At 41.6% G+C, this 72,089-nt stretch overlaps 2 protein-coding genes across 2 annotated transcripts; one reads left to right on the top strand and one right to left on the bottom strand.

Moving 5' to 3' along the window:
• The first annotated feature begins 18,422 nt into the window (after positions 1-18,422).
• Positions 18,423-27,005, top strand: LOC111227568 (hyaluronan and proteoglycan link protein 1-like). Its single transcript, XM_022753117.1, has 4 exons — positions 18,423-18,683; positions 23,678-24,022; positions 25,429-25,728; positions 25,879-27,005. The coding sequence occupies exons 1-4, from the start codon at positions 18,599-18,601 to the stop codon at positions 26,166-26,168; spliced, it is 1,020 nt and encodes a 339-aa protein (XP_022608838.1). The 5' UTR covers positions 18,423-18,598; the 3' UTR covers positions 26,169-27,005.
• A 3,106-nt stretch (positions 27,006-30,111) lies between these two features.
• Positions 30,112-68,752, bottom strand: LOC111227113 (versican core protein-like). Its single transcript, XM_022752522.1, has 12 exons — positions 68,746-68,752; positions 67,810-68,193; positions 66,481-66,655; positions 66,191-66,318; positions 63,935-64,228; positions 36,965-37,078; positions 36,690-36,803; positions 34,994-35,152; positions 34,643-34,725; positions 32,480-32,624; positions 32,157-32,339; positions 30,112-32,021 (listed from the first exon to the last, which is right to left on the bottom strand). The coding sequence occupies exons 1-12, from the start codon at positions 68,750-68,752 to the stop codon at positions 31,864-31,866; spliced, it is 1,944 nt and encodes a 647-aa protein (XP_022608243.1). The 3' UTR covers positions 30,112-31,863.
• Between the last annotated feature and the right edge of the window lie 3,337 nt (positions 68,753-72,089).

The following is a 72,089-nucleotide window of genomic DNA, read 5'->3' as shown; positions in this document are numbered from 1 at the left end:
CTGTGGATGTAATGACTTGGTGTGTGTGTGTGTGTGTGTGCGCGCGCGTGCTCGCATACGTGCGTGAGTGTGTGTGCGTGTGGCTACACATGTTAATTCCATGCATGAATCTGTCACTGGCTTTGAGTCTCAATGTGCATGTCTGTGTTTGTGCTGCAGTCTGTCTGTGCAGTTGTGTAGCCTTGCCAAGTGTTTTGCAGGCTGTCACTCGGGTGATCCATCTTGTCTTCTCACCCTGGTGCTGATTTGCCACAAGCTGGGGAATTTTCCCAAGACATTACACTGGGGTTTAAGCCTGAATCTGACATAAAAATGCTATATTTCATTACAGCATGACCATCCAGTATTTTTTTTTTTTTTTTTTTTTTTTTTTTTTTGTCATTTGAGTACACTTTAATGAAAAGTACTGCATCCTTTTTGCTCTGTAAGAACTTACAATTGAAAATATACTGCTGTATGTCAAAGTCAACATTAACATTTATAAGCTTACTTTATTGCCGCCTGCCCACTCAAAACTGCCTTGCAGGTGGTTAAAGATTACTTTGTTGGGATCTGAGGGAAATTCAGAAAATCTCCTCGGGATACATAAATGGCCGCTAGAGATTTTTAGAAACCTTAAAATATTTGACTCAGACTAGAAAATATAGAAGTTGTATTTCTTTAAATTTCAGATAGACATAATTCCTACAGAGGCAGTGACAGGACCAGCACATCACAAAGAGAGAATATAATAGTGGGTCGCCCTCTTGTTTGACAAAGAACCTAACCTTTATGGTGAAAGTAAAGGGCTAATAGTCATTGCGCTTCCATACCATATGTTTTACATTGGTTTCCACTCCCATACTGCAGCTTTGCTCTCACAGGATGACGTTTGAGGAAGGTTCTGCTCCTCAGAAACAATAAAAATGCCAGTAGCGCTCTCTTTAGGCCACAGGTTTCGTTTTACTACCTGTTTATGGATACTCAGTGAAGTATATATCAGTCCTTATTCTATTTCATTATACATTCACCAAATGTTTCTAGTAGAGGAAGGCAACAAGCTATAAGTGCAGACAGATACTGTGTCAGTTACAGTGTTGGCATAATGACAGAGGACACAGAATAGAAGAAGACATTGATAAAGAGCACACCTGCATGCATATAACTAACAAGTACATGGTGCTTATGCTCTGCGCATACTGCAGGACCACTGACCAAGATCAATATGTGCTGCACATTTCATTATTCTTCTTTACTTGTCATCATTTCCTCACAATGTGCGTTGTTGATCTCACAGCCAGGATTTATTTTCACATGTGTTTTCAATCAGTAAGATGAGTCATGCTCTTCTCAGCGATAAATATTACACTGATTACATAATGTTACACCATCCACATTATGTCATATCTACAACTTACAGTCTCCTCGGAGGGCGTGCAGCAATCAGTATCATTGTTTATCAGCTTGACACAGTGTTAGTTGTGCTAATGTAAAGTGTTAGTTTAATGACATCAGCCATTACTGCATTATATAGTCATTAAGCAGAGCTAGAAGCCACTGGGATTAAGGCTCAGGGATCAGTATTGTGTAAATAATGGTATATTCTTAACATAATAATAATCGCAATAATTATCATAAGCTTTGGTCAGTGAGCAGAAGCTAATATGTTTCAGTGCTGTAATGATAGACGATGTGTTTGGTGCTGTGACACTCTAGTTGACCTGGCTGTTTGAGATCATGTGGGCCATTCGGAGACCTACAGTATATACAGTAGTGACACAAAATAAATAATTCACAGACAGTTGCCCACGGGCACAGCAAATTGTATGAGGAAACCCCCGAGCAAGGCTGTTTGAAGGAATTACTACACATTGGTAAAAGGGTCATTTTGCCATTTATTGCACATTCAGGGCAAGTTGACTGCAAGAAGTGTGGAATAGTACTATGCTAGTAACGTGTATAAAAATATATATAAATATGTTTATGTATTATTTAGTTGTGTGACAACATAAGCAGAGGAAGCCTTGGAAATCACCAAACACCTGAAAGTTTTGAATTTTCACTGTATTTTTCACTCAAAAAACATTTTATGTTGATTATTTTGCTTTTGATTATGTACTTTATTTTTATTTAAATGTGTCTTAAGTTTTAAAAGATGTGTTTTGCTGCATGCTTTGTTTTGCTTTCAATAACTGTGCTATAATCAGGGTCATCTTGAATTATTAGCAACAGCAGAGGGAGCTTTGGATTCCGTGGAACATTCATACATTAATGAAATACATACTCGGCTTAAAATTTTCAATATGAAGAATAATTTCACTTTCTCTATAATGTGTGACAGCCCCTCACCTGAGTCAGTTTGGACACAGAACAGATGACGATATTCTTCCCATGTAAAATTAACAGCATATTCTACACATATTGCCAACCAAAGGTACTATTTCAGAGATACTGTATCTGTTACCTTATGGTAGTTATCCCAATATAGAATGCATACAAAAATTGATTGCATCTTGAAACTGCCTGTCTGTTGCTGTTACAATTCAACCATTTTCTGACTCCTTTTCTCTGGCACTGGAACCAGCCGAGTTAATGAGTAAATAACTTGCATTGGTCACAAACATCTGAGACCCTGTGCCTTTATTAGTTTTGTGTGCATCCAAGAATTGTTTTATATTTCTAGGAATGGTTCATATAAAAAATAAGCTGACGGCCAGAGGTTGAAAAATAAACATTTTCTCTTTCTCTGTTTTCAATCAGGCAACATGCTGTTAATGCTACAGGATTAGTAAGTGGGATCTCTATAAGCCATGATGGAGCTGTGCCATTGAAACCACCAGAACATTAGTCATAGTCTGCATAATAATAATGTTTTACATGGCTGTCCACTGACAATGTAAATTTGTTGCCCAGCCTGTGAGTTAGCTCAGTTTAAATGTTGTGCACCTATTAGGCCAGTAGAGGCCAGGGCACATTAATAGTTTTTTAACTTGTACTGAGAAGAAGTATTCTTGGAGATTCAATTAAATGTATGATTACTGTTGTTTATTGCCATTACTTGAGTGTCTTTACTTCAAATGCATTTCTTTTATGTAATTCATATTAACTTACATTTATTATGGGGGTGTATATTGGTTGGCACTGTCACCTCACAGCAAAAAGTGTAAACTAAAGCTCCATGTTGTCCCTGTGTCTGTGAGGGTTTACTCCAGGTGCTCTCGCTTCATCCCATATAGTCCAAAGACACAGAGTTTGGGTGAACTGGAAGCTCTAAATTAAAATATGTGAATATGAGATTGAATAGTTCTGTGTCTACAGTCTGTCCAGGTTTTACCCTATGTCTCGCCCGTGGCCCTGCATGGGATAAAGTGGGTTCAGATGATGGGCGGTATATTTATTATTTTTCCAGTAATTGAAAAATCCACCCATGGTTTTGGAGTTCACATCATGAGAGAAGCAAAAATGAGAAATGTCTGGCAACTACCCCAATAAATTCTACAGCAGTGTGCCTTTACCAAATCCTACAGCACAGTATCTGCAGGCTGTCATTAGATGAGTATTACGCGTCCTGGTTTCTGTACCTGAATGACTGAGTAAACAGCAGCCTTCCCCAACATGAAAGTTCACAGCCCCTGCTGTAGAGAGTTGAGTTTGAGTTTTCTATTTGTGTGTCACATGCAAAGTAAATATGGGATGCCCTGAATGACTGGAATCCTCCATGCTGAGAAATTCCACCCTGCCAAGTCTAGTTTTAGTTTTCAGCATAATCGTTTTGTGCCAGCATGTGAGTTTGTACGGGAAGCTCCATCCAAAGGAAAAAAATGCACAGTATGTCAGCAACCACAACAGTTAAAGTAAGTTACAGAAACAGTTAGTCAGACAATATAGATATATACAATGAGTCTGTCATCAATTTGCATTGCACACGAATGGTGTGTAGTTAACTTGGCAATTGACAGAGGCCATTATTAGTGGGCAGGGGGAGGCAATGAGCCAAGAAGAGCTGTTGTTGGATTGTAAGATTTGAGTTGTTGGAATACAAAGGAACCACTGCAGACTGGTTATGTTTCAGACTTGAGAATGAATTGGTACAAAAGTTTTGTTTGTGCTACTCTGTCCAAAAAACCTATCAGATACTGTAAATATTCCCACAGAACATTATCAGATAAAGACAAATCTTAGGTGTCCCTCCACGAAGCCTTAAATGATTCAGGAAGCATATGGGACCCCTCAAAAATAAGTGTTACCAAATGTTTCCTCCACATTTTTGGTAACAATGGGTCAGTGTTGAGCGGAATCATTTGCAGCAGCACAGCAGAGCAGCGGTTGTTTCGAAAGTCTACGCCAACAAATCTGAAAACCTAAAAAAGCCCCCTCATCATCAATGAGTTGGCATCAATAGGCTTTCAAGACAATAAAAACACATGCGAGAGACATACTGTATAGAAAATAATTTGTCTGTGTCCATTGCTTTCATTTTCCTTTTTGTGCGCAGATTGATTCCATCCCAGTTCTATGAAAGGATGAAACATTGATCTACAGGCTTAAGACATTAGCTAACTGTCATTACTTTTCATTTTGAGTAGACATCCATCATGTTTATTGTGCTCCACACATTGCAAAGATTATTCAAAGAATACTCTTCATATATGTTTATCCACATATTACCTGTTAAGGTTCCATTTGCTCCGCTAACTGGAACCAGGAGATGTACATTATAACATTGATGGTGTAAATGGCAGGACTACCAAGTTACATACATCTTGCTAAGGCCTGCTGAGATCCACTTGTTACTGAAAGAAAATCTGGACCTCCCTCAAAGCGAACTCCCGCAGAGAATGAGTCAGAAAAGACTTAGCACAGCTTTGACTTCAGTCTCTGCTGAATCAGCTTTATGCTACAGATAGGATACCGTGTTACAGGTCCTGCTGTCTCCTACTGCGCAAACTTTCCTCAGTGTGGTAGATGGGAAATCAATCAAAACATCCATGTGGTGGTAAATGTGTAGAGTTTCTGTTTAACTTAAGCCAATCTGAGTTACTGTTTCTTTACACTTGAGAGAGGCACGTATGGCAAAGAGAAATAATTTAAGACCAGAGAACAGCCAACACTGTGACTGGCTGTTTTCCATGGAGTTAAGTGTCTATGTAGAGGAATTCAGAATTGCTACATTGAGCTCTCGTTTACTTGATGGGGTCAAGTTTGGGACTGACATTAAGCTGTGACCCTGCACACATATGGCTGACTCTTTTGAAATGGGGGAGAGGGGTCAAACTAAAGCTGCGTCAAGACTCCAAGATGAATAAATCTGACTGTACGGTAACTGTGACAACTCAATACGTCCTGCACGACTTAATAAAATGCTATTGATGTTTAATAATTTCATACTTACATTACTGTTTGTGACATGTTGCCACTGTGGTGTGTGTGTGTCTGGTTTCACACACTCAAAGTTTATACTGTTTAACATACATCATGTAAAATCAGCTTTACATAATGCTTGCATGTTGAGGCACTGAAATGCGTTGGTTGGAAAAACTATGCACAGTTCAAGTGCTGACATAAGAAAGAACAAATAGGAAATTATATTTTCTACATAGATTAAGCCCAGACTGGGCAAAGAGGGACTCACTGCATTTCAGTTTCTATACTGACGGATTTCAAATATTAGGATGCATAATGTTTTGCTTGATACACTGAGATATTGATAGTAACCAAGGGCACATTCAGAGTTTCCACATTGTGTCAGAAGGCTCTGAAAGTAAAAGAACCTCAGCATTGCTACAAGTTCATGGATTCTTACCCAAACTAACAATGAAACAAGTCAAATGACAATACCAGGCTTTCGTGTCACGCCTTTTCTCTGTTTCTCTCAGCTGACAACATTGAGCCTGCACCGGTTTTCCTGGACTATGTGTTTCTGTCACATCACTGTCTGCTGGTGTGAAAGACAAAGAAACAGATTGGAACCAGCTTGATGTTCAGTAGCCAATGAGCTTTATTACACAGCAGGGAACACAGCATGCACGTGGCCCAATTCAGGAGAATTATGACCTGTAAAGTATAGAGCTCATAGAGGAGAATAATCATGTTAAGGTGACGGCTTTTACTTTCTTTCTGTTAGAGGCCAATCTAAACCATTCTGCATGAGGGATATCTTAATGAATTCCCTAAGGTAATCTCAACCTATAGCTGCCTCTATTATCAGCTTGGTGTGCCTTGTTTTCTTCAGCTGCAGCATCTGGTTTATTACACAAAACAGATGAAAGATTGTTAAAATGAACTCTGTGCGCACAAATCCACCCTCCACCCATCTTTACACACAACAAAAGTTATGGTTTTACAGTGATTCTCTGAAGTGAACTGTGGAACTCTTATACACTGTATACGCCAGCAGCACTACACAAAGAACTTTACTGTTGGGGAACCACACATGGTTCTTCGAGGTCTTGATTGGATTTGCAATTTTTTCTCATGAAAAGATGAGGGGGGTGTGTTGCTGCGTCACTGCTGCGAATAGACAGACACACAGGGGTTTCCCCAGAATTCCTGTGTAGGATGATGCTATTTTGATGTTATATAAATTAAAATTGGATTGCATGCACTTACAGTAAAACATTATTGGTGGTGCATTATAAAAACTTTATTCACTGATGATGCTGTGTTATTCTTATAAGCAAATAATGAGCACAGATGTGGTGTGACTGCATTTGCTTACATTTGTTTCAGAAGCAGCTGACACAAGCGGTATGTTAGAGGAAATAAGGGCGGTTGGAACATGCTGAGAATACAGATGGACAGAAAAGAGGTGGATTATGCAGCAGGAGTAGATTAAGAGGAGACTTCAGTGGATGTCAAGATACTTTTTCTGCATTGTAACCTTGTCACTATTGGAAACAACTGTAACAGACATGAATTCAAGATGCAGCTTTATGAAGGACAAAACACAATCTGTTCCCATATGGTTTATTAGTTATTATGTAAGAAAATCATAGTACAAATAGTCAGGGACCAAAAGAAGATTCTGGGCAATCTTACTGAATTGATTCTTTTCCTTTCTTCATCCCTCCATTGTTCTCATCCCCCTCCTGTGTAGACAACATGTGGAAGCTATTCTCAAGTAGACCCCAGAGCAGGGAAGCAGCTAGAGGCAGCTGCACATCACTGTTAAAATGGCAGCGCAGTCAGACAGGCTGATTTAGAGCTAAGATACACTAGAAGGAGTTGTAAAATGGTTTCAAGGGCAGGACAGGAGTGAAGGAAAAGACTGTTATATTCAAGACCACATGAGACATGCCCGATTTTTATCTCATTTTGCACCCTTGCATGTGTTCTTTAGATGATCTTTGTGGCTTGAAGCTGTTTTTTTATTTTTTTTATTAAATGACACTGTTTTGTATTGTAATGGGCAAGCGAGGAGGAGCAGCGTTATGCTTATGGTAGTGAAGAAAGGAGGTGTAAGGGGGCAAGAGTGGAGGGGAAACAGACTGTGAGGAGAATTAAAGGGAATGGGCATGAAGAGACCATTACACAGTCCAGCCATAAAAGAGAGCTGCTTCTTTGCCCAGAACACACCAGTGTTTGACTCAGCTATGGCTGAAATCTGAACTCTCTTGGATCTGATTGCAGAACAAATCCTGGATCATAGCTTCTGTGCTTCATATTTCATTACACTTTGGGAAAATCTCTCTTTCTTGTCAGAGGGAACATATGCTGCGCGTTGCAAAGAGGCATACGTCTGGGATCTTTAAGTTGGCAGCAAATACAGCTACAGTCAATTCCAGCCAAAAGACATTTGTAATTTGTTGCATTTTGTAATGAAACAAGTGGGCATTATGGAGAAGGTTAAGTCACTGCTACAGAACACAGGAGACAGGGAACTGTGACCCATTTTGAAGTCTTCATTAAACCCACATGTTTCTTCAGTTGGTGAAAATCTAGGGGACCTCAGTGGTAAATAGGAGCAGCTGGGCGCTGCACCATAACACTGTCCCTGTACCCATTTGAGGTTTGGGGGAGTGTCCGTTCTGTCTATACTGGTGCTTTAGAAATGTAGGGTGGTCCTGAAACCTCGACCCCCATAGCCCACCCCTGTTCCCTGCACTGGGACTGCTTAAAGGCACTTTCAGCAGTGTTTACAGCATAAGGAGAAAACAAGAGTAAGATAAATCTTGTTATGTCAGTGCACACATGGAAGGCTTAAAGATACACCCAAAACACTGAGGAAAGGTAGGGGTTTATTCCCACCCAAAATAGTCATTCTCATTTCCTATTTAATCATTCATTTGGGTGGGTAGGGGGAGTGTATTAAGACACCCTCGTAAAGAGTCAAATAATTATTCTTTTGTTGAACGTTAATACTTCAAAACTGTTTATTAACATTTTATAGTCTGTCATGTTGTGTATCGTACGTCAAAGTCTCTATGACTCACTGACCTTAAACCATCATACTTAACCTTGGAGTGTGATCACAGCCACTTGCCGCAAATACAACACTGCAGGCCATGTGCCTCCTAAGATGTTGGGAAAATTTCCAGCGTTGCTTTAAAACCAGTGATGAGAGAAAAGATCAGTTTAAAGTGTTTTTAGAAGTTTATTCTTGTGGTTTTGAGACTATTTTCTTCTTCTTCTTCTTCTTCTCATTATGATGATCTTTTTTTCCCGTGATTCTGGATAACCATTCATCATAATTCTCTTTGAAATTTCTACGCCTCATGTTTCCTTCCACCTTTTTTCCCAGAGGGAGGCACAGAAGTGGTAAATGATTTACTGTAAAAAGTGCAGAGCATGTGAAGCAGGCTGCCTTGCATGAGAATATTAATCAACATCTGACAAAAGGTGGACAAGAGAGACAGAGAATGCTAAGGGATTAACAGCATTTACAACCATCACTCCATCCAAGGATTATTTCCTGTCAGACTGAGATCTGTTCAGCAGGATCGAAAAAAGAAGACGATGGAACAAATTCATTCCTCTCTCGTTTCTTCCCTCTTTCACACTGCTTCCTCTTACACAAAGGATCCTCTGTGAGAAGAGATGGTGTGTAGGGGGAGGGGGGAGGCAGGGAGCTGGGTTGGGGGCAAAAGGGGGAACTGCATTGGATGGCATCACACTCTTGGCTAAACATTTCCTTCATCAATAAGTATTCTGCCCTTCTGCCCTAGCTACATAAATAACTGCCAACACATGAGACTGTAGAATCAGATTTTATTGAAACTTTTTTACTGAAACTTTTTAAGGGGTAAGAAATCCCCTTAAAAACAGTTTCTATTCTCAGTTTTCAATTCTCAATTTTCTATTCTCTATTTGCTCTATTTTTAGGCATCTTGCCTCATGTCATTTTGATCTTTGACTCATTTTGACATTTTGATCTATACAAACGTCGTATTTTTTAAAATGTTACATACATTTTGTTTTGTTTATGTTTTTTTGTTCAAATGGATCACCCTCCACATGATTCTCATATTAACAGTGAAAAAGGTTTGTATATGTATATCCTCATAAAAACACAGAAGCTTATTTTGTACTGTCAACAGATTAGTAAAGTAAGTAAGTAAATAATACTGTTTGGCTGTAAAGTGTACAAAATAAGCAATACTGTATTTTGGGGAGAATTTTAAAGGTGCAGCACTTAAACTTGCTTGATGGTGTCATCAAATTACAGTATTAACAGTGTTTATGTCCGCATTTACATTGTGTTTTAGCATCACTGCAGGAGAGGTAACATTCATCTGCCAACCCAGTGTTATGTCAGTTGTCAATTACACCACAAAAATAATGACAGCTGATGCAGTCACTCATGATAGTACAACCACAAGTAGCATAGAGGAGCAAATGCGATGTTGTTGAAAGTTTAATGAAACTAACTTTCCAGCTGAAGTGCACTGGTATCAATGATCCACATGTGGATGTGCTTCTTTTCTTTTTTTTTTCTTTTTTTTACAAAAGCACTGCTATGGTGTAAATGATTAGTGTGATTGAGTGCTTATTATTATTGCACGCAAATTTATTTATGCAATACGTGTAAACTGACATCATTAAATAAATCCCTAAACATTTTTGACAACTCCTTTCTCTACACATGGTTTTCCCATTTGATATCAGATAATTAAAGCATGTACAGTTCTTCTCATGACTTATTTTGGCATTTATTTTGTTTGATCTGAGCATTTCTTTTATAAGTGAGAGACTTCTCTAAACATCTGCGGAGGCAGTCTTCATCTGAGAACTGGGGGCCTGTACTTGTCAGTTTTTCCTCTGTGTTTGGCTCATTTAATGGGCTTTATATCTACTCGATTACAAATGAAGAACTGCTCTGGAGTAATCACTGTTCTCTGTTAAACATGGGCCTTGAAACAGTTTATCTTGAAGCTGTTTTTCATCCTGCACCATGTGTGTTATTGTTCCTTCAGTTTTTCACTTGCAGAATTCTTTACATTGCACTGTTTGCTGCTTGGGACAGATCTACACTATTTCACTTAAGAAGTCTTACTTGCTTGGTCCAGTGTGCCTTGAAATGATTTCTCTTAAGATCTACTAATAGTTTTCAGCTTCTCATATGTTAAGTGTATGCAATTTCCTCAAGTCAGAGTAATTTTAAGTTTTTGACATTTATTTTGTAAGCATCTTATAGTTTTGATCATGTTGCACTTTGAGTTTGGCTACCATCTGTTTCCAATCTGCAAATGAATGATAACAGCCCACTCTTTTCAATTGGAAACAGATAATTCTACATAACTCTATGCTGTGCTGGTTTATTCACTTTCACAAAGAAGCGTGGTAATGTTCCAAACAAAATGTAAACACTGTGCCAGAGAACTGATTGAAGTCGATGTCTGTCTTTTATTCAACAATGCCAGGTGGCTGAGTGACCCCGCCCGTGTCCTTGGCCAGACTCCAGTTGGGACCCTGAAGTCTGCATGGATTGTATGACATTTTATGGATCCTTAAATCAATCATGAATAAAAAGCACATGTGGCTGTAGTGCTGTCTCCTGGGTCATTCATCAAATCGGTAAGGGTGCAATAATTTGACATGAATCCATCCAAACTATCTCCCTACACTCCAGCCCATAATATCTCAGTTGTCATTCAATACTGATTTTTTCCTCTCAGTTAAAGCTGCGTTAAACCACAGCCTGGCGTTCAGCCTCAGCAAAGCATTTCACAGTTAAATGTTTCTCTTTAACTTCAACTCCAGTTGTAGATCTCTTTAAATACAATAAATTGAGTGATCATTATTTTTGCAAGAATAAAAAAAAAAATGAATTGAGAAACTTCAAAACTGTATTTTCTTTAGGAAAACAGAAGTTTTTCATTCGTACTTGCATTTGCTCCTTTTTAAGTGCACATTATTTTTTACATTACTTACACACCTATCAGTGAGTCTAACTTACTGTTCAGGAAGAGTGATTTGATGTACAGATGAGTAATAATGAAGAAAGTAGCCTGCAGGACCCAGTAAAGACAGAGGAAGCCAGTAATCGTTTTGAAGATGACACATAAGGGAGTCACAGTGTTGGTGTTGACACTTTTCTTGCATTTTTACCAGAAGAAACGTGAATGCAGACTGGTTTCCCATAAATGATGTCTCTCCTGAACATACTCATTTCCCAGAGCAACGGTAAATTCTCTAACTGTGCCAATGTGGTCTATAAATGCATCCCAGAAAAACCTAAAGAGAAATGTGTGGGCTTTGACAACATACTGTAATTACATCTACGTTTCCATTGCTCCCTTTTGTTTATCCTTACACAGCTCCATCAGTATGGAATTTATAGCTTTCCATTCAAAATAGTTAAAGAGATGCATTGTTATTGCTTTAAAGGACCACAGCAGTGGTTTTACATCTTACAACACATTTTACCTCTGACCATATTACTGCTAACATTTTATTCAAAACAATAATAAATGGTGCTTCTCTGACTTTCCTGTTGCACACTGAGTTGCATTAACTAGAGTACAGTATCAAATTATCAACTTGAACAGATTGGGGACTTTGCTACTCCAACACAAAGAACGACCCAGTCACATGATATACACTCAGTCTAACCATATTTTGACAAAATTGTGTTTATGCCTTGTGTATTTGTTAACTAAAATAACTTTGAGGCACACTGTTTTCCCACAATGCACAGTGGTTATGGAGAAACTTCTCATGGCAGACAAAAGTTGAAAAATAGCAACTAGTGGTTCAAATTCAGCAGCAGGTCAGAAAAAAGCTACATATAGTACATATTCACTGCATGTGCTGTCACCACTGTCAGATGCATGTCATGATTGTTATTGATTTGAATATTTGAATATAATCAGAAGTGATGTTTACTGTGGTGGAATAGTATAAACATCAATTTAAACTGCTCATGGGAGATACTGTACCTAATCCTACAAGGGACACACCACAACACTACACCACAACAAGCTGAAATGCAAACTGCAAACCTATGATTGTCAAAAAACAGGGAAAGTCAGTGCTGAACAGTGAATGTCTCAATTATAAAACAGCGAATCTCAAAGAAGCAGTAAAGTAGAACAGCAGTCAGCTACTAGATCCTTTTTGCAGCTCAGGGTATATTTTGGCCAACAGGCTGTGGCTCGCCTCCTAATGTTGTCACTGCCTTGGGGACTCAGCTAAGGGAGAACAGACTGGCTCCACACAGAACAACACCTTACAACCATTAGATTGTGATAAAAGTGACCCAGGTTCAGCCAGGAAACGCTCTTTCAAACTTGACCTGGTCTCACATGACTACCATATTAAACCTTGCCAGGCTCAAACAAACGGAAGTGTGGTTGGGAGGCACTGGCAGTTTATTGGAGAGACCTGTCTACCAACAGGTGATGGTCTCCTTGTAGGGCATGTGTAGGACCCCTTCCATCACACTCATGTGCACACTTTTGGTTACGACTTTGTCATCTTTCCCAGTTCCTGGAAATGATGGAGCCCTAGAGTTTTGCCCTGTATGACTGTAACATGGCAATCTCCATGTGTTACTCACTTTGTTATGGCTACCAAGACTCCATTAGGTCACCTCAAACACCGGTCAGATGTATCTAGCTGCAGCTTCCAGGTATACCTCACTATGCATTCAGACCATGGGCCACTTGTTTTGTGAGGTGTGACTCAGATATATACGTATGCTGCTCTGAGTCATGAGTAGGACTTAGTGAGACTAAGGTACTTATGGTGTGTATTCTGCACCATTTACTGTGTGTGTGTGTGTGTGTGTGTGTGTGTGTGTGTGTGTGTGTGTGTGTGTGTGGGCCAACAACTTGTATAACAGTCTACTAACACTGCTGCATTCTCTCACTTGTGAAGTTTTTACAACAGATGACGTTTAAAGAAAAGTTAAGACAAACTGTTTCCATTACAAACCATCTGCATCGTCACCAGTATAGTTAAAAGAAAGACCGCTTTAAGAGATGTCGGGAATAAATATCTCTGGACATATAAATGGCTCCATAAAGATTTCGTTTTTCACACTGATGAAAGTCATCCATTGCGTACCATATTGATACAATGAATTTTATCAATTCTGTTAAAAAAAAAAAACCTTGTGGTTAATTAGGGTTGCTGACAGTAAAATCTTCTTGCCAATATCCAGGCACCCAATGGTGAACAACCACTCTTGACTACATGATTTAATATTGTGAGGTGACATAACTGGTGTGATTGCTTAAGTTGTGTTACTGGTGTGATTCTCCCACACTCCTCTGCAGCTGTGGTGAACACAGAGCCATACACCCACATGCCCGCCCGTTGAGAGCTTGGCCGCCAAGTTCTAGCGCAAGGCCAACAATCAGATGGAGACAGGAGAGGAAGAAGAGAGGCACAAACAAACGACACAATTTCCTCACAATGGAAAGCTATCCAGGCTGTTTTGATTGATCCATTGATTCTGAGATGCCTCGCTTTACCTTGTTATGATGCCAAGAAAAGACAGTTGTCAATCTGTATGAAGTCTGAAAAGAACTTGAAGCGCCGTTGAGAACTTTTACTTACATGGAAGATAATTTAACACTTCAATATAAACTTACTCCATTATAAGTAAAAGTTCCAGAGCCACAGTTTTACTTTTGCAGGCGTACAGAACCATCAGAAGCAAAATGTACCTGAAGTATCAACAGTAAAAGTGTTTATTATGCTGCAGACTGGCCCTTTTCAGTGTCATCCTTATTGGATTACACTCATGCATTATTGTGTAAGCAGCATTTCAGTGTGGTCGCTGGTTGAAGTGAATCTCATTTGAACTACTTTTACATATTGCTGTATTGTATGTTTTAATCTATAAAGATAATCACATGCTTCATGAATGTAAAGGCTTGACCTTCAAATTGACTGCATGTGTATGTCCAACAGTAGTACACTGTTAGATTCAAATCTAATGGCTAAGGGGGGTAGGCTGACTGTGTTTGATGGAGACCCATAAATGAAGCTGGAAGCCGAGCTTCGCTAATGCAGAGCTTTTATTTTATTTTCATTTCATTTGGATTTCTTTGCATTTGTATGTGCATGGTTTTTGTTCTGCAAAAGAGAACAAAATTGGTAAGATGAAATCAAATTTCAACAGCGAATTGTGCACCATAATAGGTAAACTGAACATTAAATAAGGTAACTCACTTACAGGACACACACACTATAGCTGAGGTCAAATAAAGAAAGAACAAAGGAAGGAGGAAGTATATATAATCTTTGCTGAAGTGGTTGCACCTGAGGAGGGCGGTTCCTTTCCAGGCAGGAGTGCTTGAGTTATCCTCCATGCCTACTGGTGTGATCATGTGACTCCTGGACGGGGACTTCTCGACAGACACCAAAGTCAAAAGAGAGAGCAAATATATAAATCCCCCAGATCACCCCAGAAAAGAAAATTGCAAAATGATGGTAAAGCATCTATCCAGGTCCGAGTATCAGACATCAATCACAAATTAGATTAAATAAAAGTCAAGCAACATTTCACTGTTTTTATTTATTTATTTGTTTCTTTACTTTGTCAATTTTGCTGTGAAGAATCATTTGAACCTCCTGCATTTCTTAACTGCTGCATTGTGGTTTGTGTGTTTCTATGTCAAAGCCAACAGATGGATAAAATCTCCCAGCACCCAAGCACAGTAATATGCCTCTGCCACTAACACCCTGGCCACCATTCAGTCATCGCACACAGATGGCACACAGAACGACCAGAGAAGCCGAGCGAGGGCCACCGTGTGTGGAGCCAACTCTAATCAGGATCTGATAACAGAGAGGATCCATTACAAAACGCACAAATATGCTCGGTTTGTTCCTCCCTTGATTTGATATAGAGGGGATCAGACTGCGACACACCAGCTGTGTGGCGTCAGAGCTGCTCTGCTCACGCATGTACCCATTCAGCACATTTGCTTTCTCATCCCACCCAGACCTTTTAAAGTCCCAGTCACTCCCTTCTTTGTTTCATCACTGCCTTATTACCGGGAGCGAACAGTGTATTATCCCCTTGTCATCTTCAGAAATGATTCCAAGTCTAATCACGTGTTGTACTGGTGCGGATAACGAGAAGCACATGTTTGGCGGTGGCTAATGTTAATGTGGCTAACATGGGATTACCCATGCTTGTTCTGCTTTGACCTCTTCCTGTCTAGCCTTATGGGGACATTTATATAATACACTTCCAACGGCTTTGACAGTCACTTTTTGGATGCCACACACCCAAAGAGCTACTATATGTTAAAAGGTATTATACCAGCCAGTCTAGAGCTGCGAGTTTAACCTGAAGTAATCCAGCTGTGAATGCGCTCATGGCCCTGAGATTTGGCCTTGACGCAGCAGACTTGAAGGAGTCTCTGGGTGGGTCTCCAAACCCTCTCAGCCTCAAGACATTCAGTATACACCTAAACAGGCCAGTACATTCTGTACTCCTGAATGTGCACATTCGCAGATGCATAAGATTATACAGTAGTAGGAAATATGCAATAATTGACATACACGTGCTTACTAAAGTGAAGTGAAAATGTCTTGTACGAACAGACTTATTAACTTACTGACATTGCCAGTACCAGAAAGTGGTATTCATGCTGATGCCATTTACTAATCTCCACTGTCGCTTGAGTTGCAACAGAAAATAAAGTAATGTAATGATGGCTGCTGCTGTCGGGATTCAAATCTGTTGTCCATTGGACTTTTGAGTTTCATAGTCAGTGTGTATCAGCCAGGTTCCCTTCTGGACAAGTCATCAGAAATTAAGTTCTCCAGCCAAGAAATCTACTTTCATAACATGATTCAACATGTCATGGTTAAAGACCTTTAACTTGGCTCCCGCTGATGAGCAGGACAAGCAAGTGGAAGAAAAAACATCCTATCTATCTATCTATCTATCTATCTATCTATCTATCTATCTATCTATCTATCTATCTATCTATCTATAACTCTTATGGATCAGTCACACCATTGTTATTACTGTATGTATTTCCCTGCCATTATGTAACATTTCATCAGTTATGTTAAATCGGCAGAGAGCACTGAAGAGTTTTTTTATGCTAATCTGGAATCCCACAAAAAGCACAAGGCCTTTCTCCAAACCCAGAGTTGCACTCTAGCTGTCACATGAATGGCCAAGCTCTTTCAAATGCAATTATGTTGACTCCCCAAATATTTACAGTTATCTTCTGATGAATTGTCAACCCATGTTAAGTCAAGCAACACTTCTTGTTGATTGTATTGGTTTCTTTTACACCTCCAGTATGCGTGCAAGCTGTGTCTACCCTGCATAAGAACTGCCAGTGCTGCTGCAACCTATTCTTCTTTGTTTTTCTTCATCAATCATGACTGAATGAGAATATTGTAACACAAAAGTCGAACACGTTTGCCAGGTTATTGTGTTCTCAGAAATGACTGGTTGCTCGGAGGGAAGGAAGTGCTTTTGCTATATGCAACAATTTTGTCATTAACAGTAAAACTGCCATAGTTGAGGACTATAGCTATGTTGGCTCTGACGTCTACACTGTCTCTCACAGTTGGTGCCGCGGTGCAGTAGGTGATTGCAGCTCTGGTTTAACCTTTGTCTGTGTCAGGAGTAAATGTGCCCTCACACTGGAGCTGTGTATGTTTATAATTTCACAGTTCCTCAGATCTCCAGAGGATCCGAGGCAGAAGCAGAGAGGATGTGCCCAGGGCAAGCTGGGACTTTAGAATATACAACAGAGGCCCACCATGTTCTCTGTTGTCATCTTTGTGGGGTTTGAAAGACTGACAGACAGGGCAGAGGAGAGAAAGAAAGAGACAGAGAAAGAAAACTGTTTAGGTTGTCCCAGCTGTAATAACTCCAGTGATAGAGTGGTCCAGAGCAGCATCTGCAGCCTGTTGCTCCACTCCCTGCCTCACCATCATTCAAAGATCGTCTGAACGCCTGAGAAAACGTTTAGGAGAGACCACACAGGCCCCCCTCTACTCATGGCTGGTCACAAATCCACGTCTTCCCTCCCTAGAGCTATGCTCTGTTGTCTCTGCTCTGCCACAGCATCAGAAGAGACTGAGAGAAACATGCTCAGACAATTTAAAGTAACTGTGGAAGAGTTAAACTGTGAGGAGGGTGGGTATTAGCTGACTTGATCCCTTACCATCTTAGTTACAGATGTGTAACACAAATTTAAACACTTTCAAACAGGAAGAGAGACAGGGGCGAAATGCAGCCTTGAATGAATGTACAGAATAAATTCTATGGGAAAAGAAAGAGAAAGAAGAGGAGTGAGAATAATAAATAAAAGAAGCAAAGGAGGATATGGCAAAGTATGACTTGTAGCAAGACCTTCTGTCTACATCAGTTTTATAACCCTTCTACATTTAATGGTCTTCCATCAAAAGTAACTACGCCACACTTCTTCACAAGTTTGTATGTGTGTGAGTGTTTGCACGTGTGTGAGGATGGGGGAAGTGGTCAGGCCCTTTACAGTGTTCAGAGTTAAGCATGTTGACAATATTTAACTTATGAACATTAACTTTGATTTGTGCAATTGAAGCCCATTAAAGAGATTATAAAAACAGAAATAATGGAATCAGTTTACAAAGTGAAAACATACGAAGGCTGCAAGGAATGAGAGGGTGGATGTAATGCAAGAAAAAAGTTTCACTTACTGCCTCCTCAATGAGGATGAATGTATATCTGATCAATTTGAGTGATATTATCTAATCACTCTATAGCATTCCTCACAGGAATCATTATAGCTCCACTTTAAACATATAACCCAGGATGATTATCTGCAGGTTAATTGTCTGTAGTTTTGCTGTAGCCTTCATTCTCCCAAAGGAGAGGAGGGAGTCTTTCATAAATAATGTGGCAAAGGGGAGCCAGTATAGAGCTGTGCATGGTGATGGGCTGATGAGAGGGGGAGTGGTCTTAACCATGCAAGGCTACAATAAAAGCCACTTGTCTGAACCTCTGAGGAGCCCAAACTTTCCAGTAGCACCACAGGCGGCTGCTGAACAAAGACAGACAGGAAGCGGGACTGCTAGTTGAATAAAAATTGAAAGAGAAGAAATATTCTTTAAATATTTACAGTTTAGATAACTTAGTGCAGTTATTTTACTTCAAAGTTTTATATTTATATTTTTTATTGAAGAGGGCTATTTGTGTGAAAAAAAAGAGAAAATGACGAGTCTGCTGTGCATCACAATAATCTCCCTGACCCTGGTTGGCTGTACATACAGTCAGGTGACGCTCCCTCCCTTTCAAGGTAAGAATACATTTCTGTAAAAAAAAATAATATCACCCACAAATTTATATTACAATTTGTGTGTTTGTTGGTATTTTTTGTGCATATGTGTGTGTGTGTGTGTGTGTGTGTGTGTGTGTGTGTGTGTGTGTGCGTGCGTGTGTGCGTGTGTGTGTGTGTGTATGTGTGTGTGTGTGTGTGTGTGTGTATTTGTGTACTTGTGTGCGTGTGTGTGTGTATGTGTGTGTGTGTGTGTGTGTATGTGTGCTTGAGCGTGCATGTAGAAAAAAAAAAAACAAACAGGAGGATGAGCTGTGTAAGAGACCTAAGTAAAGTGGTACCACAGCACAGGCTTGTGTAACAACAGGGTCATTGTAGGAGTAGGTAACAGAGTCGTCTCTGGGGTAACACACACACAGCCACAGTGTGACTCACCATTGACTCATTGACTTGCTGCATACAGACCACCACAGCATGGACCGGCTGGTGAATAAGTCACCCTGTCATTCACAGAGGCTCTCTGCCCAAACTACTGAATGAGGACCACATCACTGATACTACTGGTTTTTCTCTTAAAATGGGTCACAGGTGCTTTAGAGGCTGAAACTAGGGTAGTAGTGCTTGTCTCTTTACGAGAGCGCAAAAATAGTCAGGACTTTCCCACGGTAAAATCTTGACTTTCTGTCAATTTTTTTTTTTTTTTTTTTTTTTTGTCATTTTATCTGTTTTTTTTATCTTCTTCCCATTTCAGACAGAACATGAAGTCTTATCAGAGGACCTGCACTCTATCATGAGGCTGTTATAATTCAAATTCACACCTGCCTACAGGATGACAGACTGAGATGGTTGCTGCAACTGCAAGCTATGAAATACTAGAATAGATCTACTGCTGTGGTGGGGGAAAAAAAGGGTAGCTAGAAACCTTCGTATTATAATATGTAGTGAGTGATATTTAATGCGCTTTCAGCAGCCCCTGCTAGCTGACTCAGTAAATGTCAAATTAGGGATGTGTCAGCTCTCTCTCTTTCAAGACGGGAGGAAATGGCTCGTCTGTGGGGAGAACAGTTTTACTCTGGGACGAGATGATGCTTTTTTATCCAAACATTGAAATTACTGCCAGTGGCGAGTGATGTCACAGGTGTGTGTGTGTGCGTGTGTCTGCATATTGCACATATGTGCATATGACCTCACTGTCTGCATCATGTGAAAGCTCAATGGCTCAGCTCAGGCCAGATCAATCACAGTTCCATACAGTATAGCTTTTATTGGCCACATGAGCAGTGTGTTCTCTGGCTGTTCACGGGGCGTTGCCTGTCCTTATACCTACTGACTCACTCTGGCACTGAGAGCTTTTGGAAACCCGCCACGGTAACAGGCAGTCTGACAGGAGCAGAGTTAAGATTAACGACCTGCAGCCAAATGTATAGAGCCCCATGCTGAACAGCAGCCAAATGACTCTGTCTTTCCCTGTGAGGTAATAGCCTGTTAAGTCTAATGCTTACTGTGGTTGTTGGTTACTGAGGCTTGGCCCCGTTGCTAGGGCTGGGTGGGAAAAGGGGCTTGGCTGGAAATACGCTGAGGCTGGGGGCTGCAGGGAAAATGTGTTTAGACTAGGGGACATTGATGGAGCCATGTTAAGTCCCATTGCACGTGTGTTAATTCAATCAGAGAGAACTTAAACGAATGACTCCATTGACAGCCCACCATACATGTGTGATACACACCCACGCTTTGTGTTTGTGCTTGTTCTGCATGAGAGACAACAGGAAGGAGTTTATTGGAATTAGTGTGTTGGAGTTGGCTCGCTGTGTTTGTCGCAGCTGTGCTTGTTAATTCTTTCTACATATTGACACATGCGGGCCAGCAGCAGAGGAGAGCAAAGCTGTGGGATGTTGTAAAGCATCACATGTCTAGCTGCTCTGTCAGAGGGTGTGGCACATTGTGCACACACACTGATATAAACATGCAGTGACTGCTCTCTGCAGATTTCAATCCTTTCCATCCTTTCATAGATGAGAGATTTGAGCAAATTAAACATTTGGTTCATTTAATAAATTAAAGTGCAAATTATGCTTGGGGGTTTAACAGTGCAATTAAACTCTTGTAATTCCAGAATATGTAGGTCACTGAGTAGATCTGGACCACTGTAATGCTGTTAATTTACAGTTTGGTGTTACAAAGAAGCAGATGGTTCCAATCACTTGCTAATACAAGCTTTTACAGAGTGAGAGAGAATTGTGCTGGGTCATAAAATGGCAGTAGGTCTTGGCTGCAGCTGCAGAGCGCTTTTATTGTCGTGCACACGTGTTCATTTACTTCTTAGCTGTGGTTTCATTCCCAGCCGCAGTCTTCACAGAAATTTCAGAGAGGAACCATTCAGAATTCTTTGACGACCCATTTTTATGTTAAACGTGACAATTTGGCACCACCTTCGACCCCGGAGGAGTCTTGTATAAATAGGATGTTGTTTGAGGTGTGACAAAGAAAAGAAAGGCTTCCTTGTATTCCTGAAAGACTAAGTACACACAACAGGCTGTTGCTTTATGAGTGTAGTGTGCTCCACATGGTCGGGGCCACATTCTCCTGTGGGACTTGTGTCTGCTGGCAACTGCAGGAGCAGGAAAGAGCATGGGATTTCTTTCACCATGCCTGTCTCTCTGTCTGCTACTGCTGGTACTCAGGCATCATTATCTTCAAGGCTGCTCCAGATCATATGAGACAGGGTTCTTCATTATGCTTTCATTTAGTGATCTATAAGGTATTAGGTTGGTATGTCAACAGTAATTAATTCCAAGCTCTTTTCTCAGCACTATGTTGGCAAACTGATTTTAATCAATCCCCTCCTTCCGTCTCACATTTCAGGGTTTTAAACCACATCCAGCGGTTTGTATTCGGCTCTGGACAGAACAATGTTTCCATGCGACAGTACAATGAAGGCCTTTATTCTATCTACTCTATAAGGTTTAGAAATTTGGAAAAGTTTAGGTGTAAATGTTGGATGGCATCACAATTTGGTGAGCTGATGTTGACATCACCATCGCCTTCACCTTCGCCAGGGCTTTTGATGAGCAGTTTCGTCATTCTGGATCCCTCAGGTTTCAGTCGCACTTAATGCAAACCGCTACCCATGCAGAGAATTTATGAGGCACAGCGAGGCTGTGAGTCACTCCTCGCTGACAGAACGGTCAAAGAAGAATCTTGTCCAGACAGCTTTTAAACTCTGCACTGCTTTCGACGACATTAGTAATTAACAACAGCAAAAAGGGTGTTTCTTAGCTCGTAAAATACCTGGCATCTTGCTGATCAGTCGAGAGGCGAGTTACGCTACTGGGTGGAGTGACTGAGTAATAGAAGTAGTTTTTGGCATATGAAGCCGTATGACAGGAATGGAAAAATGAAGGATAAAGTGGGCACGAGATTGAACTGAAGGGTAGATTAGGTCTGTCAGCAGTGCTTCTGCTAATTAAATCCTTCTGCAGGAGAGCTCAATACTAATGATCTGAGCACCACTGAACAAAGTCCAGACACGCGTCTACTGTGTGGGTTAGAATGGAGGATTGGGACAGTTTAGGCATGGGGTTGATTAGAAGTCGTTTCGGTGTCACTCCTCTATGTATGTGTGTGTGTGTGTGTGTGTGTGTGTGTGTGTGTGTGTGTGTGTGTGTTGAAGGCAGGGTTGATTAGAACAGAAGGCAGCAAGCCATTGGCTCCTATTATTTCCTGTATTGCCCATGTGGGAAACGTTTTCCCCACTGATGAGCCAGTGACACAGTCTTCCAGTGCTGGCATCCTCAGTCAGAGAGCAGAGACAAACTGGCTCAGACACAGATCATACATCCTGAGTAAGTGGGAAGAAATATAAATCAGAAACAGAGCAGCTTAGAATTTTTCAGTGAATCGCAGACATGGCACCAGACACTCAAGGGACGATGTTTAAGCATTGACCCTGGATTCAGCCAAAAAAAACCTGCTTGGTTGCGTAAGATTAACAGTTATGTCTTTAGACTACTTACAGCTAAAAAGTCATAGCTGTAGAAGTTGATTCACTCAGTTATTCAATTACATATCATATTACAATTCCTGTGTGGTTCAGAGTTTGACTCCACTTACAAAGTTGATTATTTAAGGCTGTACCTGTGGGGGTGGGGGTCAGGGCTCCTGTGCATCAGTCCATCTGGTATTTGTTATTGCCTGGCACAGGCCACCCTTTACTGGTTGGGGTCCTCTTAACTAAGCAAGCCTTGTGAGGTCTAAACATGGACGTTAGGGAGATTGTAGGAACCCATGGTGAGATACAAATGGCCTGCCGTCTTGAGTTGAAGGGGGGGGCTAGTTTGGACGGGGAGGGTGCAGAGAAAATAAGCAAAAGAAAAATTAATGATGACAGCAAGATTCTGTATATCATTAACTATATTATCAGCTTACTTTTCCTGTTATTGAGGTAGTGCTTGACATACTTTACACAAATCAGATGGAACGGATGAAAGAGAAGTGCTTTGAGGGTTAATGCAGAGGAACCAAAGGTTTATAAGTGCCAGGACTGACAAGAGCAGGAAGGAGACTGAAGAGGATGACTGGCTCCGGGGGCTTAAGTTTGGCTGGTGTCCAATACTGTATCTAATAAACCCAACAGAATACTCCCAGACTTTTTGATAGTTTTCTATAAGAGAATACTTTTAACCATAAACATACGTGTATGCACGTATATAGTGAAATAATAAATGCAGTATACACATGCCAAAACATGCTGTGAAATAATTACATACAAAAAGGAAAGAACAATAAAGAGGGAAGAATTGGGAAAAGCGAGGCATTTTCCCTTTCTTGTAACTTTCTCAAACAGACCTTTGCTACATCAGTTTTATGCCAAGCACAAAAGCAAAGCAAAAACTTCTGGATGCAATCTTTGCAATTGCAGCAAAAAATATAGTGCTAATTTATATTAACTTTGCATAATATTTTCCACTTTACGTTCAAGCCCTAATAAGGTTATACCATGTTTTCCTCCTTTCCAGTGAAGGTTATTGCTGGCTTAGGTGCCAACGTCACCCTGCCCTGCGGGCTCCTGTCCAAAGACTCCTTATCCTTTGGTAACACTGGTATTCGAGTCAAATGGACCAAGGTAGCAGATGATGAGGCACTGAATGAGGATGTGCTGCTTTCAATGGGATTCCACAAGAAGACCTATGGCAGCTTTGAGGACCGTGTCTTTTTGGAGGAGAAAGACAGTGAAGATGCCTCCATAATAATTACTGACATTGCCATGGATGACACAGGAAGGTACCGCTGTGAGATCATCAACGGGATGGAGGACACAGTGCAAGAGATATTCTTGGAGGTGCAAGGTGGTCTCATTGATGGTAAATCCTTTTTATTATATCTATTTAGTAATTAACCTTAGGGACACTCGTTATCTTATCTCATATAATCTGTGTAAATTCTAATTCCAGTTGGGAAGACATAATGTACAGTATATTAAATGTTCAATAGTTATTTTACACGTGTCCTCCCCCTGTTAAAAATGCATGATTCAGGATCAACCAACTTCCTCAAGATTGTTTTTGTTTCTAGTTATAGAAAACTCCCACAATTCCTTTTCTTGTGGAAAAAGAAAGAGAAAAGAACAGACAGCTTGTGCTGATTTATACAAACCTCTATAATGAGTCAGTCATGATTACATTTGAATACTGTTCAACATCAGTAAACAGAAACACATTTTGCATCTTTTCCAATTCATATCCTCATACATCTGACTTACTCATCAGATTTTAGACTCAATAAAATATCTTTCTGTGGAACACAGAGAGGAGCTGCTTCTCATGCATGGGTGAGCGTTTACACATTTACTCATGCAGTATATTTCTATCTTGCATGGTGACACATTTAATATTTGCAATATGTCACAGTTCTTTTGCACTAAAAGGCAGATCCCACCCACATGTTGTTGATAGTTTTTCACATGTGAATGATCAATCTGGGTGGAGGCGGGACATGCACATGTAGTTTTAGACAAAAGTAACAAAAACAGAATAATATTAACCTTCTGCTACTTTGCTATTCGTTAAAATTTGTTTTTGGTAATCAGGAAAAACACTTGATAATTTACTGAGGTGGAATTGAGTAAAGCATTTCTACCATTAAGTCTGCAGCATCATGTACATATTTCTCTTAAATTAAGCTGTACTAATGTGGATATTCACTTTTGAATTATTATTATTGTTCTTTGATATTTAATGCAGCAGAGGTTAACACCTAGTTTTCCTAGGATGATAAGATAAGCACAAAATGAATGAGTTAGCAAAGTCTGGCCTCTGAAGACATTTTTGCAAGCTGCTGGACCTGAAAGACTAATAGACCTATATTCACTAACATAAAACTAAACATGTCATCGCCAGCTAAGCCAGCTTCCCTGGAGAGACTGCAGTGGACTCCAAGACCACACACACACACACACACACACACACACACACACACACACACACACACACACACACACACACACACACACATCCTCCATTTGTCTACAGGCCTGAATGGCTGAAAATAAGTCATAATAAGTGGACAAAATTTAAACCAATGAAGTTTGCAAAGTTCACTGAGGTCATCATAACAAGGATTTACAATTAGATTCTGACATGATTACATGTTAAAGAAAGGCAGGACTTCTCATGTTCCTTTTCTTTCTTTTTTTTAACTCTGAATTGATTTTCGTTCAGGTTAGGTTGACATATTTTTATATTCATTTAATCTCCTCTGCCCCACTCAGGCGTTGTGTTCCCATACTCACCCAGTGAGGGCCGCTACAACCTGAACTTCGACGAAGCTGTGCAGGCCTGTGAGGAGCAGGATGCTGTGGTCGCCTCCTATGATCAGCTGTTCGAGGCCTGGAAGGACGGTCTGGACTGGTGCAATGCTGGCTGGCTGAGTGATGCCACAGTGAAGTATCCAATCACCAGACCCAGGGCGCCTTGCGGTGGCACCGTTGATGGGCCTGGCGTCAGAAACTATGGTTATCAAGACAAACAGAGCCGTTATGATGTGTTTTGCTACACCTCTGCAATCAAGGGTGAGGTTTTTATTTGTTTCTCCACCCTGCTGATTTGTTATTTAGGCTGTCGACTGTTCTTGTGGTGCGCTTGCACCAAGAAACCAGTGAGAATAGAGTGAGGCCATCAAATGCTTCTCTTGATCACCCGTTTTGTGTCTCTGCCATCAGGACGTTTCTACTGGCTGGTCCAGCCCGACAGGCTGTCTTTTGACGAGGCCGTGCAGGCATGCTTAGATGACGGTGCAGAGATCGCCAAGGTGGGCCACATATATGCCGCCTGGAAGATCGAGGGCTACGATCGCTGTGATGCTGGCTGGTTGGCTGATGGAAGTGTCCGCTACCCCATCTCCAGGCCCCGCAAGAACTGCAGCCCCACAGAAGCTGCAGTGCGGTTTGTTGGATTCCCAGACAAGATGCTAAAGGTTTACGGCGTCTACTGCTTCAAGGCAGAGCAGTGAGAGGGTAGATAGGAGTAGGGAAGCCATAACCACCAAAGAGCTGCAACAACCACAACAAATAAAATCAACAATAAAGCAGATAAGCTTTGGATTTTAACTAGCATGAACTCAATATTGGAAGCTGTGATAACCCTTTTTAACTCCTAAAAAAACACAATACTGTACATCTTACATCCATATGCAATGAATGGCAAAATATTTTGTAGTCATTAAATTTTGTTTTACTCTAACTGTGGATTCATTAATTTTACACAGACTGTTGGGGCAAGGGCAACAGTGTTAATGTATGAGTGATGTGACAGAGACAAAAACTTAATGGTCGTGAAACATCATTCAAGTTTGGTTTGTCCTCCACAGAATGATTAGATGTGTGAAGTTCAAGATTTCGAGCATTTCTGCTCAATTGCAGATGACATTTGCTGCTTTAAAAATGTGTTGAAAGAACAAAAACCATGTGATAGTTCATTTTATTTTATCAAGTACCACGTCAATGAAAGACCCTAGTTTGATGACAGTCACGAACATGACATGGCTACCACTGTTGAGCTATTGATATCAACATGTTATATTGCAGTAAGTAAGTAACTGGAACCCTCTGTCAAGTTTTTTTTCTCTTTTCTTCTCTCTTTTTCCACCTATTCAACTGCAGATCTGAGGAGCTTTGATCAAATTTACTGTTTAACAAGAAAATGAATGTAAATTTCTCGGACTGTGAGCTATTCTGCATTAATTGATATTTCCCATTAGATCAACTCCCAGCTACAATTTGAAAGGCAGTTTTACATTTTTTGCAACCTTTTGCGATAAGTTTGTTTTAACAAAATGTTTTTTTCTTTGTTTTTTTAAAAAACTTTTTTAATGTTTGTCTCTACAGTTTTTCATGTTCTTTTTAAATAAAAATATAGATTTTGTTTGACATTTGCAGATTTTTTTTTAAAACAATTTATATGTACCACATACAAAACAACAATATTTTTAGCTGGATAGTGAGTACGGGATAAGTACAGATTTTTCCTATTTGCCCTCAACAGTCTTTTACCTAAATACACCCTTGATTGTTTGACAGTTGAAGCAAGATAGACAAGAAACCTAACATGACAGTAGGTGTAACTAACTCGTGTATGGGCTGAAATCCTTTCTGACTGCTGAAACAGTTTCACAAATTAATACTGAGGTTGTGAGCTGTAAATTTCTACTGGTATCTGATTAATACGGATGATCACTCACACTCCTACATAAGGATTTATTCATAGTCATAGATGTTCATTGAGTCATAGATATGCTGTAGTGACAGGATGTGAATATGTGTTTGGGGATAAAGTAGAATCGAAACCAGTAAAAAAAATCACTTTACATTTTCACTAATAGTTCCCCATGGATGCTTTTGACTTACAAAGCTGGTAATGGTGAGCCACAAGATAGCACATGTTCTAAGTATTTAGTTAAAAATTTTTGATATTTTTTATTTTGCTTTTTGTTACGTTATCCCTTTTTACTTTTTCTAACCATGGGCACTGACATGTGGTACTTACTGCAGGTTGCATGTGGTATTATGGTGATGCATTATTTGTAAAAGCTAAATATAAAAAAATTCTGTCACACTTGTGCATTTGTACACACTTTGCATGAGTAAAGGTGGAGGTATGTTTTTTTTATATCTTATCGCCATGTACCTTTTTCAACGAAGCAGTTTGAAATAAAGAACATAACTTTTAAAAGACATTTTTGAAACTGCTCCTTTTTTTTTACCACAACAATGAACATTTTTTTTCCCACTGGAACCAAATCAGCATGCATTATGTATTGATACTGAGGTTTAAGCAGAGATTTAAGCAGCATTGTTTCAGATGCCAAATTAGGGGCCATGTATCTGGCATGAGCCCATGTCGTCGAGAGGATTTAAGATTAGACTCTCCTCACATTTATTTGTTCTTTGGCATTTTTTTAATTCAGTGCCAGGCTGCCAGCCCACCACAGAGTAAGACAAAGGGAACAGTAAGACAGTCTGTAAGAGGCTTGTGGGAATGCATGGGAATGGGGTCAGATTTAGATCGATACAGCAGTGAAACGACAGACAAATGTTAATGTGTGTTATGGTGAAATGTCCATTGATGCAAGCTTTTTGTTCTGTGGACACTACAGCAGAGAGCGACAGTGTTTTCACAATTTTTTTTCAGCATAGAAAATGTTAATAATGATGTTGAATTCTCAAATTAAATCTGAGCGGTAAACCATACTATTATACACTTTACACTAACAGACAGTTGAATCAATGAGCAGTTGCTGTTGTAGACCACCATTGTCCTTGACTGATCCTGCAGGAGTAATGCTGAACATTTCATTTGTTTTCTTTCTGTGGTTTCAACCAATCAAATGTTGTGCTGACATTCAGCAAGTCTGATGACGCTACATCCCAAAGGCTTGTCACTCACAGGTATCCAGATTAAGTTACATGTGGCAGGAAAATAGCAGGGTGATGAGTGAATGATAGACACTCTGCATCGGGCTAGACAGAGTCTCGGGCACCTGTCAAGCCTAAGAAATCAGTAAGAGCCAGGATGCAATTCCTTTCCAAAACAAACCTAGAAAGCCTGTTAAATACCAGAGAGACCTGGGCAGAGAAGTCTAGGTTTTTCTGCCGATCACCCATGAGACATCTGCATTTCATGAGGTGAGATTGTAGGTTTTACTCTCGCTGGGGAATCTAGGACCAGCCTTTGATCACAAGTTAAGTCCTCTCTAATGACAGAGCAGGCAGCCACAGTGAAAACCACAGCAAGTCAAACTTACACAAAGATTACATCGACCAACTTGATGTTATTATCTTGGTAATGGTGCTTTGGTGCTATTAGGCAGTGTCAGTGTGAACTTCAAGGCGCTGCTGTATAAGGAGGTGCTCTGGAAACAGTGGTGAAGGGTAATGTGCTCAAAAAGCTTCTGTTTTTACACCGAGGGAATTAATCTTCTTACTTTATGCACCGCCATGTAGGCATAAGAAGTGTTTGACATTCAAGAAGAGCCACCCTCAGCCACGCTATTGACTGAAAAAAAATGTAGTGCGATACAATTATATGCAGATCCACAGTTGTGCAGCATCAGCCATTTCATCATAAGTGTCACTTATGATCCCTAATCCAGTTCTTACTCCATATATTTGCTATAATTCACACCGCTGCTTCCTGCCTGCTCCCCCTGAATGTATCGTCTGCCTACCAACAGGTTTTGTAGAGCATGTCTGATAGGTTTTTCAGTTTGATGTATATGCAAGACACCGCAATACTTTCAAATGAGACGATGTTCCAAAGAGTGTGATTCAGAGAATTCAGTTTAAAAAGATTCACATTATGCTCAGTGCTTGCATGAGTTGTGTGGGTGCTATAAGGACAGGAATGAAATATCTCCTCCCTGGTACTGAGCAGACAGAAACTATGGCTTAGTCTGATAGCACTACCTGCTGGTGAAACCACAACACTATTTACTCTATACACAATTTGCCTTAGTGCAAGAGGACCTAAATGTTTCATTCATTCATTCTTTTTACCTGCATATTCCAGCTCAGGGACACTTACCAGGCATGCAACGGAGAAATACTGTTAGATGTTTGCTTCTCCATCAAAGCAGAAAGATGAACCATAGACCATGAACCATGGACAACCACCACATCTAGAGAAAACCTACACAAGCACAGGGAGAACACGGACAACACCCGGGAACAATTTCCCAACATTTCTTTATAAAGTCCAAATTAAATGTTCTTAGTATATAATATCCATATATTTATTTTATTTCTTTGGTGATTTAAAGCAGAAAAAAACAGTTTGGTTTTCTTAAAAAATAAAAAATAAAAAAAAATTCACAAACATCCCAGACATTCACATTGTAAAATGAAAAAAACAAACTGTTATAAATATAAAATGATATTATGTGCACATTAAGGCTGAAACACACACACACAGACATTCACAGGCAGACAAAACAAAACATTTCTCCATTTAAAAAAAAATGGCTGGAGACACACATAACCATCCACATGTACAAATATTTTGTTAATATTACAGAACAACATTATTGCAGCCGATGGGGCCCTCCTTATTCTTTGGTCCACTGTTGGCATTGAAGATGTAAAAAGACGTATAAATCCATCATATTGTTTGGAAATGTTTCATCCTCAGTGCATCCCATTTAGACAGTCTGTGATTGTGGCTGGTCTCCTGTTGAATGTACAATAAAAATATATGAAAAGCACTGCTGGGCTACGTGACAGCATCGCATTTTACCTGTCACTAAGGAGATCAAGAGCAGCTCGAAAATAAATTCAACGTGTTTCTGCCTAAAAAGCCATTACGTTCAAGTCTTTTTGAGTGTCTCACAAAATACATTCTCTCAGTGGCTGATTTCAATTGACCACAATGACAGAAAAGTTAAAGTGTGCAGAAGAAAAGAAAAAGACCAATTGTAAGCTAGACATCAGCAACAGATGAGAGCCAGACTCTTTGGTGTATGATTATGAACAGCATTAAAATTATTGTAAACATGCTGTAGCAACTAATTGTAAGTTATGCACTGAACACACATGAGCAGAAAATACAAGTTACTTGAGCCACACTTCCCTTCTTTCATTTTAAAGCAGATGATGGACATTGATTTCCATCAGTGGATAAAGGCTTTGTCAATAGGTACTTAGAGATTGATCTCTCATAATAAATCGCAAAGAATCAAAGGAAATATCAGTAAGTTTAAAAAAAAAAAAATCTCTCTATAGAAATCTATCAATAGAAATTTATCTTGACAAGACATCAATGACATCCAGTGAAGGCTGGAGATACTGAAAGGTGGTAATTTGGTGCTTTGACAGCTGCCGCCACAGAGAAGGTCTCCAGCAGTTAACTGAGCAATTTGGTGCAATTTCCCCAGAGTTGGGTGTATTATTAATCTGGAATCTGAATAACTACCACTCGCAAAGCTATGACACTATGTTTCAGAATATGATTTGTATCTCTGCTGATTAGATTTGAAGACTGAGGATAGAGTCTTTATAAAAGTTTATAGTTCTATGCATGTGAAATAATACTCTACCAATGTATGAGTCCTTTGCATTATCAATCACTGCCACTGATGCTTCCATTTGTGTTCTGAGAAGCCAAACCTCTTGATAAAGAATAAACATAGTTAAAGGTTGAAGCCTTAAATATATATGCATATATGTATGCATGTTCATTAAAATGAAGTCCAGCTTAAAACAGCACGACGACATAATTGATTCCTTTACATAACATAAGCGCTATAATCTCACAAAAGCTTTTTTTCTATGCATACACTTATGGTGATTTTAAATAGCACATGGTTGTATTGTTTGATAAGCTAAGGACAAAGACAAAACGTCCGCAGTTTAAAAAAGAATGATGAGAATATTTTTTTGCTTTTTCCAGTAGCCAGCTGAAAGTATTTTATCCACATTGGCATTGATATAAAACAGTGCCCCTTGATAAGAAAAGTCATGTGTCAACATCTCTTTAAAAAGGCACTGCATGAGATTCCATCGTCATCCAAAATGCAAGAAAACTGCAGATTGTCCTCTTGGTTTCTTTGATGAGTTTTCTCTTGTGCTTTTCCTGTGAGAATGCTTTTCCTCTTTCTACACAAGCATCAGCCATGTGTTCTTGTCTCGGGTAAGATGTGCCCTATTACACGGCAATCACTGTCTCTTCTTCTTATGTTCAGTCCTGTCTCTCCTTCCCCGGAAGCGCTGATGGTGAAAGCGGATGGCCTCATCTGGCCATCTTTGGAAGTTGTTGATGCTGTAGAGACTGTTGTGTTGATGTCTTCTGATAAAGGTCCTCTGATAGCTTGATGCTGTCAGAGAAAATTCATATATTGCAGTGAAACACTAAAACAGTGATAGTGTTTGTAAAAATCCAGTACAGTACTAGACACACAGAAGAAAGCATATAAAGATATATATTCAAATGCAAGTCTTGCTGTACTTACGGTTCATGCAGGTGATTTTAGGGATATCCCATCGTCCATTCCCACGACAACGGATAGTTGGGACGTGCCTCTGAATAAAGCCTGTCCGGCACTGGTACCTCACCAGCGAGTTGATCTCGTACCTCTCACGTTTCTTACCAAATGTTCGTGCATTCTCCACCAGAGGGGGCTGGCTACAGGACACTGAGAAACAGAAGTGACAATAAACATTGCATTACAAGGAATTTTGCAGTAACAGACGACTCGATGAGATTTGTATTTTCTCCTCTCTTAATGCATGCATTCAGTAAAGTATGAGACGATTTGTGCAAGTGTCTTGTTACCTGTGCCCTTCTTGCAGGTGAAAGTGAGGTGATAGTTGCAAGGAACGTCGTTCCACTGGCCGTCCTCATGCCAGATCATCACTACACAATCCTCGCCAGATGAGAAGAAGCTGTCAGGCTGGTTGGGCCTCCAGTTTTCATATTGCTGAAATAGAGATAAAAGAGCAGAGTATAAGGAGAAAGACATGGTGATGGATTATGTGTCCTTTAGAGGACCTTTTTCTTTGAATGTATCTTATCAAACCTGTCATAAAATGTGCCGTTAATACCCCTGACATAGATACAGATGCTTTGAATCGTTTTTATCATCATAACCTATTTTAGGAGTAGAAGCTGCATATTGTGTATATTTGGTCTGCCTGATAAACTGAATGACAAATTACTAAATGAGTCCATGTATTGTTACTACCACCTATCTACTTCCACAGACGTGATCCCAAAAATAGAGATGCTGTGCTGTTTTGGCAGCAGTGTCTCGTCACTGTAATTTTAATTAATGGCCACAAGAGGGAACAACTGTTTCTTTGTAGGAGCCAACTTCAACTCAGCAGTTATTACATCATCATAGTTCAGCTCTGAGGGACTCTTGCAGGCTCTGTATGATTAACACAAGACACAGAAATGGGTTTCTAAACTATGTTAATGTCACAGGCAGCTACATTACTGTGCTGCAAATCTCACAGTAAGCCACAATATGTCTAAATATAATACTGAGTAGGATTTTTTTAACAGGCTTCTGAAACACAATATAGACCAGTGACTTATATCACACACTGATGTGACTTTATATAGTTGGCATGATGGTATCCATGTTCCAGGGACTGTGTGTTGAGGACTTAAGGGCTTTGTGATAATAGAAAAACATAAGTGTAATGTCATTTCATCACATCGCATACCTAGCATTACATGTGTAATTCTGCAGGCACATAATTCCATACACACAGCTGTACATTTACACACTTGTACAGTATACACACAGCTGTAGTGCAGGAATTGATGCTACCTGCAGTCTTTCAGCGCATTCTAGGTTCAAACAGTTTCTTCAAAGCTGTGAACCCCTCCCCCTCCAAATCATGCCCCGAGGCTCTGCTACTCTGTCATTATGGTTAACAAACACACACACCGACTTCCTGCTCTGTTCACTTCAAGTTAACAAATACGTGACCCATCAATTGCACAGCAGGCCTACATCTTCCTCAAAATAATCAAACAAACTTTGATCACCCACAGACACAGACACACACATCCAAAGACACTTCAACTTGGGTGTTTCAATACCCTGCTGCTGAAATAAATCAATTTTTTATTTTCTTTCTAAATGTAAATACTCAGTCTCATTTATTATACTTAAATCCGCTGGAGGTGACCACCCACCCTAACCCCCTGGGCTCTCTTTCTGCAGCTGAGCACAGGTGCTGTCCATCTGTGTGTAGCTGCCTGTCTGATGCCCCCCCCCCCCGGGTGGCTTCCTGCTGGCTGGCCCCCCTGTTGTGTGTAGGGGTTAAAGGGGGTCCATACCTGTCTACGCCTGCCAAACTCCCCTCCACACAGTGTTGCTCACATCCTCATCACCCCTCAATCTCTCAGCTGGGCAAGGGTCCCCATAGGCGGTCTGTGCTTATCTTTTAACCCTTAGGCTGTCTCTATACTTCCCCTATCTCTGGTCCTGGAGAATTATCTTTGAAGTGAGGACATGAGTCTGTGCACCATGGATGCACATAGTAATTAGCCACTTTCCTGTCTTGTGAGGGGGGTCTTCAACAGCTACAAACACTGTAGCAAACATGGACTTGTGTGCTGTTTTATAAACACTACAGTGTGCATTTTTCTCCCGGGCATACCCCTTTTTTTTACATTCAACTGTCATCTTTTTTGCATTCTTGGAGCTAATTGTTTTCTTGCGCTGGACTCACGCTGACTAAAAAGGATTCAATGGTGCCTTTACAGCATGGTCCACGTCAGATTTATGATCACAGCAGTCACCCACCAGGGTGTAGCGATATGAGGCAGAGGAGAGTACGTCATGAGAAAGTCACCACAGCCCTTGAAAAGAACGACTCTCCCTAGATGACTATCTGTCACCAGCATCACTTCCAAATATTTACACTGTCCCTGTGCCATGTTTGTTGAGACAAAAATATGTGAGAAAGAAACCTATCTTACCATAGGGCTGCCGTCAGTCCAGCGGAAGTCGCTGTCAAACATCTTATCATTCAGGCCGATCCACTGGTAGTCCTGTCCAAGACCTGCCATACAGGGTAGAGTGAGACACAGCAGATTACATTTCTCTGTTGCCATATGTCCTTTTTAGGACTGCTCAGTTTCACAAAGTGCAAGAAGGAACCATGGATAGCTATGGCATTTTTATTGCCTGGATCATTTTTCTGCATTTACTGTTTACTGTACAACTACCTTTAACAAAGAACTTTTACTATTTCAATCTTATCATAGAGGTTTTCTAAACTAAGACTTGTTCTTATGAACGCTTATCTACAATTGGGATCTTTAACTTACGATTGACAAACTGTTGCTCCTCGTGGGAGAGGATGCTGGTGAGATGAGCCCCCTGCATGCGGCACTCTCTCTCTGCTGTGTCCCAGTTTCTTCTGTGGGGGAAGAACTTGTAGCAGTGGCTCTGAAATTTATGCCAGCCATAGTCACATACTTCTGTATCTGATGGAAGAGAAAACGAGAGACAGAATGAGGCATACAGGAAAAACAGATTTGCAAAAGATCAAAAGACGTGAAATGCATAAACATTTTCAAAGGAAGATAAACTTTTAGCTGTTAACTTCCATCCTTGCATATGTTGACCTCACCATCATGACATCATCTAATCAACTGCATCTACAGTGCTCTTCTCACCTAGGTATACCAGCCCTCGGGCCTGCTGTTATCTATTGTTGTCTATTGTCTCTAATAAAGATGAAAGAGAAACAATGTGATGGATTAGTTCCTACAGCTCCTGACAGCAGCACTATAAGGCAGCTGAAACAAAACAAAAAGGAATCCTATTAAGTGCCAACTACTCAAAGGTGTAATTGTTGTGCTAAATAGGATGATTCTTCTCAGATTACTCACTCACAGGTATTCATACACACAAAAGCAAATCCGTAAATTAAGATTCCAAATTACTGTCAGACTCCTGGGTAAATTAATGGAGCATGAGGCATGCAGCTGTAAAGAGATCATATATAAATCAAACCCTGGAGCTTTTCCCAGTCACAATTGATACCACTGTCATCTTGACCCTTTGATGGTGACTGTGTTCATGCATCCAAACTGCAATAAATCAGTTTACTGTCTGTTAGTCCCTCCCTCCCCTCCTCAATCCAGCCTCAGAACATTGACAGAGGCAGAACCTCTCTCTTGGTTGCTCCACCTCAAGTTGCTTTTTCTCCCTTTCCTTTGGCAAAACCTTCTAAGACAGCAGCTGTGTATGAGTACACAAACTGGGTGTGATTCACTCTTGAGTGATTCTGACAAAATTTAGGGTGTAGACACTGGTCAAGAAAAATCAGCCAAGGCAGATGATGCCCTGAGTTCAACACACTTGGGATGAAAGTAGGGCGCATCTGGGAAATGAAAGTAAAGTTATGAGGGTATAGGAACTTCAGAATAAATTCTTCCACTGTATTCCAGAAATGCCTTGTATAGATAACCTTAGTTACCCAGTGACACTTGTGTAATTTCTAATCTCGCCCTAGATGGACAAGACGTGACTGGATGTGTAGCATATCTGCAGTGTATACCACATTTACACTGATGTAATAAAAACTGATCGAAACAGGGTGTGTGTGTCAACTGTCTGTGTGTCTGAAACATTCAGAAACTAAAGCTCATGGATGCTTGTGTGTCATTGCGGTGATGAGATAAAGATTGTGTTTATTCCATTTATATTTTACTCAGTCAATGCCTAAGGAAACCTAAGACAACAGTTGACTGTATACAGCTGGAGTGATCAGCTGTGATGGTGTGTCTAACATTTGAATGACACATAGCCTATTTATTCTGGTTCATCCCCCAAGTGAGTGATTACATTAAGGGTCCTATCATGTCGTATGAAAATCATCTAGGATGAGTCCAGACAGTTTATATGGATAGCTGGAACCACTTACAACAATAATGAAATGAAAAACTTTCATTAGTCTGAAACAGAATACTCAGAAAGAAGTTAGGGGGAGAATCCATGAAATTACCACAAACTTACCCTCCTCACAATACAGCCCAGAGTAGCTTGGGAGGCAAACACATGTGAAGGAAGCTATCCCGTCAACACATGTACCTCCATTACGGCAAGGGTTTGACTGGCACTCATCAATATCTGCATAAGAAACAGACGTAATTAATAACAGGAAATGGTCAAAACAAATTGCAGTCCCCAAGACAATAAAACAAATTTTAGGATATATTTTATGCTTCTTGTGGGTTAACATTAATGAAGCGAGATATTGTGAGAGGAATTCTTGATAAACAATTCTCTACCTGTCTCACAGCGATCACCACTGTAACCAGGAGCACAGCTACAGGTATGGATGCTGCCAGTTTTGTAGCAAGATCCTCCATTCAGACAAATGTCCTCTGTACATGAGTAAACTCCTGTTAGGAGATTTAAAAAAATGCAAATTGTAAATTGTATTAAACAGAACATTATTCTGAGCTTACACATTTTGTTGTATTTCAATTAAAGCCATTTACAGAAACTTACCTGAAATTTCAACAGTCTCGCCAACAACGGTGTGTCCCAAATCGAATCCTAGATCTGGCTGGGCAGTGAAGTCACTGTCCACTTTGTCATCTCCACCAGAGAAAGATGACGGAGTGGTAGCTACAGATTCAACTAACACTGACTGGCTTTGCGTCTGAGCTGGTGACACTGTTGTGAAGTCTGTATGGGTCCTTGTGGGCATTTCAGTGTGAGGTGAGACATCTCCCTTCATTTTATCCACATCTTCCTCTTTCCCAGAGGTGCTATCAACACTAGCAGTCTCCACCTTTGAATCTGTGGTAGCATCTACCTTGAATATAGTCTGGATTTCATCTGAGGACAGAGGCTGTTGTTCCAGTCCGTAGATCTTTGGTTTCTTTGTAGTCATCAACTCTCCAGACCCACTGTCAGAGCTGACAGACTCACTTTCAGGCCCAGTGCTAAAGTCGGAGGGTGACTTAGTTGAGGAGGTGATACTCTCAAGCTCATCACCACCCATCTTAACAGTGCTTTCTATGGTCATGCTTTCCTCTGAGGTGCTGATGCTTTCTGAACCACTCTCAGAACCAGATGCACTGAAGGGAGCTGGTGCAGAAGGCATGACAGTGATAGCTACTGCTTCTACAGGTGACTGAGTGGCCTTTTCTTTTGAGCTGCTTTCAGTGCTGCTCACTGAGTCAACAGGCTTACTCTCAGATGTTTGAAAAACATCTGGTGGTGCAGTCATGAACACAGCTTCTTTTTCTGGTGCTGTAGTTTCATTGTGTTCTGGAACTGCGTAAACCATGTAGCCAGGTCCTTCATAATCTGGGGGCAAATAGTCATCATCTGGAGGAGGTGCTGTTTGGACAGTTGTATCTGGAGATGATTCAGTCTTTGCACCACTCGAAACCTGTTCAAGAGTGGGTTCAACCGGCCCATCTTCAGCTGACGCAGATACACCTTCAGCCACTGAAGAAGCGGCAGCAGGCACAGTAGTTGATTCTGTAAACTGACTTATTGCATGACTTGCAAAACTAGGGTGAGTTGTGGTCAGTGACACATCCTGAGAGGAAAGATCTGTGTCAGGGCGGTGTGTTAGTGTCATCTCTGACTTGACTTGTTCAAATGATTCTTCAGGAGTTGTTAGGGCCTGTAAAGGAGAAACTGTTGTGGCAAACTGGACCAAAACATCAGGTTGTGAAGATGCTGATGTTGAAAGAACAGCTGAGTTTGTGGTGAATACTACATTAGTGTCTGAGCTTGTAGAGGTTTCTGCGGCATGTATAACACCAGTGGGTTGATGCGTACTTATTGGGTCTGAATCCTGTGTCTCCTCTTTTTCAGAATCTGTTGACCCTGACTCAAGAGAAGTCTCTGTTGACTCGAAAGTGCTGGCCACGGCAGGGGATTGTGTTCCATATGCTTCAGTGATGAAGTTCTCAGGTGACGTGTGACCTGAGCTTTGTTCATATGTAGATGATTCTGGTTTATCGGTTTGTGTGTGTGTTAAAGTACTGGTGATACTATTCATCTTAACTGTACTGGACAGGGATGAAACAGTTGCAGTGACAGAGTCAGAATCAGTGATACCAGATGTCCCTTTGCCAGAACTTTCTTCTGGTAAAATGATAATACTCGTTTCTGTTGATACAGAGATCTCCTCAGTCTCTGATGTCTCATAACTTGAGCCCTCTTTATCTGTTGAAGTGTCTATCTCAAGTGACACTGCAGTTGATTTCACAGTGGCGGAGGGAGGAGTGGCAGTCTGTTCACTCTCTCCTGTCACCATTATGAGTAATGCTGTTGATGTCTCTCCAGAACCCTCTTGATCAGTCACATCTGATGGAGCCACAGATGGAGTCTCAGTGCTGAACAGTGAAGACCCAGTTGGGGACAGATGCTCTTTTGTTTCCTCTAGAGTTTGTTCAGTTGAACTCTCTGATGTTTCCACTGAGCTCGACTCTGCAGAAGTTGCTGTCTTGTCAGCTGCAGTTTCTTCTTCAGGTTTTGCAGATTTCTCAGTTGCTGGTTTTTGAGTTATGGATTCAACCCCAGCCGACTTGGTCCCTTTAGAGTCTTCTATTTCATCTGTAGGAGGCAAAGTCATCACAGCATAGGTCGATGTTTCCTGGACTTTACTGTCTTTGTCTGAGCTGCCTTCAGTGTCAGTTGAAACTTCTTTGGCTACAGGTGCTCGGCTTAGTGCTTCATCCGTCTTATCTTTCAGCGATGTGGTGGTAACTCCAATCTGGGGAGTCACATCACTAGGTTCAAAGTGCTGGCCTGATTCCTCACTGGGCAACATTGGGCTAGTTGTGGCCAACACAGTTTTCTCAGAGGAAATGTCAGTGTGGGGATGATGAGTGAATGCAATCTCAGACCTTGCCTGTTGGAAGGACACCTCAGGTTGTGTTGTTTCTGGTTCTGGGACAAAAGTGGTGACAAACTGAACCATCACGTCGGGCTTTGAAGTGCTTTGTAGAGAAGAAACTGCGGATGTAGAAACTGATTCTGATTTGATGTGGTCACTTGTGCTCTCTTCGTGTGCTGGGGTTGATGTTGCTCCATCGGTAGAGGGTGAAACTGTTTCTGATGATGACGCTGTCTTTGCCTCTGTGGTTATCTCATTCATTTGAGTTTCATCCTCTTGGGTCACTGTGATTGGTTTCTCTGTGCTGAACACAGGAGTGGCTACAGTCTTTTCACTCTCAGATGTCACTGTCATAGGTGATGCAGTTGTGGCATCTGCAATCTCAACCTCAGAGCTCACCACATCTGGAACATCTGTGATACTTGCCACTGAATATGTATCAGAGCTGTAGGGAGGAGATAATGTTGTTGTGGATACTATTTGTTCCATTTTTATTGTACTGTGCAGAGGAGCAGCTGTGTGTGTCAAGGGCTCTGTCACATGAGTGTGATCATCTGATCCAACATCAGGAGAGGATGTGACAGTTGGCTTCTCGGTGCTATAAAGACTGGAAGCAGAACCTGATACTGCTATTTCAGTCTCCCCAGTGCCAGCTTCAGGTGATGTAACTGAAATTGTTGTTGGTTTGGCCTTCACTGTTGAAGCTGTCAGTATACCAGATGTTTGACCACTTGAGGTGTCAGTATCAGTAACGTCTGACGGAGAAGTGACAGACGGTTTCACTGTGCTATAGATGGATGAGGAAGCACTTGTTGGTGACTTTGCAACCTCTCCTGTGGTACCTCTAGGTGAGGTTGGTGAGATTTTCTCGGCCTTAACTGTTGTAATTACAACCTCAGTGGACATACTTTGGTTTGGGCCACCTGAAAACTCCTCATTTGTATCTCCTGTGTCAGGGGCAACAGTTGGTTTCTCAGTGCTGAACAGTGAGGAGGCTGTAGCTTTCACTGGCTTTTCAGATGCACTCCATCCATCCACAGAGAATGCTGAAGTTGTCTCTGAATTATACAATGTAGAGCCTTCTTCAGAATCCTCACCTGAATATTCGTCATCAGTTACTTCACTTGTTTGTTTCACTGTGCCAGCTTCAGTGGACACTAGTATGTGTGATGTGACAGTGACTGAAGGTACAGTGGCTTGTGTGGAACCTTTGGTCTCATCAGCTGTGTCAGGACTTGTGGCCATTATGGCTGTGGGTGATGGGGTCATGGGTTTTTCTGTTTCATCTGTAGTGCCCATATATTCCTCACTTGATACTGGAGTGACAGAGCTGGAGTCTGTTGTTTCAGTTAAGGCTTGAGATGGCAAAGACGAGGATGTGGAGATCTCAGTGATAGACTCAGCGACTTTATCAGTGGTGTCTTCACCTGATAAATCATCCTCCACCAGCTCTGGAACTGGTTTGGTGTGAGTTTCGATAGGGAAAACTGTATGTGGTGTGGTTGAATCATATGTTTCTTCAGAGCTCAACTTTGTGGACACGGTGGTAGCTGGGGTGGCATGTGGAGACGATGTGACCATCTCTTCAGTAGAAACTCCTTGCATAGGTGATGGTTTTGAAGTGGACTGTGAATATTCAGAAGATGTTGATGCTGATGTCAAATCAGTGGCTGAGGTAGCTTGTAACGTTACTGGTGTAGGAGTAAAGAAGGTGTCATTGTCGGTCCCTGAACCTTCTGCTTCTTCTGTTACCTCCAACTTTTGTGTCATTGTAACGGCTGTGATGCCTCCAGCTTCCTCTGTCTTGATGGTTGGGTAAAATGAAGAGGAGGGAACTATGGAGGTAACATCTGCATCAATGATGGTATCATCTTTTGTGATATGCACAGGAGTACCTTCCTTCATACTCTCTGTAACTGCAGAGAATAGCTCATCTTCATCTGTTACATCCTCTGTGAATATGGTGCTTGTGCTGGTTGATGGTTGAGACACATGCAAGACCATGGTAGGTGTTTGTTCACTTAGGTCAGTCTTCGGTCGGCTGCTACTGGGTGTAATGATCACAACCTGTTGGTCTGTAACACTATGATATATGATGGAGGGAATTGGGGTGGACACTGATGTTAATTCATCTTGCTCATGTTCACTGCTGGAGCTTACTGTAGTGAAGTCAACTGTAGTGTGATCACCAACTGAGGCTGCAGTTGTATGAGGGGACATAGTTGTATAAGAAGACTGCATTATGTGCTCAGATACAGCAACTTCATCTTTCCCAGTGGCTTCAGAAGTGATGGGGGTATCGGGAGCAAATTCACCCTCCTGTGAGGAAACCTGTTCATCAGAGGTTGTTGTGACTGAAACGAAGGTTTCCGTTTCACCGGTCACTTCTCCAAACGTGATACTCTCAATCGCTGGTGGCTTGGATGTGAACATCTCGGTAGTTAGGTCACCAGAACTTTCTTGCTCTGTCAAAGTAAAATCTGGACTTTGTTTTGATGTATCAGTTGTGGAGAGAGACATGTCAGCTGACTGGGCAGGTGTGATAGTAAATACGGTTGTGATATTTGGCTTATCGGTGCTATAGAGAGAGGAAGCTGCAGTTAGAGCAGATCTTGGAATATCAGATGTTCCACTTTCACGAGATGCTGGTGTCATTGTAGGTTTCTCTGTGCTGAACAGGGAGGAGGCTGTACTCTTTGTGCTATCAGGAGACTCTGTATTATAAACAGCTGAAGATGACACTGAAGATGTCTGGGAGAACATATCAACTGTGCTCCCTGGAACCGTTGCAGTGTGGATTTCTAGAAACATTGCAGTTGGTTTTTCAGTGCTGTAAAGAGAAGAGGCTGCAGTGCCAGTAGGTTTTTGTGTAATGGCAGTGGACTTATCTGTTGTTTGGTCAGTTGAGCTCTCCTCTGTGACAGCAACAGTCACTGACATTGTAGGAGGGTTTGTGACTGGTACAAATGTAGTTGACCCATTAAAAAAGTAACTACCTGAATCCTCATCCTCATCACCAGAGTCATCTGTGAGGAATCCACTGCCCTGCTCAGTAATGTAAATCTCAGTGCTTGTCATATGTGGAGATTGGGTTGATGACATAAATTGCTTGGTAGGCTGTGTGCTGGAGGGATCCGAGGATGTAAAACTTGTCATGCCAGATGTGCTCTCAGTCTCTATTTCAGTCTCATCTGTAGCCACAGTAAATTCAGTCAGGGGTTTTGTGGTAGTCTCAGTGGACGGCTCTGCACCAGAGCCGTCTGGACTTAACTCCAAGTCATCCTCTTCACCAGAGCTCTCCATGTCAATGTAAGTAGAGGTTTCCTTCGAGGTAAACACAGTGACACTGGGGATTGCCATGGGTTGAGATGTTTCAAGTGTATAGGGACTTGTTGTGACAGTTGTATGCTCTCTGTCGCTTTTTTCCTCAACAAATGTGGATGTGATTAATGGTCTAAATGATGTGGTTGTTGCTAAGGTTGTTTGTTCCACTGAGGGCTGCTCGGCTGCTGTTGGTGTTTCCAGGGGAGTTTCATCTGTGGATGAAGATATGTCATCTCCGGACCTCTCTATGTCAGTAAAGAAAAATTCAATTGTGGGAGATGAGCTGGAGGAGACAGAAGATTGGATAGCATTTGTAGACTCCTCTGTCATGAACTGTGGTGAGGATTGGGTTGATGATTCAACACCAGGCTGTGATGTGCTGTCGGTTGGTGGCACATATGTTGGTTTCTCAGTACTGTGGTGAGAAGAGGCTATGGTTGCATGAGATTGTAAAGCTTCAGTTGTTTCCGTTTCAGGGAATGCTGTTGTCAATAATGGCTTCTCAGTGCTAATCACTGAAGACACTGTGGTGGCTGTACTTGTTTCTTCTGTGAGAACCTTTGTAACAGACGTTTCATCCGTCGCAGTGCTCTTTGTAGGTTCTTCAAACACTTCTGGTGTCTCGGTACTGAACATGGAAGACACAGTAGTGGTGGAAACATCACCTGAGCCGTCTTCATCAGCAAATAATGACCTTGTGTCTGTGGTAAAAGCAGTGCTGGTAGGCTTAACTGTTGTTCTCACAAAAGTAGGTAAGGCTTCAACTAATGTGGAGTCTGTGCTGATGCTGTGGTCCACCTCCTCATCGGGCTGTACTGAGGGTGCAACACTTGGGTACATATCAGGGGTTTGCACCCCAGAGCCCTCTTCATGCAACATGCTGGTTGAAACTGCTGTTAGTGTTTCAGGTTCCTTGGTGAACATATTATCAGGGGTTGGACTTCTGGTGCTCTCCTCAGTGGTAGTTGTGATCACAGAGTGTGTCTCAGGAGTTGATGTGGGCTTTTCTGTATCAGATGAAATTGATCTCTCAGTACTGTACAAAGAAGAAGTTGTAATAACAGTAGGTAATGAGCTTGTTCCAGTTGCAAGTGATGCTGTTGTTACTGCTGGTTTTTCTGTGCTGAACACTGAAGAGATGGTGGGGGATGTTTGACCTGCAACTTTGTCGGTAAAATCAGGGGTTTGATGAATGAATTCAGTTTCATCTATGATAGGAATGGATGGCCTTGTGGAGCTTAGAGATGTAGCAGCTGTTTCGTGCGAGCTGTCAATCACTATAGGTGAGTGGTTGCTTTGTTCCACTATTTGGTCTGTAGATAACAACAAAGAGAGGGCAGATGTTACCTCTGTAAAAATTTCAGTTGTTTGGCTTGTTGAGATGTCGTCCTCTGTAATAGTGATTGCAGAACTAGTCTGAAATTCATCAATTATTGGGATGGCTGATGTTTTTTCTGTGCTTAATTGCTTTGGAGGTTGCCGTGTAATTGTAATGTCTGATGCTGACTGCTTAGGTGTTACTGATGCTTCCTTTGTCTGACTTGTGGAAACAGTCTCTGGTGTTTCAGGTGACACTGATGTTGGTTTCTCAGTACTGTAGAGGGATGAAGCTGCAGTAATACCAGTTGTTGAAATATCACTTGTGTCAGATTCACTTGATGCTGTGACTGATGGCGACTCTGTGCTCAACCTTGAAGACAAAGTAGTTGTAGTAAAAACTGACTCTTCGGTGAACTCAGTGATGACGTCTCCAGAACCCTCTGGATCTGTGGTGATGAAGAGAGATGATGTTTCAGGTTTAGCAGTTGATCCACTGATTGAGGGAGGGGACTCCACCATTGTAGTCTCACTGCTAATATCTTCTTCATCAGCGTCTGATAGAGTAGATGATACAACAGAAGCCAAACTTGGAATCACTGTTATTGAGCTTGTTAGGTTCTCATCATAGATAGAGGAAACTGATGGTTCCACTCTAAGTGTTGGCATTTTTGTTTCATCTGTTTCAACACTTTTTGCTGTTCCAGGAGACATTGCTGTTGGTGACTCAGTGCTGAAGAAAGATGAAGCTGTACCTGTGACAGTGGGAGTTGAAGAGAACATGTCGGGGGTTTGGGAACCTGAGCCTTCCTCATCTCCTGGAGTGGAGGCGGAAGATTTTTCTGTCTGACCTGTGACAGCACTGTCTAGTTCCTCACCTGGCAGTGCTGTTGGGTTCTCAGTGCTAAACACCGATGAACATGTAGGAGCTGCAGTATCTTTGCTGGACATCACAGTCGTCGGTTCTCCTGAGCTCTCTTCATCTGTGGTTGGGAAAGCAGAACTTTCTTCTGGTGTTACTGAATCTTCCTTTGTCTGACTTGTGGAAACAGTCTCTGGTGTTTCAGGTGACACTGATGTTGGTTTCTCAGTACTGTAGAGGGATGAAGCTGCAGTAATACCAGTTGTTGAAATATCACTTGTGTCAGATTCACTTGATGCTGTGACTGATGGCGACTCTGTGCTCAACCTTGAAGACAAAGTAGTTGTAGTAAAAACTGACTCTTCGGTGAACTCAGTGATGACGTCTCCAGAACCCTCTGGATCTGTGGTGATGAAGAGAGATGATGTTTCAGGTTTAGCAGTTGATCCACTGATTGAGGGAGGGGACTCCACCATTGTAGTCTCACTGCTAATATCTTCTTCATCAGCGTCTGATAGAGTAGATGATACAACAGAAGCCAAACTTGGAATCACTGTTATTGAGCTTGTTAGGTTCTCATCATAGATAGAGGAAACTGATGGTTCCACTCTAAGTGTTGGCATTTTTGTTTCATCTGTTTCAACACTTTTTGCTGTTCCAGGAGACATTGCTGTTGGTGACTCAGTGCTGAAGAAAGATGAAGCTGTACCTGTGACAGTGGGAGTTGAAGAGAACATGTCGGGGGTTTGGGAACCTGAGCCTTCTTCATCTCCTGGAGTGGAGGCAGAAGATTTTTCTGTCTGATCTGTGACAGCACTGTCTTGTTCCTCACCTGGCAGTGCTGTTGGTTTCTCAGTGCTAAACAACGATGAACCTGTAGGAGCTGCAGTGTCTTTGCTGGACATCAGAGTCGTCTGTTCTCCTGAGCTCTCTTCATCTGTGGTTGGGAAAGCAGAACTTTCCTCTGGTGTTACTGATGCTTCCTTTGTCTGACTTGTGGTAACAGTCTCTGGTGTTTCAGGTGACACTGATGTTGGTTTCTCAGTACTGTAGAGGGATGAAGCTGCAGTAATACCAGTTGTTGAAATATCACTTGTGTCAGATTCACTTGATGCTGTGACTGATGGCGACTCTGTGCTCAACCTTGAAGACAAAGTAGTTGTAGTAAAAACTGACTCTTCAGTGAACTCAGTGATGACGTCTCCAGAACCCTCTGTATCTGTGGTGATGAAGAAAGATGATGTTTCAGGTTTAGCAGTTGATCCACTGATTGATGGAGTGGACTCCACCATTGTAGTCTCACTGCTAATATCTTCTTCATCAGCGTCTGATAGAGTAGATGATACAACAGAAGCCAAACTTGGAATCACTGTTATTGAGCTTGTTAGGTTCTCATCATAGATAGAGGAAACTGATGGTTCTACTCTAAGTGATGGCATTTTTGTTTCATCTGTTTCAAGACCTTTTGCTGTTCCAGGAGACATTGCTGTTGGTGACTCAGTGCTGAATAATGATGAAGCTGTAGCTGTGACAGAGGAGGTTGAAGTGAACATGTCTGGGGTTTGGGAACCTGAGCCTTCTTCATCTCCTGGAGTGGAGCTAGAAGATTGTTCTGTCTGATCTGTGACAGTGCTGTCTAGTTCCACAACTGGCTTCTCAGTGCTAAACAATGAGGATACAGTAGGAGCTGCTATTGGTGCCTCAGTGCTGAATAATGATGAAGCTGTAGCTGTGACAGAGGGGGTTGAAGAGAACATGTCTGGGGTTTGGGAACCTGAGCCTTCTTCATCCACTGGAGTGGAGGCAGAAGATTTTTCTGTCTCATCAGTAACAGGAGAAACTGAGGGCCTTTCTGTCTGATCTGTGACAGCACTGTCTTGTTCCTCACCTGGCAGTGCTGTTGGTTTGTCAGTGCTAAACAACGATGAACCTGTAGGAGCTGCAGTGTCTTTGCTGGACATCACAGTCGTCTGTTCTCCTGAGCTCTCTTCATCTGTGGTTGGGAAAGCAGAACTTTCCTCTGGTGTTACTGATGCTTCCTTTGTCTGACTTGTGGAAACAGTCTCTGGTGTTTCAGGTGACACTGATGTTGGTTTCTCAGTACTGTAGAGGGATGAAGCTGCAGTAATACCAGTTGTTGAAATATCACTTGTGTCAGATTCACTTGATGCTGTGACTGATGGCGACTCTGTGCTCAACCTTGAAGACAAAGTAGTTGTAGTAAAAACTGACTCTTCAGTGAACTCAGTGATGATCTCTCCAGAACCCTCTGTATCTGTGGTGATGAAGAAAGATGATGTTTCAGGTTTAGCAGTTGATCCACTGATTGATGGAGTGGACTCCACCATTGTAGTCTCACTGCTAATATCTTCTTCATCAGCGTCTGATAGAGTAGATGATACAACAGAAGCCAAACTTGGAATCACTGTTATTGAGCTTGTTAGGTTCTCATCATAGATAGAGGAAACTGATGGTTCCACTCTAAGTGATGGCATTTTTGTTTCATCTGTTTCAAGACCTTTTGCTGTTCCAGGAGACATTGCTGTTGGTGACTCAGTGCTGAATAATGATGAAGCTGTAGCTGTGACAGAGGAGGTTGAAGTGAACATGTCTGGGGTTTGGGAGCCTGAGCCTTCTTCATCTCCTGCAGTGGAGGCAGAAGATTGTTCTGTCTGATCTGTGACAGTGCTGTCTAGTTCCACAACTGGCAGCGCTGTTGGCTTCTCAGTGCTAAACAATGAGGATGCAGTAGGAGCTGCTATTGGTGCCTCAGTGCTGAATAATGATGAAGCTGTAGCTGTGACAGAGGGGGTTGAAGAGAACATGTCTGGGGTTTGGGAGCCTGAGCCTTCTTCACCCACTGGAGTGGAGGCAGAAGATTTTTCTGTCTCATCAGTAACAGGAGAAACTGAGGGCCTTTCTGTCTGATCTGTGACAGCACTGTCTTGTTCCTCACCTGGCAGTGCTGTTGGTTTGTCAGTGCTAAACAACAATGAACCTGTAGGGGCTGCAGTATCTTTGCTGGACATCACAGTCGTCTGTTCTCCTGAGCTCTCTTCATCTGTGGTTGGGAAAGCAGAACTTTCCTCTGGTGTTACTGATGCTTCCTTTGTCTGACTTGTGGTAACAGTCTCTGGTGTTTCAGGTGACACTGATGTTGGTTTCTCAGTACTGTAGAGGGATGAAGCTGCAGTAACACCAGTTGTTGAAGTGTCACTTATTTCAGATTCCTGTGATGCTGTGACTGATGGCGACTCTGTGCTCAACCTTGAAGACGAAGTAGTTGTAGTAAAAACTGACTCATCAGTGAACTCAGTGATGATCTCTCCAGAACCCTCTGTATCTGTGGTGATGAAGAAAGATGATGTTTCAGGTTTAGCAGTTGATCCACTGATTGATGGAGTGGACTCCACCATTGTAGTCTCACTGCTAATATCTTCTTCATCAGCGTCTGATAGAGTAGATGATACAACAGAAGCCAAACTTGGAATCACTGTTATTGAGCTTGTTAGGTTCTCATCATAGATAGAGGAAACTGATGGTTCCACTCTAAGTGATGGCATTTTTGTTTCATCTGTTTCAAGACCTTTTGCTGTTCCAGGAGACATTGCTGTTGGTGACTCAGTGCTGAAGAAAGATGAAGCTGTACCTGTGACAGAGGAGGTTGAAGTGAACATGTCTGGGGTTTGGGAACCTGAGCCTTCTTCATCTCCTGGAGTGGAGGCAGAAGATTTTTCTGTCTGATCTGTGACAGCACTGTCTTGTTCCTCACCTGGCAGTGCTGTTGGTTTCTCAGTGCTAAACAACGATGAACCTGTAGGAGCTGCAGTGTCTTTGCTGGACATCACAGTCGTCTGTTCTCCTGAGCTCTCTTCATCTGTGGTTGGGAAAGCAGAACTTTCCTCTGGTGTTACTGATGCTTCCTTTGTCTGACTTGTGGTAACAGTCTCTGGTGTTTCAGGTGACACTGATGTTGGTTTCTCAGTACTGTAGAGGGATGAAGCTGCAGTAACACCAGTTGTTGAAGTGTCACTTATTTCAGATTCCTGTGATGCTGTGACTGATGGCGACTCTGTGCTCAACCTTGAAGACAAAGTAGTTGTAGTAAAAACTGACTCTTCAGTGAACTCAGTGATGATCTCTCCAGAACCCTCTGTATCTGTGGTGATGAAGAAAGATGATGTTTCAGGTTTAGCAGTTGATCCACTGATTGATGGAGTGGACTCCACCATTGTAGTCTCACTGCTAATATCTTCTTCATCAGCGTCTGATAGAGTAGATGATACAACAGAAGCCAAACTTGGAATCACTGTTATTGAGCTTGTTAGGTTCTCATCATAGATAGAGGAAACTGATGGTTCCACTCTAAGTGATGGCATTTTTGTTTCATCTGTTTCAAGACCTTTTGCTGTTCCAGGAGACATTGCTGTTGGTGACTCAGTGCTGAAGAAAGATGAAGCTGTACCTGTGACAGAGGAGGTTGAAGTGAACATGTCTGGGGTTTGGGAACCTGAGCCTTCTTCATCTCCTGGAGTGGAGGCAGAAGATTTTTCTGTCTGATCTGTGACAGCACTGTCTTGTTCCTCACCTGGCAGTGCTGTTGGTTTCTCAGTGCTAAACAACGATGAACCTGTAGGAGCTGCAGTGTCTTTGCTGGACATCAGAGTCGTCTGTTCTCCTGAGCTCTCTTCATCTGTGGTTGGGAAAGCAGAACTTTCCTCTGGTGTTACTGATGCTTCCTTTGTCTGACTTGTGGTAACAGTCTCTGGTGTTTCAGGTGACACTGATGTTGGTTTCTCAGTACTGTAGAGGGATGAAGCTGCAGTAATACCAGTTGTTGAAATATCACTTGTGTCAGATTGACTTGATGCTGTGACTGATGGCGACTCTGTGCTCAACCTTGAAGACAAAGTAGTTGTAGTAAAAACTGACTCTTCAGTGAACTCAGTGATGACGTCTCCAGAACCCTCTGTATCTGTGGTGATGAAGAAAGATGATGTTTCAGGTTTAGCAGTTGATCCACTGATTGATGGAGTGGACTCCACCATTGTAGTCTCACTGCTAATATCTTCTTCATCAGCGTCTGATAGAGTAGATGATACAACAGAAGCCAAACTTGGAATCACTGTTATTGAGCTTGTTAGGTTCTCATCATAGATAGAGGAAACTGATGGTTCCACTCTAAGTGATGGCATTTTTGTTTCATCTGTTTCAAGACCTTTTGCTGTTCCAGGAGACATTGCTGTTGGTGACTCAGTGCTGAATAATGATGAAGCTGTAGCTGTGACAGAGGAGGTTGAAGTGAACATGTCTGGGGTTTGGGAACCTGAGCCTTCTTCATCTCCTGGAGTGGAGGCAGAAGATTTTTCTGTCTGATCTGTGACAGCACTGTCTTGTTCCTCACCTGGCAGTGCTGTTGGTTTCTCAGTGCTAAACAACGATGAACCTGTAGGAGCTGCAGTGTCTTTGCTGGACATCACAGTCGTCTGTTCTCCTGAGCTCTCTTCATCTGTGGTTGGGAAAGCAGAACTTTCCTCTGGTGTTACTGATGCTTCCTTTGTCTGACTTGTGGTAACAGTCTCTGGTGTTTCAGGTGATACTGATGTTGGTTTCTCAGTACTGTAGAGGGATGAAGCTGCAGTAAAACCAGTTGTTGAAATATCACTTGTGTCAGATTCCTGTGATGCTGTGACTGATGGCGACTCTGTGCTCAACCTTGAAGACAAAGTAGTTGTAGTAAAATCTGACTCTTCAGTGAACTCAGTGATGATCTCTCCAGAACCCTCTGTATCTGTGGTGATGAAGAAAGATGATGTTTCAGGTTTAGCAGTTGATCCACTGATTGATGGAGTGGACTCCACCATTGTAGTCTCACTGCTAATATCTTCTTCATCAGCATCTGATAGAGTAGATGATACAACAGAAGCCAAACTTGGAATCACTGTTATTGAGCTTGTTAGGTTCTCATCATAGATAGAGGAAACTGATGGTTCCACTCTAAGTGATGGCATTTTTGTTTCATCTGTTTCAAGACCTTTTGCTGTTCCAGGAGACATTGCTGTTGGTGACTCAGTGCTGAATAATGATGAAGCTGTAGCTGTGACAGAGGAGGTTGAAGTGAACATGTCTGGGGTTTGGGAACCTGAGCCTTCTTCATCTCCTGGAGTGGAGCTAGAAGATTGTTCTGTCTGATCTGTGACAGTGCTGTCTAGTTCCACAACTGGCTTCTCAGTGCTAAACAATGAGGATACAGTAGGAGCTGCTATTGGTGCCTCAGTGCTGAATAATGATGAAGCTGTAGCTGTGACAGAGGGGGTTGAAGAGAACATGTCTGGGGTTTGGGAACCTGAGCCTTCTTCATCCACTGGAGTGGAGATAGAAGATTTTTCTGTCTCATCAGTAACAGGAGAAACTGAGGGCTTTTCTGTCTGATCTGTGACAGCACTGTCTTGTTCCTCACCTGGCAGTGCTGTTGGTTTGTCAGTGCTAAACAACGATGAACCTGTAGGAGCTGCAGTGCTGGACATCACAGTCATCTGTTCTGCTGAGCTCTCTTCATCTGTGGTTGGGAAAGCAGAACTTTCCTCTAGTGTTACTGATGCTTCCTTTGTCTGACTTGTGGAAACAGTCTCTGGTGTTTCAGGTGACACTGATGTTGGTTTCTCAGTACTGTAGAGGGATGAAGCTGCAGTAATACCAGTTGTTGAAATATCACTTGTGTCAGATTCACTTGATGCTGTGACTGATGGCGACTCTGTGCTCAACCTTGAAGACAAAGTAGTTGTAGTAAAAACTGACTCTTCAGTGAACTCAGTGATGACGTCTCCAGAACCCTCTGTATCTGTGGTGATGAAGATAGATGATGTTTCAGGTTTAGCAGTTGATCCACTGATTGATGGAGTGGACTCCACCATTGTAGTCTCACTGCTAATATCTTCTTCATCAGCGTCTGATAGAGTAGATGATACAACAGAAGCCAAACTTGGAATCACTGTTATTGAGCTTGTTAGGTTCTCATCATAGATAGAGGAAACTGATGGTTCCACTCTAAGTGATGGCATTTTTGTTTCATCTGTTTCAAGACCTTTTGCTGTTCCAGCAGACATTGCTGTTGGTGACTCAGTGCTGAAGAAAGATGAGGCTGTAGCTGTGACAGAGGAGGTTAAAGTGAACATGTCTGGGGTTTGGGAACCTAAGACTTCTTCATCCACTGGAGTGATGACAGAAGATTTTTCAGTCATACCAGTAACAGTAGAAACTGATGGCTTCTCTGTCTGTTCTGTGACAGCGCTGTCTTGTTCTTCAACTGGATGTGCTGTTGGCTTCTCAGTGCTAAAGAGAGATGAGGCTGAAGCTGTGACAAACTGTGTAGTTGATTTTTCAGCTGTCTGTTTGCCTGAGCTTTCACCGTCTGTAGAGGTTTTTAATGAGATTGTCTCTGCCACACCAGCAGCAGCAGATGTGCTCGGTTGTGATGAAGCTGCTGGTTTTTGTGTCTCTTCATACAATGTTGTTGTTTTCTCAGCGCGGTAAGTGGGTTGTGTGCTGTCAGTGATGTCACCAACTGCTGGTTCGTGTGAAATGGACGGTATTTCCACATTTTCTTTTGTCACTTCACTGGCTGTGCTAAGTGTTGAGGATGGTAGCATGGCAGTTGCTGCAGTAGCTTCTGTTGATGTCATACCAGATGTTTGGTCATCTTCACTCTCTCCAGCAGTGCTAGGATGTAGGGAACCTGTCTCTGTAATGCTACTTCCTGGGGACACTGTTGAATGTTGTGTTTGAACTGTGTCTTCAGATACACTTGAGATTTCTACTTTTGAAATTGTAGTTGAAATAGACGCATCTGGTCTGATGGGAGAAGTAGGGGTGGCCACAAGTGAGGAAGTTTCCTCCACTCTTTGGTCAGGTAAATCAGTCATTACTGATGCACTTTGTGTTGAGTACTGACTGAAAAATTCAGTGAATGAAGCCATTGTTGTCTTGATAATTTCAATAGCACTGTATAAGGGGGAAGCAGTGGTTGCAATGGATTCAAGAGAGGGAGGAGATGTTTCATCTTGTTTCCTCTCCTCCTGTGCAGAGGTGGTCGCTGAAGCTTTTTCGGACTCATCACTGGAAGGAACGGATGTTTTGTCTGTGCCAGCAGTTTGTACTGTTTGTGATGTTTCTTCATTCTCACTTGTGGCTTGATGTGTTGGTATAGGGCTCATGCTTGAAGATGATGTTGTAGTCCCTGCAGAGGTATGTGATGGAGGGCTCATTGTAAACATGTCCACTATTTGGTCACTTGAACCATCCTCTGATGTGGGCACTGCATCAGTCGCAGCGTCCTCAGTAGGCGAGATGGAAGGTATTTGGCTGATTGTACTCCCTCGCTGACTTATGTCTGTCCCCTCTGAAGTCTCAGCCAAGATAGGTGCAACAGATGACGATGATTCAGTGCTGCTTACATCTATGGCTCGTGTTATCTCAGTCTTTGCTGTCTGTTCAAGAGGGGCTGAACTACTAGATACTAAAGGAGCCATTGTGCTGAACGCAAATTCTTTTGGGGTTTGGGTCTCTTTCCCTCCCTCCACATCTTGAGTCGAGCTCTGTGAGTCACTAATTGTTGATGTTGGTGTTTTCCCATCAGCGTCATCAGAGGAGGGAGTTGACACAGTCTGTAATGTAGACTGAGTGCGGTCTTCCACAGCTGGAGTGGCAGATGTGCTCTTTGCTTCCTCTGTGACTTCTGCTTTATCTCTGGCTGTGGGAAGTTCGGTTGATGAAGTGACAGGGAATTGGTCCTCAGCCTTCTCTGTCTGAGTCACTTCTGAGTCACTTTTCACATAAGTGGGAGTCCTCCCTGACTCGTCTACCTCTTCTTGCACAGATGTGGTGATGACAGTGGTGGTTTCTTTATCACCCTTTGTTGTTTGGGTTTCTCCAGCTGTGACATCACTCATCCCCTCTGTAGCATCTGAGGCACCTGGACCAGTTTGAGTTTTCGGTGTGGTTTTTGCTTCCACTGTTGAGGCTTGAACAGAGGTTGAGTCTTTCTGTGTGGGGCTTTTTGTGGTCAGGTCATCTTCTTCAGGGAGTATGTGAGGAGGTGTTGATTCAACTATTGGAATTATATAAGGCTCATATTCATCAACATCTGGGATCTCTGTAGAAATCAGTACTTCTGTTGATTCCTCCATAGAGTCAGTGGAGTTATCAACAGGGGGATTGGTCCAACTATAATCAAACACTGTGGTTATTTCATCACTTGCTCCCAGAGTTGTCACATTAGTCAAAATCTGGGTACCTTTGGCCTCTATTTCTTCTGATCTCTGTGGCTCCAATGTGATCTCGTGTTTACCATTTATAAAACTAACAGCTGGAGTGAGGGTTACAGCAGCTTGAGGGAAAAGGTCTGGGTCTGCACTCTGCTGGATGGGCTCACCATCGGCTATGGAAGGGGTGGGATGGTCAGGTACAACTGGAATGGCAGGAGACTGAGAATCTTGTGGCTGCAGAACCTGGTCAACTGTAAAGAGAATAAAGGAATATAAGGGCAGGCTGTGAAAATTTAGCTTGATAATACAATAAAAACTCTAAGAATCAATGTTAGCATTCTATTTCTAAAATACTGGGAGTAATAGGTATGACATTCTGTTATAGATAGTTACATTATCACACACATCGCACCTAAGAAGTGCTGTTTTCAGCTGTCAGTGAAAAAAAATACAACATTAAGAAAGGTTAATTTAAACATTGATTTTTATCATCAAGTCATCAAATTTAATGTATTAATCATAGGGATTACAGCTACAAGACTGTAGAACTCTGGGCTATCACTCTGAAGGTATCTTTGTGAAGTCTCAGAAATTAATAATAATAAAACAATAAGAAAGAGCACTCATATGTTAAACAAATGTTGTAATATTGAAAAATATTCTCTCTTCATGTCCGTAAACTTGTAAAACACAGAACTACTTTCTGCTACCCTGCATTTGTAATTAAGTCAGTACTACAAATAAAATATTTGAATGATTGATGAATTTCATAGTTCTTATGAGTGTTGTCACAAAATAAAAAACAGTGCAATTAAGTCTCTCTCCAACATATCTGAAAGTCTCGACTGCATTTGTGACTGAACTTTATCCAAACCATAATTCAAAGATTTAAATTCTACATTGAGAAAACATTTCCTGTCCTGTCTTGACTAAAAAAGGATAATACATTTGAATCATAGTATATCACTATGTTTACAACATTTATGGTATGTGTGCAACTATAGTTGTGACTGCTCAGTGTTTTGTCAAGACATTTTAGAACGTATTGTCATGAATGGATATAAAACATCAACACTATATTATGTAATGCAATCAAAAGCAATATCATCATAATTTACATCTTAAAATATATTAATATTTTAAGAGTTTAAACAATTTGATCTTCATAAAGGTAACATATACAGTAGTATTATTGATTTGGATAGCATTGTGTTTTGGAAGTGTTCGTGCTACAATGCCTGCTCCCTGTATATTATCTAAATAGAGGTTCACAGACTAAGTGATTTCAGATGTCAGCAGCTGTCTGCTCGTAATTTTAAGTCTAACACAGAAGCAGCGTTCAATTCCCTTTAGAGCATGCAATGTTATCATCATCTACCTACGCTATGTTGCCTCGGATGGGTTCATGTATTCATATAAATAAACAAGATGTTGTCTGGCTGGAAATAATCCACCTCCTCTAAAAGACAGTTGCCTTGAATTACTACACAAAACCAAACTATCAAGGTATTGAAGCTGTTATATTGCAGCTTAGTTAAGTGAACTAATAGATGCCAAACAGCATTTGAAGCTAAGAAATAGAGCTTGAGTCCATGCCCCTCTTTTTAAGTAAAACAATCACTGAATGTCCATATAATATTCCTATAGAAAGGAACATGCTAAATTTGAAGACTGGCCCAAACAACAACCCTTCATCATCCTCATCTCTGTAACTCATGTGGCTATCCTCCTTCCTACAAGAAAATGCATTCCAGTTTTGTTTCGCATTCCCATAATTCATTAAAAAAAAAGCCTTGAAAGTGCGCCATAGTGTCAAGCCTTTGACAAATCTGGAATTATGCATAGAGCAGGTGGCAAAAAGAAAAGAGGTGGAGCTGAGGTTAATCCTAAAATGAACAGTTTGGTCCTGCTCAGCATGAACTGTTTACTAGTGTTTGCATTATGTAGTACAAGCAAAGAGGAGGAAAAGATTATTCACACACAAAAACTCTAAATCCTTTAGTATACAAACTTTGCTTTCTCTCTCTCTCTCTCTCTCTCTCTCTCTCTGTTCCTTGTTTCCTCTCTCTCTGTTTCCCACAAACAGTGATTCAGAAAGATTATTGGTTGCAACCAAGAACACCTGCACCAGCTCAGCTCCACAGAAAGACACCTGTTAATAACCCAGGTCAAGCCTGGGAACTCAAGCAATAGACCCACTTGACTGACCCACACACACACATACACACACTATCTTTCTCCCTCTCTTTCTCTCTCTCTCTCTCTCTCCCTCTCTCTCTCTCTCTCTCTCTCTCTCTCACACACACACGCACACACACATAGAGGCAATCCCCTTTAATCCCCTCCACCTCGCAGCATCAGTTGGCTGTGTTACATTAAACATGAATGTCCAAATCTAAATAGCAAAGAGAAGCACTGACCACCCCTCATCTTCATACTGGGGTTAGGCATAAACACAGCTGGCAATCAGCGTTAATTGATTCATTATTCTTTTTGTTGTGATTTCTTTTTTTTCTGGTTATTTTATCTGAGCCAATCTACATGACCCTGCAGTAAGCACATATAATGATTATGCGATTAAGTATAAAGCAGACACTGTGCTCCTTAAAGTGCTTGGGGACCCCAATCATCACTAAAGCATATGCCATAGAGTCAATAAAAACAAACGCAATGGTCAAAGTTGTCATATTGACATTTAAGGTGCATTGATTGATTCACAACATTCCACTTTAAAAGTTGCTGTTAGCTGCTGGTATCCTCTGAGCAGCACAGTGACTGAAATTATTTTTTCTACCTAGCTATCATTGACTAGTAAAGATGAAAAGGCAGCAAAATAATTCTTTCATTCATCATTCACTCTTCTGATAGTTTCTTTATTTGTGATGCCAGACAGCGTGTGTTGCTTGCTTAGCTACATTTCATAGCCTAGCCTATTAAATGAGCTTGACCTCTGCCTTCACTGCAACTTTTCCTTTGAATAGATGTTTAGAATGTGGATTCATTTGCTTGACACAAGAAAGTAAATGAAATCATTCAACACATAAACTTGTATTAATTCGCCTATGCTGCTTAATGCCACGCTAATTACAACCTACTACATCCATGGTATCATGGTACCATGGCAAACCAGCACCACTAGCCGGCTACCTTAGCATAGCATATAAATTGGAGACAGGAATTGACAGTTAGCCTAATTAACATGTTACATTAATTTTGCTTAATCTGCACAAAAACTGAACTCCAGGAAGTCACTGCACATGGCCAAGGAATAGTCTGACACATAACCCTCCATAAAACTGCTGTTGTTACACTCCAGTTTTTTGTTATGTCATGTTAACGTGTTGGACAGAGTCAGGCTAGCTGTACAGTCTTATATTTATTGTGCAAACATTAGAGCAGTATCAGTCTTTTTTTATCTAATACTGACAAACAGCGAATAAGCACATTTCCTAAAATCCCATATTCCATAAAGGACTAGTTTAGCAAGCCTTAGTGAAGTGAATATTAAATAGATGTTTTATTGCAGTAAGAATGTAATGTTGGTGGTTCTGTGCATTGTTTTGTGACATTTGTGGTTGACACGCCTCAGAATATCAATATTTCAATGAGGCATAACATGTCATATAAACAGTTTTACAGTTTAATTTTCTTCAATTAATCAGAAACACATGGGCACCGTTCACATGACCATAACGATGACATGTTTTGGAGAACAATACATATTCATTCATTCATTTTTTTTAATATCCTGATATTATTGTGCACTTTGTTACCATGTAGCCAGACAACACGCTCCTCCTTCTGACACAATATTTTCCACAAGCTTTTCCCACACAAACTGGGAGGGCAGAAAGAGACGTCAAGTGCCTCAGCTGAGCCACATCACATGATGTAGCAGTAAAAGTAGCTATAATCACCCACTTTGGTCATCAGGCAGCCTCCAGCTGTCCTCACAGAGGGGAGACTTTGCGTTTGCAATGACATCACCTCTTGAGGTGGTGTCCAGTCTCTACTGAAGACAGGCATCTGTGCTTACTCAGGTAGACTGCCAACACACCCTTGTTATTGCCAGGCTGGCTGTCAGTAAGCTGGTACATACACACACAAGGAGAGAAATACTGCAAATGCATAGTTGTTTGCAGGATAAATACACACGAGGCATACAGACAGAGATTTTGTGTCTTATTTACGTACAGTGCTGTACATGCACACACAATCATATAAGCTTTGGAATGAGCACTTTTGGCAGCTAAACTGACCACACTGCATACACACTGTGCTGGTGAACACACCAGCAGCTTGAGCGTGTATAACCTGGAGTACAGACTGCTGCTCTCTCAGGCAGACTTAATACCTACCACGAAGCCGGACCAAATTCCAAAAACCGCCAAATGACCAATTCATTCACTTGTATACTTTCCAGTTCACTGGATCCCTTTCCTCCAGCACGAGCTGCTCTTCAGGGACAAGGAATGAGTCACCGTGGCAATGTTTGCAGCTCAGATGGAGAGCAAATTAAAGGAGTAGAAAATGATGCAGCTGCTGTTTGCACGTGAGATCATGTCCTGTTGACTTCTCAGTTTTCTTTAACCAAGTCATGTCTACAACAACATAATTGAGATAACTCAAAAAGGAACATTTGAGTTCTCCCACAAAAAAAGCAGAAATACAGACCATATAATGTCACTATCATAAAAATCACAGTCGAAGAAACACTTTGAAAATGCACAAGTAGATTGTAAAACTGTAAGACATAATTATTCATAACATGAAAACTGATTTATGATTGCATATTTATTTTTTTTATTTTTAAGAAGAAAATTTGATAGTAGGTATTCATGCAAAGGTTATAGCAATTTTAGTTATATATATTTAATTAAGTTTTAAAGCTTGTGATCCTGAACCTAATCTCTCCCTACTGCTGTCTCCTCGTATCTTTTTTTCTCTTTCTCTCTCTCTCTATCTTTCCCATCTTCACTGTGTCAGAATAATTATCAGGACATCTGCTCATCTGGACTGAGAAAGCGTAAACAGTCTTCCAGCAGAATTTCACACTGAGAATACACATCGACATGAGACCGAGGGAACCGGAAAAACAAAACTCCCCAATTTAGTTGCATGTGGAAGGAGCAAGCATGAGTAGCAGTGTGCTGTAACTGCTTGTGTATATGCAGATTACAATTACCACTAAATATTATATTTGCAGTGCAAGTGACCGAACCTTTACTAAACTTCAAAAGTCTAAATGCTTTAGGAATATTAGCAAAATCTTACAGGAAACAAGGACAATATTTTAATTTGAGATGGTTGTAGATTAAATAAAAACATCTAACTGCTCAACAGCAGAGGTCCTATACATTGCTTATGCCGTGTTTGCTTTACCTCAGTTTCCTCCAACCTCTATACATTCTCACCAGCAGTCACAATCAGACCTTCTCTCCCCTTCAGCACCCTGGACAGCACAGCCTCCCCCAACTCCCAGCTACTGTACAGCAACAATTTCATTATATATCAGTTGAAACAACGCTGGGAAGCAATATGCCACATAGCGTAGTTATTGTGACATCACTCTTTCTTTTCATCATTGCGGCCAAATAAGGATGAAGCGATGGCATTTCCTATTTGCACAAAAAAATATGAATTACATTATATTTGAATAAGGTATTGTTGGTCTGTCTTACCTGACACATTCTGCATCTGCATGACAGTGGTCACTTGGATGGACTCAGCAGCGACCACCGTGCCTGGAGTGGTGGTCGTGTCGGCCACAGCTGAAGCCATGGGAGCGGATGTAAAAAACTCTCTGTCAACATCTGCCGCTGCGTCCTCCTCTGTCTGGGTGTCACCGCTGTGCTCCGGCATCCGAGTGGTGGACTCATCAAAAACACTCATTAATGATGTCACATCTTCCGTTGAGGTTCCACTGTCGATCGGGACGGCGGCGGACGTCGCAGGTGCGGGTGTGGTCTTTTCCTTGGAGACGACAGCTGGTGTTTCTGCATCCTGCGTTTGCCGTGTGGTTTGTGTTGTCTCTGGTCGTCCTGTCTGGTGGCTCACCTCTTTGCCGGGTTGGGTGTTAAACATAAAGGTGGTATCCATGGGAACGACTGTTGTTCCATCAATAATACTAGTGCTGTCTGATGGGCTGGATGTGGAGTCCTGTTGGGGTGGCTGAGTAGGAGGAAGTCCCTCTACAGCAAAAGAAGTCTCCATCTCATCCACGTTAAAAACATAATCTGGGAATGGTGTTGTTGAATGAAGCCCAGTGGGTGAGGGTGTCGACAGATCGGTTGATTCTGTTGGAGTGTCGGTGAGGTCAGAGGTCATCGCTGTGGTGATGTCAGCATCAAGAATGGTTTCCTCAGTCTTTCCCTCAGCAAACATGGCCTCTGTGTTGAGAGAGGCCTCTGGTATGGGGACATCAGGTTGGATCGTGCTGATCTCAATCACTGAGTGATCGTCTGGCTCCTCGACGGGCTCAGACACTGATTCTGTGGTATCGGTACTTTCTGTTGTGTGTTGGGGTTCTGATTCTGGTGCCGCTGTTATGTCATCAGTTTCCCCCTCTTCATCTTTGATGGTGGGTGCGACTGTGGTGATTAACTCTTCTTCTTGGCCTGCTGGAGGGGAGCGAGGTGGAGCCATACTGGTAGAGAACATAGATGGGGCATTCGAAGGGACAGGAGAGTCTGGAGATTCAGCTGCCTCTGATACATTTTCCGATGTTGGGCTAAGCGTAGTCGTGCTACTCTCCAGTAAAGGGATGGTGGTGGTTCCTATCACAGACACATCCACGAAGGAAGTCTGGTTGATCACCTCTCTCCTTCCTATAAAACACACATAAGCACATATAACACACACGTACACACTTGAGTCAAATGTCACACAGGCTGTACATGATGTGGAAAACTAATACAGTCTTTATAAAATAGTATATTTTTATTCCGCAAGTATGTGACAAACCCTATGAGTCAAATAGCAGTCAAGGAGCAATACGCCACCGCTACAATAACAGTCTGACACTTAACATTAAAGTACCCAGAGTTAAAAGTTCCTTCCTCTCTTAACTCTTCATGTTGTTTATAACTAGCACTAATATTAATTCATGCACTGTTTTCAAAGACACAGTGGAACCAATGTTACTTAAACTTACAGAGCAAAGTTTTAATGTGTATTAGAGTGGTTGGCAAATAACCTCAATTACCTTAAGGTGCTAGTATTATTATCCTTTCCTTTGCTTGATTAAATTGGATTGTCTGTCGTTGACACAGACAGGGTGGTTTTCTGTGAAAAACCAAGAGCGCTTTGAATGTTTCTCTCATCATTTCCTGATCTGCCTGAAACGATTCACATAACTGTAACAGAGGAATTAAACAGCATATAAACTGTAAGGAATCTAGTGTTGTGGTTTTATTGAAGCTGCCCTGACTATTTTTATCCTCTGTGCACTAGTTCTCCTCCAACGGTTCGTCTGAATGTTTACATGTATTTTTTGTGCCATCATTGAAGTCCCATCATCTCTCTGTGCTTGTTCTCAAATGCTCTATAATGAACCTGTCTACTTATTCTTAAGGTTTTACTGAGTTGATTCCTATATGTCTCTCTTGAACGTGCCTCTTCCTCCCTGCCCCCCTGTTCTCTAATGCTCCCTCATTTACACACACACCCATAAAAAGCGGTGTGACAGCTTTAGAAAGCTTTCCTCGGTGGCGCAGACAGATTGTGTAAAGCCAGCTGTTGGCCATTACGTACTAGCCCTCTTTCTTCAAGGAACTATCAATGATGTAAGGTGTGACACACGTTTTTCCCTAGCAGGAAAAAAAAGGGCCTACTCTAAGAGAGAGTGCATTATCTCACCGATGCGTTTGAGCTGTTGCTGTTATGGAGGCCTTTGTTTTCCTCTGGGCCAATCCAGAGACCAATCAGAGGCCAATTATCCCCATTTTCCCTTTGCACCTACCTCTTTTCTCCCCGTCTTACTGTGTAGTTTAACTGACATAGGTTTACATAATAAATTCTTTTTGGAGATATTATTGGGAGTCGGAACGCAGGAAAAATGATGGAGTGAGTCCCACCAAACAAGGGTACTTGAAAAGCACTTAGAGGGGGGCGTAAATACAACATGACTGAGAGAGCTGACATGGAATACACAGAGCAGGAGGTGAGGGTGGCCTGTTTGTGTGCCCTCTGAACTCCATGGGGACTTATCACTGCGAGAGTTAGCAAGGCTCAGGGGCAGTAAATGGCCAGGCAGGGGACGGCTTATCTTTCCAACCTCTCATTTGTAAAGATGGAAAGGCCAGGTCAGAGGTCACCGAGGATGACTGAATTTAGAAGTCCAGCAGTAGCTTTGTCCATTATCCAAATGTCTGCTCTGATAAGTACAAGTGAGAATGACGGAGGGCAAACTCTGACAGCGGAAATGAGAGGAGAAAGGTGAAAAGGGAGTTAGATAGTGAGTCTAAAAAGTCTGACAAGTGTGGTATTAGTTACCTTTGCTGCTTCTCTAAATGGCGACTATCATCTGTCATTTGGCTTTGCCCTGGGGATACTGATTAGTTAAGAACACTTCACATTTTGAGGGATCAGCCTAATTCTGCTAACTTCCAGTGAACCATAAAGTGTCACTATTTATAGAGATCCATAGCTATATTCTCCTTTCTTCCCATGGTCAGAAATCACCACTTTGTCATTTGCATGCATAACTAAGTGTATCCTACATGCTAGTCCTAAGGAAGTGAAAAATTAAAAGTTTACAGAAGTGATAAATTAATGACTTTCTACATCCCCAACACCTTGGCTACTCAGGTTTCTTTGGATTATTATGATTGGAATTATAATTAATTTGGTTTATGGTTTAATTTTCTGAATATTACTCAATTATTGTTTTAGTTTGTTTCACATCGGCAGTGAGGTTGAATAAGGATAAAGTTTAAGAGGCCTCGATTAGCCCAGCTGGAAGTAATAAAGATAAAACAACACAGACAGATGCTGACTGTTCACAAACTCAATTGGTCATTATTCTCCCCATTACAATAAGAACTGGCCTGTCCATTGCTTTGAAAGTAAACAGAGCTTACCGGTATGATTTTACCCTCCTCTTGGCTAATTTTGTTGCCACAGAAATGGGCGGGAAACTAAAATGTGAGACACTGAGGTCAACTGGACACTGCAATCTGTGAGACTAGTCTGGCACATAGCACGCAATGCTCATGAGAAAATCATTCTTCTGCTTTGCTCCGGTTGTTGTTGTTGTCATTGAAATTATACACATACAGCATGAAACAGAAAGACAGAGTGAATAGAACAATGGACAACAGATGAGATGGGTTGTAAACATTTTAAAATCTTGGTCTGGTTTAGATGTTGGAAAGTGCACAGTGGTGCAAAGAGGCAGAAAATCAAAGGGTGGAGGAGCAGAAGTGAATACATACAGGAGATGAGATCATAGCTCCTTACAATCCAGGCCTGGTTTGACAGGGAATGGTGTGTGCTTTCAAATACTGTCTGTCTTTTATAAACCAAAATGTAAACATATACACCGCACGACCGACCGTATGCAGGCAACACTTTCTTCCGTGACACACTGTAAATCTACTAAATAGTATCAACAAGACCCTGGGTTTACCTTTAAAACAGTAAGCCCCAAGCTTCTTAGTTGGTTCTGGGAAGCCAGTCTGGTTCCTGTAGCGATACATGGTCCTGACGCCGAGAAGACCTCCCCCACACTGCAATTTGGGTACTGCAACAGGATGTCGTACACTGCCATCGGAGAGCCAGCCATAGTCGCATCTGTCCAGGCCTTGTCGCCAGGCAGCATGGAGCTGGCCAGGGGTTGCCAAAACCGCATTCGTCTTCTTGCACTCTTCACGGGCCTCCTCAAGAGTCATCTTACGGCTAACAGGAGCATAGTACACTTCACCTGAAACAAAGAAAGCAAAACGCAATACAGTCTGAATGCAGAACCAAAAATGACAACAGATCGTCAGTGATCACAGCAAACCAAAATTGATTACAGTAAGAACCAGTGACTCAGGGCAGAGGGTTTAATTCACTGTTCAACCAATCCAATAAATTTTGGATTGAATCAGTGCTGTATCACTAACAGATGGACAGCCATTTAATTTTAAATCATTTGAAATGAAAACCCTACTAAAAAGCCTATTATCTGGAGTAATCACTAACCGCAGATTTTTAGACCATTTTGACCTTTCAGAAGAGTCATAACCCAAAAACAGCTGACAAAAGTCACAGCTGTGCAGGGCACGGACCCAAAACATCTCCCACCGATCATATTTAGGACAACAGTAGTTCATTCATTATATTAATCTGAGGTGGGATAGCAATGCAGACAATGTGCCTGGCCTGTCAATGAACGTGTCTGTGCTTCAGGACATTAGGTTTCCCATCGGGGGTGAGTGAACAAGATTACACCCTCTATTTTTCCTTCCTTCATGTTGTTCATGTCAGGATCCTACCTTCAGAATGGTCACTGCACTAGGACAATTATAAATATTTGTCTTTGCCAACAGGAATAAACGAAAGACTACAGACAGGCAAGCTCTCAACTGAAAACCAAACAACAATACGAGAGAGGATGACTGACTGAGTTTATGTTTTCAGTTAGTCTTGGGCGTAGCTTTTCAAATGTCAGTGTCCCATTGATTTACAATGGCATTGAGATTAGGAGATGTTTCTCACCCAGAAATGTACTCCCTCTTAAAAGCAGACATGGTTCAGTGATCTTAGTGGACATTTTCTGTCCATTAAACTTTATATTGATGACTACCAGTAAGCTATCAGTAGCCTCACGTTTTATATGAGACAAAACTATTTTTTTTTTTTTATCATTTCTCAACAGAAAAGAGGAGAAAACTGATATGACATCAATCAAATTAAGGAATATCCAAGGCACTGTGGTGAACCAGCAGTCCGAAACACATGACACACAATGTCCCAAGGAAATGTCTACGATGCTCCTTTCTATCACCAATTAATACTTGATTAATAATTAATAATGATCCAAGAGCCAGTAAATCAAAGCAATTACCTCTTTAGTTGAGAATTGTGCATGACACACAGTTAATAGTTAATAACAACACACTTACTCGTCATGTGTAACAGGCCCAGAATACAGAATAAAGTGAGGTCAAAGATGGATATAGAATTTCTTGGAGAGACTGAAGAGCTAAGTGAAAGATGTATGTGTATGTCCCTGGTGGATGTGGGACGGGGTGACGGTCCCTGGCTGCTCATAGCACTAATAATACAGATGTCACAATACTGACTGATGGCCGCATATTCACACACAATTGGTTTGTATTATGTTCTGTAGCAGCTGCACTGTCCACATCCCAAAGAAGAGGAGCAACTACAGAGAGGGCTGGTTGTAGTTTAGATGTGTCAAGGGGGAGGTTAAAATCTCTGACTTGAGTCCATCAGCCGCAACAGACTGGATAATGAACAGACAGAAAAAGACTTTTGGCTGAGAAGTGAAGACTTCCCACAAGCAATACCAAAGACACTTTAAACCCCCATTATCACATTTTTGTTGCTGACCGCAATGGTGGAGAATCAATTTCAATTTCTACTTCTGAGAGAGAGACTATTAAGAGCTTCTCTCTAACCCTAACTACCTTTCTACAACACGTGGGACTGTTTGGCACAACAAAATATATAAAAGGTAACACATTGTCGCCAATAATATTTTCAAACAAAATAACGAAGGCTATTTCCACAGTAGTTTTATAAGCTGTAAAAGTAATTTGCTTTGGCACTGTGATAATCTGGACGTTTCGTCATTTTAACCAAAGGGTGTGTCAGTGCTTCTAAACAACAACTCATTGCTTAGAACTAGAAAAGCCAAATTTTGAAGCTGACTTACCATTAAGTTTATCTACGTAACAGTATACATCATAGGTCTCTGTTGGTTTCCTGGTTCCATATGACCTAATGCCAGGTTTAGTCTGTAGGTTGCCATAGCAGCCATTCCTTGGCTTTGTAATTGGGTACCTATGCAGAAAGAGGAAGGAAGAGCCTTAATAACACATAAGTCAAAGCATCTCTGCGCCAAAATATTTAACATCACATCAGAACACAAACAAACATATGTGACTGAAAAGCAGTGTTGTTTAATATACATGACTTTCGAAAGAGAATTAAAATGCAGCTAACCTCACTGTCTGGTCAGCAATCCAGCCGGCATCACATTGGTCAAAGCCATCCTCATAGGCTGCTTTCAGTTGGTCGTATGTAGCAATGGTGGCTCCAATATTTTGGCAGGTTCTGACAGCGTTCTGGTAGTCCAGTGTGTACCTGTTGGTGCTTGCCCGGTAGTGAAAGACAACACCTGCCAACAAATAGTAACAAAAGAAAAAGACCATCCAGAAATGAAACATAATGAGGATTTGTATACAAACATTAACACAGTGATCTGGAATTGATCAGCGTAATTTCAGTGCCATAAATTATGGCAAACGTCTTTTAAGCACACACCATGAGTGAAATAATTGTCTCTCAGCTTGTTTGGAAAGGAGGAACTTTGCAATAAACCAAAAGGATGAGCAAAATACGACACAGTTCACCACAAATGAACAAGATAACTGCTGATGATGCCATGGCCCTGAAATCCCCATATTTGTGGACAGTAAACAGACACACAAGAATGATTGATAGTCCTAATTAACATTGCAGATAGTTGGAAAAGAGGTTGTGAAGATTGTTAACCAGTGGAAATCCAGACTATCCCAGTGTCCCCCCCACTCCACCCATGTTTTCTGCATGCCCAAAACATGAGTTGTTATTTCCCAGAATTCTTCTCAAATGAGGAAATGTAGAATACACATAATGACACTAGGTAAGGACTGGTGAGCCCCTCTAAGGATACTACAACATTTGACTTGGTGGAACTGCAATGATGTTGCATTATCGTATACATAATTTAAACCTTGTGTAAAGTTAATGATGGATACTGTGGAATCCTGTCTTTGCTCAGCGAAGGCAAAGTAAAAAAAAGACTCGGTAACACCCACTGAGTGCCCCACCAAAGAGAAAAATCTCCACTGACAAGGTGGCACCCAAGATGACGAGGGCAAATGAGGTTATGTAGCTTTTGCTGTGCCCATACCAACATCTGGAATGTCACCCACATTTGGGCTCTAATGGCTGATTGGGATACACAGATGAACAGTGGAATTAAAATACTGCAGTACTTGGTATGGACAGGGACCCAAAGTCTCGTCTGATTTGCGTCTAAAATAAGAACAACTGAAAACTGTGGTTACTCTGTGTAACTACTGGGTCGCTGCTGCTATCAAAGTAAGCAAAAGGCGCCCATAGTTCTCTCATACGTTTACATTTCTATCACCACTTGCATTGCATTTCACTATTATTAAGCCCGTGCAGCAACCCCCTTCTACATTCAGAGAGGATCTTGGGGAAGTTATTTTAGAGTCTTTTGTCTGATTCCAGCATGATGCAGGAAGGAAATCATTAATGTCTTACCGTTGACATTTAGGTTAACTGTATCCTGGGTGTCTTCAATGCCATACATAACCTCACAGCGATACGTGCCCGCATCACTGGCACGCAGCTTGACCATCGTCAGTGAGGCGTCACCGACATCCTCAGGGTGACTGGGCACTGACACACGGTTCCTGTAGCTGGAACCTATCTTGATGACCCCATTTTGTGCCACCAGCACTGTGGATTCTACATTTCCCTCTATTTTGGTCCATTTGATCCGCAAGTAATCTCTGCTATACATGGCTGTTCCATTGGGACTGATGACAGGTGCTGAGGTCGGGATGGTGGAGAAGAAGCAGGGAAGATTTACCTTCCCTGAGAGGGACCCAGTGACTGGTCTGATTATCGATAACGTGTTGGAGGCTGAAAGGCAAAACACAGAAGGGTTAAATGCAGCTTCAGTTCATATTCATCCATTCACAACTGTATTTTTATGCTGTTCTTCATCTATTATTCATTTTATTTCTTGTCATACAAATACAAATATAAATATCTTCTGTTTACTCTCGCCCCAGCAGATGCAAGTAGACCCTATAAACAGCCAGACGCATTTACATTGACAGGGTGTGACAACTACACCCAGCCCTAATAAAGAAAACATGCATCATGGCCTGAAAATGGCTCTTGGAAAGTCAAACCTCATCCTTAAAATGATGGGTGTGGGAACACATTTAACTCTGACTGTAGTGTGAGCGCAGCATGTTCCTTAAAAGTTAAAAGTTAAAGATAATTGGTTAAACAGGGGAGTCACGGTTGCATCACTCCATGTTATGCCACTGCTGAGTTCTGCGCATGTGAGTTTTCCTTCTCAAATAATCTCTCCTTCACCTGCAGGAGGACTAACTGATGATGGCAGGTAGACCCACACAAAACAAAGTCAGCATGCCACACACTGGGCAATATTATGTGTCTCACCTCTCATGACCTGCTACTCTATTCTCAGCTGAAAACTTACTACTGATGTTACACACCTATGTTGCAGTACAGGGTAAGAATAGTTAAATTCATCCTACAGTCCTTCATCTTCCAGACCAGACAATGGTAACTGTTACTATGATTAATCCACCTCCCTTCCCCTTGAGCTCCATCCACATTTAAATCTGGTGACTGTATCTCAGTCTCACTCCACTTCTATCTGAAGCATGTGAGGTGTTAGACAGAATGCCAGACACAAATGAATGGTAACAGGCTGAATCACACTTGGCCCTGTGGAGAGGGAAAAGATTTACCTTTATTTTTTTTTTCTTTTTCTGGAAGGGGTAAGAGGAAGGGGGGTGGGGGTGGGGATATTCACAGGGAACAATGTGGGGAATGCTCTGGAAACAGTGGTGGGACAGCCCCAGAGGCATGAGTGTGTGCTTTAACAGGGGGGCTTATTAGGATGTGGGGTGAAACCAGCTGTTTTTTCCAGACTGGGAGCAGAGTCTAATTGAAAGGTGTCCATACCCAGAGATGGGTATGGGTGCGAACACCAGCTGAATGTGAACATGTCAAATGACTTTACGTTCAGTGAAACACACAGAGGTGGAAAGAGGGTGTGAGGGGTCGGGAGAGAGGGAGGAAGATAAAGAAAAGAAGAGAGAGAAGGGGAGGGAGATGGACAGTAAGAGGGTGGGAGAGAGGAGCAGCTGGGAAAGAGAAAGAAGGAGAGGTAGAGGGAGAAGCATTTACTCAGTCAAGACTTACCTGTCGCAGTTGCAGCTTCACAGAGACAAAATAACCACAGGATATGCTTTACATTTAGTATCATCTGTTGGAGAAATCAAAAAGGTGAATTAGGAAACAACTCATACAAGACTTTATATTTCATGGTGTGTCTATTACTTTTTTTTTTAGTGCATTTTTTTGCAAGTTTGTTGAGTTATAATTGATATGTCTGCTTAAGATCTTTTCTGTCTCAGTGGTGCAAACAACTACGTAGGCCCTAATTCCTCATCCAAATATCACAGGCTAATGATTTCAGGAAATTTTGTGGGTGGCGGGGCTGAGAGGTAAAACGTCCTGTGGGGTCGAGCTGCTGAGTTTTTGGAGACAGGAGCATCGGGCCCCTCCTGTCCTCACTTGCACCCCACTGTATAAACACAAGTGGTGGGTCACAGTGGGAGCTTGAAACTGGTATTCTCCATTTAAATAAATAAATAAATAAAAAAACGAGACACTCACTGTGTAAGGGCAGTTTGCTACGATAAAGGATCAACATCTAAAATATTTCAGGGTGGGTATCGTCTGTGACTGTGACTTAATGCCAGGACGCTGACACAAGTGTATCCCGAGTTAACGGACCCACCCTCATGGAAACTAAATGAAATAAGACTTTGGGGAAACAATAAGAGCACGAAATCTAGGTCTAATAGATTTCACATCTCCGACTGCGTACTTGTTTTGCATTTACGTAAAGTGAGTGATGTGAGTAAACTACAGGCAGTTGCAGAAGGTTTTCTAGGAAATCGGAAAAAAAGAAAAAAAAAGTCATTCAAAGAAAGCTCGGCACTGAAGCATCACACAGGCGTATAATTGGTTACAGATTTTTGGAGCCAGTGGTCCTTTATGCGCAGCTCGGAGATGCTCCCTGCTATGAAACATAAATATCTGCTACTGGTATTTAAAATACTTCTACTGTCATCCCATGAGGAATTAACTGAAACTTTGACTTTTGGTTTGGTGCTTCTATGACTTTTTTTTTCTTTTTTTCCTCCTGGAAACACCTGTTGCTTGTGCTTGTGGATACTCAGCAGAAATCATGACAGGATAACATACTACTGATTATTTCAATTTCCACTTATTAGATGTGAAACAAATGTGGAGTAATCTCCAGTCCGCTGTGCTGATTTTCGAAATTCACTTGCGCTCAGTCAGTAGCGGGACACGCCAGTGTAGGTTGTTTAAGGACAACCCGGCATCACTGGGTGCGTTATTGTTAAATCATTTGTAGACTGAGAAGTCAATTAAAATAGACTGTTTAGTTTTTTTTGTCAAAAAATTTGCTCGATATTATAATAAAGTTTTACACACTGAGCAAACAATACAAACTGTTGCATTTGCATCAAGTGAAATCGTCTCATTTTACATTTCAATTCAAAGACAAATAACAGGCTATACTTACGTTTAAAGGTGTTTTATTCCATAAAATGTACATATATCGATATATGCCCTTAAATCCAGTAAGTCCCAGTGCGTATCATGCGTGCGTAAAAAGTGCCCAAATACGTCCACTCCAAACCGGCGCAACAGCACTTATCTCCCCGGTGCGCCTGTCTCTTCTCCTTGATGCTCCAGAGTGGCAGGGTCCCACTCCTGGATGATCCTGGTTCTGTACAGAGCGACAGAAACAGTGAAGTGCTGGCAAGCAACAAGTTCAAATTTGCCTAACGCACACTGTTATTTCGTCAGTGTTAGAGAGGAGGGGCAGAGTGCCCATCTGAAAAGTGAATGAGACACCTTGAAGAGGAGGGAAAAAACTTAATTTGGCCCTGTGCCTGAGAGGTACATCCTCATCCAATCAGACTCTTCCGACATTTCGTGAATCTTTTTTTTTTTTTTTTTTTTGCAGGAACATATCTTATCGTTTTTAGATCGAGTCTATTTTCACTACCCCAAATTAGATGTTTTCTTAATTAGTATAAAAGTAATCAAATGTAAAATAAATTATACGAGATGTAAAACTTTATTATAAGTGTGTCACGCTTATATTTCTTGTTGTATAAGCAGTGGATATAATCATCTACCTCTGATGATAAAGTCTCATATTGATGCCATGTGAAGAGCGCAACAGTCATATCCAAGGGTGCGCGATGGAAACAGGGTGGTGCAGACATGTCTCTGGTGGAACCTGAGTCACAATCTACAGTTTGTTTAAACAACACTTTTCTGTCAATATAGCGACGGAGTTCTTCTTCTCATTCATCCAACTGAATCACTTGAGGCACTTCATGTAGTCTCGCAAAAAAATAGCCCCAATCAAGTGAGGATAAGTTCAGACACAGATTTTAACTGTAGTGCCTTTTGTGTTTATATTTATACAGAGTACAGGGGAAACTTAGTGTTCGTCTACAGAAATAGATCATCTCAAGTGGAAATGGGTTATCTGTGATTAACATGACTGAAGTGGCCGGGAGTCAGCGAACAGTAGTTAACTGAAACCTCTGTGCTTGGCTTTTCCACAGGGGGGAGAGGCTGGACCACAGTTTATCAACTCTTGCCTAATGATCACCGTGATTGGGTACTGCTAGATAGGTAAGTAATCTGTTGTCTGAAAGAGA

The sequence above is a fragment of the Seriola dumerili genome, unplaced genomic scaffold (genome assembly GCF_002260705.1).
Source record: "Seriola dumerili isolate Sdu_G_001 unplaced genomic scaffold, Sdu_1.0 BDQW01000017.1, whole genome shotgun sequence".
NCBI classification, from domain to species: Eukaryota; Metazoa; Chordata; class Actinopteri; order Carangiformes; family Carangidae; genus Seriola; species Seriola dumerili.
Note: the sequence above shows the minus strand (reverse complement) of the source record. Positions and strands in the feature narration are given on the sequence as shown.

What these genes read in the sequence shown, in the direction of transcription:
- LOC111227568 (XM_022753117.1), top strand. Translation starts at nt 18,599, where the DNA reads ATGACGAGTCTGCTGTGCATCACAATAATCTCCCTGACCCTGGTTGGC. An exon ending in GCAAGGTGGTCTCATTGATG is followed by an intron (nt 24,023 to 25,428) that starts GTAAATCCTTTT and finishes TGCCCCACTCAG; the next exon opens with GCGTTGTGTTCCCATACTCA. An exon ending in CTACACCTCTGCAATCAAGG is followed by an intron (nt 25,729 to 25,878) that starts GTGAGGTTTTTA and finishes CTCTGCCATCAG; the next exon opens with GACGTTTCTACTGGCTGGTC.
- LOC111227113 (XM_022752522.1), bottom strand. An exon ending in ATTGCTGACCAGACAGTGAG is followed by an intron (nt 66,319 to 66,480) that starts GTTAGCTGCATT and finishes CTTTCTGCATAG; the next exon opens with GTACCCAATTACAAAGCCAA. An exon ending in GGACTGACGGCAGCCCTATG is followed by an intron (nt 32,625 to 34,642) that starts GTAAGATAGGTT and finishes TCTCTATTTCAG; the next exon opens with CAATATGAAAACTGGAGGCC.